This window comes from Gallinula chloropus, assembly GCF_964237585.1.
Source record: "Gallinula chloropus genome assembly, chromosome: 31".
Taxonomy (NCBI): Eukaryota; Metazoa; Chordata; class Aves; order Gruiformes; family Rallidae; genus Gallinula; species Gallinula chloropus.
In genome coordinates, this window is record NC_140116.1 from 302,663 (window position 1) to 355,040 (window position 52,378).

Here is a 52,378-nt window from a genome sequence, read left to right on the forward strand (position 1 = left end):
ATTTCCTTGGCCCCTTTGAAGTCTTAATGAGAGTACACAACATCACAGCTCTCTAGACCTGCTGTTCCTGGTGCATGCATACAGCCCATCTCCCTGCAGTGATTAGTGCCTGTAAAGCTGGGGCTCCCAACAAAGCAAAGGCTTGTTTTGATCTTTTTCATGTTGATGTCTTCCTCCCACGGGATGAATGTGGGATGTATGGGAATCCAGGCCCCTGGATGGGATGGGCATCACACTGCCTGTTAGAGCAAAAAGACTAGAAAAGGAAAAGAGAAACAGCACAGCTGTTATTAGGTTGCAGCAACTTCCCTAAAAATCTGCAGAAGCTCTTAGCCCTTCTGATGAAGCTGCTTTCTTGGGCAGAACAGGTTCTGTGAGGCATACAAAGGAAGGGATTGCCCACAGAAGGTGGGTCTGGTCCTCCTTGGGAAGCAGGAGGAGATAAGCTCTTCCTTGGAAAGTACATGAGGAGATAAGCTCTTCTTTTTGTTCTGGTAAAGCCCTGGTGCCCAAGCCCAGGTCTGATCTGGTCTGTGGGGCTCTGTGATGTGCTGCTGAATGGGCTGATTCACGATGTGCTGCTCTTCAGAGAGGCTGGTCACAGGTTTGAAGTTAAACACTTGCTAAATTAACATACCAGAGCTTGAAATGGTGATGCAGAGGGGGAGTTGAGGGGTGCAAAGGCAACCCTAATTCTGCGCCATTTCCCTGACTGACTCTTCTCTTGAAGTGGCCGCATTGTCTCTTTTCAGTGCGACCAGCACAAGCTTTATGAGATGCTTAACCCCCTCTTCATGAATATTTATGGATGCTGGATTGTTCTTTTCTTGTCACATCTTTCTTACGGTTTTCCTCATTAAAGATTGTGCCTGTTTTCCTTCGTGCTTTTCATATTGCATTGGGAAAGAGGTTCCTATCACATGAGAATTGGGGGGGTGGGGGGAAAGAGGAATCTCTTCCAGTCCTGGATCATGGTAATTACTTTGGATAGGAAAGACCTTCCCTCTGGAGTCCCCCTTGTGTAAAACAGGTATCTGTCCAGCTTGCCTCCATATGGTTCGTTTCCTTGTTCTGCTGTTGGCTTTCATCAGCGTAATCACAGAATCCTCGGGCCCTTTGTTGTTGATTTATGTTGCTCATTTGTTGGCTGCTGCTTTTTTCTTTTTAATCTGCTGAAAAATGCACAATAAAATCTCTCCCTTTGATCTGCTCTGAAACCCTAAACTGATAATCGTGGGATTTCTAAAGTGATGCTGGAAAAAAGTAACCCAGCACATTTTTGAGTTTGTTGGGGTGTTTTTTCCCTGTAATGACCTATTGCAGCAGATTTTGAAGCTGTATAAAATGTGTTTTCTTGCCACACCTCCCTGGTAGATGTGCTATAGAAATGCAAAGAAACTGAGATGACTTTGCTATGAGTCTTGAAACACCCACTGAATTGCATTGGGCAGAGCCAAATTCAGTGCAAATCAGCATAAATAAACTGACTTTAAAGGCTTCCATAATTCACACCAACAAAGACTGGATCTGCATGACACTGTCTGGGCAGCCCTGCCATCTCTGCTTAATTGGTGAGACTTCTAATCAGAATGTCTTACCCAATTAAGGAGTGGGGCATTTCTGTATTCTTGGCAAACAAACCCCAGTAGTGACAAGCTTATTCTCTAAGAGATTTATTGGAAAAAGAGCAGAAAGTTTAAAGCTCTTGAGTCATCCCCGTGGAAGTGAGGGTGCTGGGATTGAGGCATATGTCAGGACACTGAGCAAGGCAGCTAATAAGAGTACAAGAGATGTAATTACTCCTTGCTGACTACAGAAAATTAGATTTATTTTTTAATTGAGATTTCCTTTATGACTTTGCCTGCTTACGGATGACCAAAGTGCCACAAGACAGCGAGCAAAGATCACTGGAGTCCTGCCCCTCCTCTCCCTGACCCCATGAGTCTCACCACTACAGCTCCACTGGCTTCCCTAGAATTACGTCAGACAGACTTTGATGAAGTGGTGAGTCCTAGAGAGCCCATTTCCAGAAACACTTCCCAGAGCACTCTAGGGAAAGGATTCTGGATTAAATATCATAACTTGTTCCATAGATGGCAAAGGCTTAACCAGGAAAAACAACACAAAAACAGGGTGGTGAGGAGCAGGAGTTGAGTGACAGCGAGTGCCCCGACACAACCACCAGCCCTTTAAAGCAACAGCAGAAATCAAAAGCAGCGTGTTTTAAGTGTTCCTTTTTTGATGTGATCCCAGCTGGAGGATCTCTGATGTGGTTTCATGATGCTACACAATGTGCTTGTACCCAAGGTGCTTCTTCCTCATGTGTGAGGTGGAGTTGAGGATATTTCCACCACTGAAAGTGGAATAGGGCTTTCGTTCCACACCTCCCTGCAGTCCTACTGCAGAGTCCACCAGAGCCCTGGCACAAATGGCCCCCACCTCCAGCCCTAATTTCTTCACTCTTAGGGATGTAGTTAGGAGCATCAGGAATATATTCCCTGCCTACCAAGTTGGCAACACTTCTGAAGGTGAATCTGTGGTAGGCACCAGCATCTTCAGGTAGGGATGCTCTACCAATGCTATAGGAGGACTTGCATCTTCTGCACTGTCCACCAGATGCCTGTCCCAGGTGACCTTCACAGCCAGAGATGGTGTTGCCAGGGGTGGTGATCACTGTCATGGGAAAACACGAGCTGAGTCACTTGTGGGAGGATGCAGCTGTCCTCCCACACCCTCTGCAAACCCAAACTAGAGTGTTTTATGTTGTAAGGAATATAGAAATGTCCCCGTACAGCCAGACTGAATTTAAGCCTTGTTTAGAGGATACCAATACTTTGCTCTAATTGGAACTAATAATTAATGTATTCCATTACTTCCCGTTATAAAACATATAATGAATTAGATGGTCTGAAAATTATACCAGTTTCTATGGGTGCTGAATTACTGAGTCATAATTCTACCCTACTTACTGGATGCTTTGAACTTGTTTCAGAAGCACTGTCTCCTGCCAGAATTCTTGCTGGAGCAATTTTAGCAGTTTTCCATGTGGCTGCAGCTAATCCACTGATCTAATTAGGCACAATTGTTTCTTTGCAATAATCAAAATAATCCAGCAGCATATAGGACAGCATATAATTCTTCTTCCCTGCTCAGCACATTCTCCAGGTTGATGGAACTCATGTGGGGTGATGCTTTTTTGAGAAAGGTGAAAGAAATGCCACAGAGATGCAGAAAACACAACTTGAGCTCTCCCATCCAGGAGATCCTGTGAGTGAATATGATCCATCTTACCTGTTTCTTCATATTTGCAAGGTCACTCTGCCTTCTTTGGATCATAAAACTCCTGTCTTCAATCTCTTGCTGGTAGGACTTCACCTTTTTGCAGTGTCTCCCCTTTGCCTCCTCAAGCTCTCGATACTGATAGTAGGAAAAGAGAGAGGTGGCAATTAATACAGGCAGGTTATGCAAGCAGAGTGTGCAACACAGGAGCCTCACGTCTCTCCCCAAAGTGAACTAAACTGGCTTTAAAAAAGTCCTCCAGCCTTCACAGCTCCTCAGACTTCCAGCTGTTCAACTCATCTCTGGATTCCCAGGATGGCTGAGTCCCGTCCCTTCACACTGCCCCTCTTTTGGGAACGTTCGCCTGACTTTGAGACCCTGTTCAGTTTAGCAGATGGAAAATGAGGTCCAGAAGTAGCTGCATTTTCTCATTACATTTTCAGCTCTGGATGCGTAGAACACATCGAGAAATGAGACTTGATTGGGAAGGTAATAAACATCCTAGGAAATAGGAAGCTCTGCCACAAGGCTGCTAACTGGATTCTCATTCATTGTTTAATTGGAAACAGTGGTAGGCTTGGCCTTGGTGGGCAGGCGGTGAGTGCACCAGCAACCAGTATCCTGCAAAAATATCTTAATACAGCTGCTGGATGGCTACTTTCTGTTACTATCCTTCATATCTGAGCTTGTAATTAAAATCCTTGGGACACCTCAAGGCAAATAAAAAAGATTTATTAGAGTTGCTTGACAGACAGGGGAGAAAAGGCTGATAAGTTTAATATATTTGCTGAGAGCCTCACAATACCTCAGAGGTGGAGCCCAGATTACATCTCTGTCCTTGGGGCTTCTTGCCAAAGTCTCTTTCAAAACAGAAAAGCAAAGGGTTTCATTTCAGACAATGTGAAAGAAATGTTTCCCCTGCTACTACACAGTATTAATCCTTTACCTTTTCAACAGGCTCAAACCCTGGTCAGTGTTTTTGCCAAATAAACATTTAAGCATTTCAAATTCCTGGGAAAAGTGATAGTATTTCACTAACTCATTTCTTTCTTTGGGATTTTTGAAAGTTTGATTTGGGTTTTTTTGCCCTCTGGGCTCATCAGAGAGCTTTTTTCACCACCTTTTGCAAGCAGACTGATGAAAAACAAACCTGGTTACCAGAAACCTTGCTGGTATTCTTTCTCCAAGAGCAACCAATGCCAAAGGTTTCCTTGTACCTCATTATCTGCAAATGTTCTGTGCTGGAATAACCTGCCCTTAGCCCAGCAAGGGAGATAATTGATAGTATGAAATAGCTGGAAAGACAACCAGCTAATTGCAGGTTCTTGACAGCGCTATCAATTACACCTACACACAGAGGAGCAAGAATGATTGAAGTCCTGGGTGTCTCACTTGGCTGGTTAAATACAAGCAGAGTCCGTAGCAATCCCAGCTGGAAGAGCAGGATTGGAGCCCAGGAGGAGGGTGCTTGGCCTGGAGCTGCTCTGACTCCATCTTCATTTTGTGCTTCCAGATTGTCTCTCCTTGGTTTCCTGTAGAATCGTCCTGCTGCATCTGCACAGCCCTGGTGACCAGACACTGTGATGCTCGACGGTCCTCGGGCAGCTCCTGAGCAGGGGGGGGGGTGTTCCCATGGCACTCTGCCTAGCCTCACTGCTAGGGAGGAGAGTTGGGCTCCCTTCAAACAAGGAAGCATTAACTCAGAGCTCTTGTTTCCTGGCTGTGGGTACAGCCTCAGAGTCATGGGAGGGGGGGGGGTGGGGGGGGATGGGGTGGGTGGTGTGTTAAAAGCTTTTCTCCTGTAGATGGACTTTGGTAAATGAAACTCCTGAACTTGGGGTTTCAGAGCTCCATGCATAGCAAAAGGTTCATCCTCCCACATCAACCTCACTTCTGACTCCAGACATCCCCTGATGACTCTGAGTCCCCAAAAGCAGATGATGTTCTCAACTGCCCAGCTCAGGCTGTAGCTTAAGAGGACCACAAGGCCAATTCTGCTTTCCTCTCCAAATTCCATCTCATCCCACCTGCTGCAGGAGAGAGTTTTCACGTGTCATTTGGCAGCAGGAAGTCTCCAGGTTTAAAATACACCAAATCTTCTCCACTTGCTTCCATCCACTTGGTGGAATTCAGTGTTTTCCCATGTGAGCAACCACATTTTCTGTGGCTCCCTTTCAGGAGAAGGAAGGTTGTAAGTCTATGTGGGCATCAGGGCAGCAGCTCCCAGGATAATCACAGATGATTGATTTGCTTCTCATCACCAGGAATCCCGGAAAGAGGCCCTGCAGTGAAGGTGGGAGCTCACAGTTTGCCCTGCTACAATGTAGCCCTGACTAATTTCACAGCTTTTTTGCCAAAGTCAGTCACGAGTGAACTTCTGGCCACATCTGCACAGGGAAGGGGCTCAAGCCCAAAGCTCCATCAAGTCAGAGGGCAGCAGAGCCAGCACAAAGCTCTGCACCACCCTAGCACAACTTCTTTCTCCCACTAGGTGGTGGTATCTAACGCATCCCGAGCATCCCTGTCTGCATGGGCTCCTGGCTGGGATCTTGCTGGTTCATACCTGGTTGAGCACTCAGAAACCTCTCAGGATACCACTAGCAAGAGCTATCGCACAGCTGCACGGGGCAGCGTTCAGAAACCAGGACAGCGTAGGCTCAACAAGGGCCTCAGTCCTTCCAAGACTATGAGGACTTTCATAGGGATATGTACTCTGAGGTTGACTATGAGATGTTCTGTAAAATAGGTGTGCATCCAGTAACATGCCTCTAGCAGAAAAAAATACACTGAGATAGAGTGTGACCATCAGTTTAATGAAAACTGACCTACCATCTTCTTTACCACCTTGGTGTCCTCCCTTCATACCTGAAATCCTGCTCATCACACCAGTGCTCATGGAGGCTCAAGCTCTGCCCAGGCACAGGGTGTCAGTAGCTACCTTCTTTCAGTGTTACATCCTGAGCATGTAAATTGTGATGACTGATCATACATGCCCCAGGACAGTAACTGACATCAATTTGAAGGCCCCATCTTAGATCATCATCATCTTCCCATGACTTCAACTCAGCCCCTCAACCTCAAAAATCAGCATGTCTCTGGGTACAGTCTCAGTCTACCTTGGGCCTACCATGGGCCATATCTAATTGATATGAGCAAAGTAGTGCTGAGTCAACAAGAAATCAGCAGTCAGGATGTCCCTGTGCTCCCCACATTGACGATGCCCCACTTTTCGCCCCTTCTCACACATGCTGTGGTGCTGGATCATCTATCTGATCAGACCATCTCAAACCTGTACAGTCCAAAGACTTGAAACTCAGTCTTAACAGAGCCAAATACACAAGCTTACAGATACTGGCAGGAGTTGGACCACATAACTGCTGAAGGAAAGGAACAGCAATTATCAAGCATTTTAAGTGTTGTATGTTAAAGCAACTGAAATCTTGGGCCAGATTTTTCACTCCCACTTACAAAGTGAGAGCTTTACATGGAAGGAGCTGCCAGAACACTCATCTCCAGAAACTGGAGATACGATTATAGCTTAGCTGACAAGCAGAACAGGTTTTGATGTACCCTTCCAAGCCATTCCTTCACTAAATTAGACCAGCACTTAAGGCGATGTGCTACCAGTATGTAAACAGTACTTAAAACAACTTAGTGGAAACTCTGATCAAGCCCTTCGTACCAGCTGGGGGTTAGTGGTCTCTTTTCTAAGCTGGTTGCCTAGGCTCCTCTTCTAGTCAACAGAAACAGATGGTTTGTCTGATCCCCAGCAGGCAATTCACCCCATGCTGAGGCAGATGCACTTTTCAGGGCTATTGAATTGCCTCTGGATGTGCCTATTTATCTCCCTTCTTCCTTGTCAAGGTTTCACTCTACAGCACAGATCAGTGAAGGACCCACACACCTTCCCGCAGTGCTGTAGGAATCCTTCCTTTCTTCTGATTGGCGATGAAAAGCCCTTCTGCAGGATTAATTTAACATTAACTAAAGCCCAGCCATGCTTGGCAGCGTGCACAGCTACATTCACGGATCCCAGTCTCTGCAGGGAGGGGCGAGGCTTCATCCTGATGGAGGAGCCTTACCAGCTTTTGACAAAAATGGGGTTGTGACCATGCAGCCTATTTATCAGTAGGAACCTGAAGAACTCAAGTGATGTAGAACCAGCCATTCATGGGGTGAATAAACTGGCTCAGCTGTTGGAGAGTAGCTCTACATGGGATTTTGCAAGCCAAGGTAGACTCACACGGCCCACGTGCCAGACCTGAGGGATGCAAGGCAGCAGAGATGAAAACAAGGGCTTATCTCAGTAGGGTTTGCCAAGACAACCTCCAGATTTCACTACCACAGCTGGGTGCTTCACAGCTTGCATAGGGCTTTCTGCACTTCATGAGGGCAGCAACAACCTAGTTCTGTCTGAAATCCAGTGCCAAGACCTCCCCCACTCAGGGTACGCACAGCTGTTTCCAGACTGTGGCATAAAGGTTCGTGCCACCCTGCCGACATCCTCTCATTGTTTTCTTGGCTCTACAGGTGTCGCAAATGGGTCTCCACAGTGGATGTCCCACCAAGCTGAATCTCTCATGCCCCAAGGAGAAGCTCCCCACTGGTTGTCACCCCCAACAGTGAAGAGCCCTGGATTTCTTTGAAAAAGTTCAGAGGATCCAACCTTTCCTCTGACTGGAGGAGAGATGGGAAATATTGCTGGGGTTGTGACACCCCTGTTATCTAAGCTGCTAAATTAAGATGACACAGATGTGCTGAGCTTCTGGAACAATCTTTCCCAGCAATCTCAGCTGCTCTGCTCATCATTGGTATACTTTGATTGGACTTAAAGGAGGTTCTGTGGGAAATTTAGAGAAGACCTTGTTTCCTCTGCATAGAAGTAACCATTGACAGAGATGTTGGCCAATAAGTGTTGGCTTACTTTGACATACCATCTGCCTTTGATTTGGGACCCCAAGGGGAAGAATTGGAGTAGAGTTGAGATGTTTAGACACTTCCTGCTCCATTTTGTATCTAGAACTGCAATGCTAACCCAGTTTCCATAGGTGATTCAGCCCGTTCCCTATTTATTTCAGGAGTGATGTCTTGAGGGAATGAAGGAACCAGAGATGCAGCCACATGTTCTGGGTGACTGGGCAGATGACACCAACATGACTTGTAGAGCAAAACCCAATTCTTCAGAGCAGATGTTCAGGTTATGCCCCCCCACCCCAAACACCAGGAATTCTTGTGTAAACACCTTCTGCCACTTGGTCAGGATTTTTCTCTTGAGGCTGGATCACATCTGTATAAACTGCAGAAATGTTTAGAGATCTTCCAAACAATCACACCACATGTGAGCCGCCTCCTCCCACAGACCACTAAACACACAACACATGGGGTTTCAAGCCTTTAGTTGCCAGAAAATGGTACCAAACAAACAGAGATGAAGTGCTCAGAGACAGTCTGAGACAGTAACAGTCCATCATAACACTGGTGTGAACCAGAGGGGTGGTGGGGAGAACTCAGGAGATGGCTGTACAGGGAGAAGACAGCTGGGGATTGTGTTCAAGCAGCCAGGACTAGCAGTGACCAAGTGGTGGGTAGGAAAGACACCCATGACTCCAACAGCACCAGGAATTCCACCTTCAATACGACCAGCAGATTGTTATGCGCAAATATTACTTGTGGGAAGCTTCTCCAGAAGAACCTGAGCCACTTCCATAGAGAGTCCTGTAGCCTCCATCAGCCCTGTATTCTCCACCCCCACTAGATGGGCTCCATGTGATACTACCACAGCTTCCCTCACCCGTACAACCAACCCCTGCAGAGCCAGACACGTGTGAAGAGTGACAACCAGCACTGTCTGAACTGGGACCACCACCAGAGATGGAGCCTCCACTGCCAGAGCCTCCACCACCTCCTCCAGAGATGGATCCACCACTGCCTGAACTGGATCCCCATCCTCCAGAGCTTCCTCCACTGCCAGAGCCTCCACCACCTCCTCCACAGATGGATCCACCATGGCCTGAGCTGGATCCCCATCCTCCAGAGCTTCCTCCACTGCCAGAGCCTCCACCACCTCCTCCACAAATGGATCCACCAGTGCCAGAGCTGGATCCCCATCCTCCAGAGCTTCCTCCACTGCCAGAGCCCCCACTACCTCCTCCAGAGATGGATCCACCACTGCCTGAGCTGGATCCCCATCCTCCAGAGCTTCCACCACCTCCAGAGATGGAGCCTCTCCTGCCAGAGCTTCCTCCACCTCCAGAGCTCATCCCTCCACTCTGAGGACTGCACCTCCCACTGCCTGAGCTGGATCCCCATCCTCCAGAGCTTCCTCCACCTCCAGAGATGGAGCCTCTCCTGCCAGAGCTTCCGCCACCTCCTCCAGAGCTGGATCCCCATCCTCCAGAGCTTCCTCCACTGCCAGAGCCTCCACCACCTCCTCCAGAGATGGATCCACCACTGCCTGAGCTGGATCCCCATCCTCCAGAGCTTCCTCCACCTCCAGAGCAGGAACCTCCAGTGCCAGAGCCTCCACCACCTCCTCCACAGATGGATCCACCATGGCCTGAGCTGGATCCCCATCCTCCAGAGCTTCCTCCACCTCCAGAGATGGAGCCTCTCCTGCCAGAGCTTCCGCCACCTCCAGAGATGGAGCCTCTCCTGCCAGAGCTTCCTCCACCTCCAGAGCAGGAACCTCCACTGCCAGAGCCTCCACCACCTCCTCCACAGATGGATCCACCATGGCCTGAGCTGGATCCCCATCCTCCAGAGCTTCCACCACCTCCAGAGATGGAGCCTCTCCTGCCAGAGCTTCCTCCACCTCCAGAGCAGGAACCTCCACTGCCAGAGCCTCCACTTCCTCCTCCACAAATGGATCCACCACTGCCCGAGCTGGACCCCCATCCTCCAGAGCTTCCTCCACCTCCAGAGCAGGAACCTCCACTGCCAGAGCCTCCACCACCTCCTCCACAAATGGATCCACCATGGCCTGAGCTGGATCCCCATCCTCCAGAGCTTCCTCCACCTCCAGAGATGGAGCCTCTCCTGCCAGAGCTTCCTCCACCTCCAGAGATGGAACCTCTCCTGCTAGAGCTTCCTCCACCTCCAGAACTCATCCCTCCACCGTGAGGACTGCACCTCCCACTGCCTGAGCTGGATCCCCATCCTCCAGAGCTTCCTCCACTGCCAGAGCCTCCACCACCTCCTCCACAAATGGATCCACCAGTGCCAGAGCTGGATCCCCATCCTCCAGAGCTTCTTCCACTGCCAGAGCCCCCACTACCTCCTCCAGAGATGGATCCACCACTGCCTGAGCTGGATCCCCATCCTCCAGAGCTTCCACCACCTCCAGAGATGGAGCCTCTCCTGCCAGAGCTTCCTCCACCTCCAGAGCTCATCCCTCCACTCTGAGGACTGCACCTCCCACTGCCTGAGCTGGATCCCCATCCTCCAGAGCTTCCTCCACCTCCAGAGCAGGAGCCTCCACTGCCAGAGCCTCCACCACCTCCTCCACAAATGGATCCACCATGGCCTGAGCTGGATCCCCATCCTCCAGAACTTCCTCCACCTCCAGAGATGGAGCCTCTCCTGCCAGAGCTTCCGCCACCTCCAGAGATGGAGCCTCTCCTGCCAGAGCTTCCTCCACCTCCTCCAGAGATGGATCCACCACTGCCAGAGCTGGATCCCCATCCTCCAGAGCAGGAGCCTCCACTGCCAGAGCCTCCACCACCTCCTCCAGAGATGGATCCACCACTGCCTGAGCTGGATCCCCATCCTCCAGAGCTTCCTCCACTGCCAGAGCCTCCACCACCTCCTCCAGAGATGGATCCACCACTGCCTGAGCTGGATCCCCATCCTCCAGAGCTTCCTCCACCTCCAGAGCAGGAACCTCCTCTGCCAGAGCCTCCACCACCTCCTCCACAAATGGATCCACCATGGCCTGAGCTGGATCCCCATCCTCCAGAGCTTCCTCCACCTCCAGAGATGGAGCCTCTCCTGCCAGAGCTTCCGCCACCTCCAGAGATGGAGCCTCTCCTGCCAGAGCTTCCTCCACCTCCAGAGCAGGAACCTCCACTGCCAGAGCCTCCACCACCTCCTCCACAGATGGATCCACCATGGCCTGAGCTGGATTCCCATCCTCCAGAGCTTCCTCCACCTCCAGAGATGGAGCCTCTCCTGCCAGAGCTTCCTCCACCTCCAGAACTCATCCCTCCACTGTGAGGACTGCACCTCCCACTGCCTGAGCTGGACCCCCATCCTCCAGAGCTTCCTCCACCTCCAGAGCAGGAACCTCCACTGCCAGAGCCTCCACTTCCTCCTCCACAAATGGATCCACCAGTGCCAGAGCTGGATCCCCATCCTCCAGAGCTTCCTCCACCTCCAGAGATGGAACCTCTCCTGCCAGAGCTTCCTCCACCTCCAGAGCTCATCCCTCCACCGTGAGGACTGCACCTCCCACTGCCTGAGCTGGACCCCCATCCTCCAGAGCTTCCTCCACCTCCAGAGCAGGAGCCTCCACTGCCAGAGCCTCCACCACCTCCTCCACAAATGGATCCACCACTGCCTGAGCTGGATCCCCATCCTCCAGAGCTTCCTCCACCTCCAGAGATGGAGCCTCTCCTGCCAGAGCTTCCGCCACCTCCAGAGATGGAGCCTCTCCTGCCAGAGCTTCCTCCACCTCCTCCAGAGATGGATCCACCACTGCCAGAGCTGGATCCCCATCCTCCAGAGCAGGAGCCTCCACTGCCAGAGCCTCCACCACCTCCTCCAGAGATGGATCCACCACTGCCTGAGCTGGATCCCCATCCTCCAGAGCTTCCTCCACTGCCAGAGCCTCCACCACCTCCTCCAGAGATGGATCCACCACTGCCTGAGCTGGATCCCCATCCTCCAGAGCTTCCTCCACCTCCAGAGCAGGAACCTCCAGTGCCAGAGCCTCCACCACCTCCTCCACAAATGGATCCACCATGGCCTGAGCTGGATCCCCATCCTCCAGAGCTTCCTCCACCTCCAGAGATGGAGCCTCTCCTGCCAGAGCTTCCGCCACCTCCAGAGATGGAGCCTCTCCTGCCAGAGCTTCCTCCACCTCCAGAGCAGGAACCTCCACTGCCAGAGCCTCCACCACCTCCTCCACAGATGGATCCACCATGGCCTGAGCTGGATTCCCATCCTCCAGAGCTTCCTCCACCTCCAGAGATGGAGCCTCTCCTGCCAGAGCTTCCTCCACCTCCAGAACTCATCCCTCCACTGTGAGGACTGCACCTCCCACTGCCTGAGCTGGACCCCCATCCTCCAGAGCTTCCTCCACCTCCAGAGCAGGAACCTCCACTGCCAGAGCCTCCACTTCCTCCTCCACAAATGGATCCACCAGTGCCAGAGCTGGATCCCCATCCTCCAGAGCTTCCTCCACCTCCAGAGATGGAGCCTCTCCTGCCAGAGCTTCCTCCACCTCCAGAGATGGAACCTCTCCTGCCAGAGCTTCCTCCACCTCCAGAACTCATCCCTCCACCGTGAGGACTGCACCTCCCACTGCCTGAGCTGGATCCCCATCCTCCAGAGCCTCCTCCACTGCCAGAGCCTCCACCACCTCCTCCACAAATGGATCCACCAGTGCCAGAGCTGGATCCCCATCCTCCAGAGCTTCCTCCACTGCCAGAGCCCCCACTACCTCCTCCACAAATGGATCCACCACTGCCTGAGCTGGATCCCCATCCTCCAGAGCTTCCTCCACCTCCAGAGATGGAGCCTCTCCTGCCAGAGCTTCCTCCACCTCCAGAGCAGGAACCTCCACTGCCAGAGCCTCCACTTCCTCCTCCACAAATGGATCCACCACTGCCCGAGCTGGATCCCCATCCTCCAGAGCTTCCTCCACCTCCAGAGATGGAGCCTCTCCTGCCAGAGCTTCCGCCACCTCCAGAGATGGAGCCTCTCCTGCCAGAGCTTCCTCCAGCTCCTCCAGAGATGGATCCACCGCTGCCAGAGCTGGATCCCCATCCTCCAGAGCTTCCTCCACCTCCAGAGCAGGAGCCTCCACTGCCAGAGCCTCCACCACCTCCTCCAGAGATGGATCCACCACTGCCTGAGCTGGATCCCCATCCTCCAGAGCTTCCTCCACCTCCAGAGATGGAGCCTCTCCTGCCAGAGCTTCCTCCACCTCCAGAGCAGGAGCCTCCACTGCCAGAGCTTCCTCCACCTCCAGAGCTCATCCCTCCACTGTGAGGACTGCACCTCCCACCGCCAGAGCTGGATCCCCATCCTCCAGAGCTTCCTCCACTGCCAGAGCCTCCACCACCTCCTCCAGAGATGGATCCACCACTGCCTGAGCTGGATCCCCATCCTCCAGAGCTTCCTCCACCTCCAGAGCAGGAACCTCCACTGCCAGAGCTTCCTCCACCTCCAGAGCTCATCCCTCCACTGTGAGGACTGCACCTCCCACCGCCAGAGCTGGATCCCCATCCTCCAGAGCTTCCTCCACCTCCAGAGCAGGAACCTCCTCTGCCAGAGCCTCCACCACCTCCTCCACAGATGGATCCACCATGGCCTGAGCTGGATCCCCATCCTCCAGAGCTTCCTCCACCTCCAGAGATGGAGCCTCTCCTGCCAGAGCTTCCTCCACCTCCAGAACTCATCCCTCCACTGTGAGGACTGCAATTCCCACCGCCAGAGCTGGATCCCCATCCTCCAGAGCTTCCTCCACTGCCAGAGCCTCCACCACCTCCTCCACAAATGGATCCACCATGGCCTGAGCTGGAACCCCATCCTCCAGAGCTTCCTCCACCTCCAGAGATGGAGCCTCTCTTGCCAGAGCTTCCTCCACCTCCAGAACTCATCCCTCCACTGTGAGGACTGCACCTCCCACTGCCTGAGCTGGACCCCCATCCTCCAGAGCTTCCTCCACCTCCTGAACAGGAACCTCCACTGCCAGAGCCTCCACTTCCTCCTCCACAAATGGATCCACCACTGCCCGAGCTGGATCCCCATCCTCCAGAGCTTCCTCCACCTCCAGAGATGGAGCCTCTCCTGCCAGAGCTTCCTCCACCTCCAGAGCAGGAGCCTCCCCTGCCAGAGCTTCCTCCACCTCCAGAGCAGGAGCCTCCCCTGCCAGAGCTTCCTCCACCTCCAGAGCAGGAGCCTCCCCTGCCAGAGCTTCCACCACCTCCTCCAGAGATGGATCCACCACTGCCAGAGCCTGCTCCTTGACCAGCACTTCCTCCTCCAGTGATGGATCCTTTCTTGTTTCTGCTGCTGCCACTACCAGAGCTCATCCCTCCACTGTGGGGACTGCACCTCCCACTGCCAGAGCTGGATCCCCATCCTCCAGAGCTGTGGCCACCTTTAGAGATGGAGCCTCCACTGCCAGAGCCTCCACCACAGATGGATCCACCACTGCCAGAGCTGGATCCCCATCCTCCAGAGCTGTGGCCACCTTTAGAGATGGAGCCTCCACTGCCAGAGCCTCCACCACAGATGGATCCACCACTGCCAGAGCTGGATCCCCATCCTCCAGAGCTGTGGCCACCTTTAGAGATGGAGCCTCCACTGCCAGAGCCTCCACCACAGATGGATCCACCACTGCCAGAGCTGGATCCCCATCCTCCAGAGCTGTGGCCACCTTTAGAGATGGTGCCTCCGCTGCCAGAGCCTCCACCACAGATGGATCCACCACTGCCAGAGCTGGATCCCCATCCTCCAGAGCTGTGGCCACCTTTAGAGATGGAGCCTCCACTGCCAGAGCCTCCACCACAGATGGATCCACCACTGCCAGAGCTGGATCCCCATCCTCCAGAGCTGTGGCCACCTTTAGAGATGGTGCCTCCGCTGCCAGAGCCTCCTCCAGAGATGGATCCACCACTGCCAGAGCCTCCTCCAGAGATGGATCCACCACTGCCTGAGCTGGATCCCCATCCTCCAGAGCTGTGGCCTCCTTTAGAGATGGAGCCTCCGCTGCCAGAGCCTCCTGTACCTCCTCCACAGATGGATCCACCACTGCCAGAGCTGGATCCCCATCCTCCAGAGCTGTGGCCACCTTTAGAGATGGAGCCTCCGCTGCCAGAGCCTCCTCCAGAGATGGATCCACCACTGCCAGAGCTAGATCCCCATCCTCCAGAGATTCCACATTTTCCTCCTCCAGATGGTGACCATCTACTTCTGGTTTTGCTGGCAGCACCATAGTTCAACACCACCTTCCCACTATTTGAGCTGCCAGATCCTACTGCGAAGGATCCTGTAGCACCCGCATTTTGGTCAATGACACCTGTAAGAAATCAAGAGCATGTCCAATTTATTCTTTTGAACCCCAAAAATTATAAGTGTAGCTGATATTACTACTTGGGTATGGTCACCATTGTACCTGTTCTAGTGGCATTAGTAATAGCCTCAAAAACACATAGAAGGATCTTCATTAGAGGCCAAGACTTCTCTCTCCTCTAGTTGCCTTCCTATTTCCACAAGTTTTAGGACTTGATTTTTTTCCCCTTCAGTTCTGACATACACCCCATGGACCTTCAGAAAGAGTTGTCTCCCTGCTTCCTACAGATTTGTTTGAAATTAGCCAGTAAGTTCCAAAGCTCAATAATGACTAATTAACACATATATCTGTGTATTCACAGACACAGGAGTGTTGTGTGCTTCGTTTCCCAGGAAACTTGGACATGAACTAAGGCTGTTCTGATGGTAGGTGTTAAGTACCACAGACAACAAAATGGTAACACTGCTCTGAAAAACAAAAGCAAAACCTAGAGATACTCACAGATCGTGGCTGGTGAGCCTTCCTGTATCCTGTGAAGGGAAAGCAACACTGAGATATTTCATCTAGTAAGTGTAAAAGTCAGCCTAGGCTCTATCAGGAAGCTGATGAAAGAGGTCACTCCTTCTAGGTAGCCACTCCTCCTGGATCTCCAGGTCACAGATGGAACAAGGACACACACCTCTTCGTACAGGTGCTTCTGTTCAGGATGGATAGTTTGTACATACCTGGTCTCCTCCTCTTCAAGGAGCGATCTGTACATGGCAATTTCAATATCCAGGGCCAGTTTCACATTCAGGAGCTCCTGATAGTCATGAAGGAGGCGAGCCAGATCATCCTTGGCCTGCTGCAGGACGTTTTCCAGCTCCTGAAGTTTTTGCTGGCCATCTTTGACAGCAGAGCTCCCACGCTGTTCAGCATCTTTAATGGTTTCTTGGAGGTTGGTGCTCTACAGAGGGCACAGACAGCATGTGTCCAGTTCTCTTCTATAGGACTGGGACTGGACTGTCAAACCCTTCCCACAGTCTTAGGAAACTGAAAGACCTGCCTCAGTGACAGAACTCAAAAGATACAACATTACTGAATAAGTGATCCTGAATTAAATCCCAACATAGACACACTAATTGTTTAATTTTAAAGAGGAAACATCATCTCTAGGGTCACCTCCAAAGGACAGGCTGTGCTATACTGCACTGAGTTCCCAGTAAAAGTAACTGTAATAGTTTGTGTTGGAAAGCAGCAAGCTTACCTTTTTCTTTGCAATTTCAATTTCTGGTTGCAGTCTTTGGATCTGCCTGATAAGCTCCTGGATTTCCTGGTAACTGTTCTTCAGTTGCTCACGTTGAGTTACCCACATGTTCTGGAGGTCCTGGTACTGATGTGCAGAGGGAAGAGAAAAGACATCATTAGTTTCTTTTCTGTTGAGCAGACTTGCCCCGCTATGTTAATGACATCTACTCACCCTGCCCTGATACATGGCATCTACTTCTGCTTTACTTCTCTGAGCAATTGTGTCATATTCTTGCCTGACTTCTTCAATGATGCCATCCATGTTGAGTTCTCTGTGGTTGTCCATGGACAGAATGACATTGGTGTTGCCAAGTACTGTTTGCAGCTGGGAGAGTTCCTGCAAGGAAAAAAAGATTTTGGACTTTAACAGTCGCTGCAGCAGCCCAGATTGTGTTCTGAGGACAGAAATGGTACCCTCTGGCCAGTTACCCACTGGAACTTCCCTACCAGCATCCCCTGGATCTTATTGTTCCACCACGTATTTTCAAGTGTCTCTTCCAGCCTGTGACACACCAAACCCACTTAGTCACCCACAGATGAAAAAGGACTTTATCAGATCAAAGGCCAAGTATGATCCACTCTCTACCCCACTCTACAAAGTCCTATTCAGGTGAGGTTTCTGGGAACCTCCAAAAGATACCCTCAAGTCTTGAAGGACATGTAAGTTATTAGTCAGAGAAGCATACTCACAGCTTCATGTAAGCATCTGAGGAACTCAAGCTCCTGCTTCAGTATTTCCACCCGAACATCAAACTCTGTTTTTCCCATGTACACACTGTCCAGTTCCTATTAAGAAAAGCACCTTATTTGTATTTCTTTGATGGCAAACTCTCTACTGAAGTTAAATTCTTGCAAGGCTCAGTAAATTTCTTTAAAGCCTTAATTCCTGGAGTCAAATAATGGCCCATGAATCTTAGCTCTCATTTGAAAAGCAATTGTAACAGAGAAAGCTTTCAATACTTAGAGAAGGACAACTTGGAACTAAGCACAATATCAGTGGCGATAACTGTTTCTGGAGAAAATGCAGAAAGTAGAAACATAGATTTCATTAATTCTTCTAATTAAAAAGTTGTCTAAATTCTCCATTCTCCTACCTAAGCCATCTATAGACATTTTTTAGCTCCCAATAACATCTCACCAGGGTTGTGATTGAGTGATAGAGAAAGGCCAGCACTTTTGAGATACTCCTATAAAAGACCAATTCAGTCTCTGGAGGAAATTATTCTCGCCAGTCTTACAGTAAAATCTCTAGTTTTCAATTATTTTAGAGGCAAGTTAGGCCAATTTAAGCAAAGACCTTGCTTTTGAAAACCTCAGCAACCATCCAGTTATTGCTTTATTCCTCAGGATTGGATTTAGCTCAGTGTCTTGGATTACTTCACCTTTTTAAGCTCCACAAACTCCTCTTCTTTAGAGGCACGTTTGTTGATCTCATCTTCAAACCTGTTGCAGTAGAGAAAATAAACTGTTTGTCTTATCTTCTCAGTCAAGTGGATTTGAAAGCAAAGGGAATCCTCCGAAAAGGGACTGTGTCACGTTTCTGTTTAACTGCAACTTCTGGCAACTGCCCAAGGCAATTGCAAACCCTCTGGAGAACTATCACATAGTTAGACAATGAAACCTGATAGAGACCAGTTCTAACATCCCCTTAACTCTGAACTAAACTTCCCATGTTACAGACCCATGGACAGATATTATCGTATGGGTGTAGCAAAGACAGAAGTAGTGACAGCCCTTCTCAACTTCACCCCACTGCCCAGCTCTGTCCCTCCCCTCTGTCCACCAGCAGGAGTAAGGACTCTTGGGTTACTCATTGCCTGGGGGAAGAAGGACATGAAGGAGGACAGGAGTGGGATAGATCTACAGAGCCTTTTGATTTTCCTCCTACTGCTCTGGGTTCTGCCCTCCCCAAACCTATTTCAGTCTTGCAGTGTCAAAGTCAAATCCCATGATAAACCTACTGCAGAGCACTGCCAGGACGGCTCCAAAACTCATGGAAGTGCAAAGCCAAGCTATGCTATCCCAGGACATGATCACACTGCCTTGGAAAATTCCAGTAGGCTTTCCCCAGACTTGTGAGACTTGTGACTGCTCACCTCTTCTTATAATCTTCAACAAGCTGAAGCATATTATATGCTTCTGGATCAAGCTGCTCCTTCTGGCTCTGAAGCGTTTCTAGTTGCCTCTGCAGGTTGCTGATGTAAGATTGAAAGAAAGAGGAGATGTTTCTGCTCTCCTCTGGTCGGGCACTTTGCTGCTGCAGAAGTTCCCATTTGGCCATTAGAGCCTGGTTCTGCCGCTCGAGACACTGGACCTGAAAGGCAAAGCGGAAGAACATCTCAGCTGGGGGAAACACAGACATAGCATTAGTCCCTATAGCAAAAGAAACACTAATTAGTATTTCCAACACAGTGACATATAGAGGCTTCATCATGTGGGACCAGATTCAGTATCACTGGTACCAACACACAAGACAGACTAAAGCAGGAGATGCCTCTTCCTTCCCAACCCATCGCATCAGATGTTGATGATTTTTCTGCTCAAAGCCAATACTGAAATTTTCAGCTCTTAAATGCACAACATTTAGGGGGATAATTGAGGTGGAGGGAGACTTCAGCTGTTTCTGAACCTTAGACACCCAAATCCACAAGAAGAGTTAGCTTCCCCTCAGAAAGCCACATGGGACCACTCTTTTCCTAGATATACCTTGCCTCAGAGGTCAGACCTATAACATCCATAGCTGGTGTTTTTGGAAACCAGAAGGATATAATCTCTTCATCTGGGACACCGAACATGTTTTAACCTGGAAGCTGACACCCAGAAGGCTTAAAAACCAAAAAAGCTAAAGGTAGTCCTATTTCTATCAGGACTTAAAACTTCAGGGTGTAAGCAGCACCATTTCTGTAGGGGATACATGAAGCCCTTAAGTCCTCACACAGAACAAATAACACAAACTTCCACCCTATGTAGATACACATGTCACCACCCCAAAGGCACATGTCAGGTCTGCATGGGTGGGTGAAACTTCCTGGCTGCTTTCTTCCTGTATCTGAGTAGAAACAAGGAGCAGACAGGACTGCAAAGAGGGATGAAAGCATTGAGTGTCAACCAAGAAAGAGGTAAAGAGGAAAGATGTGGGGGCCACAGGTCACCTGAAAGAGACTAGGACCCTCCAAGCAAAGTAACTTGTTTTGTAATTTGAAGAAATGCAGAAGTTTGAAGAAACAGGACACATGAAGAATGCCCAAGTCCATCACCCACTTTTCCTGATAGCATCAAGAATCCCCAGGCACCAGCATATAACTGGCCATACAGAAATCCTCTTCAAAGGAGAAGTGAGTTAATGTGTCAGTGACATCCCAGTAGCTTTTTATTGTCCTGCCACAAATGGTGATTCAGAGATACTTATCCCAGGGCTAAATGTGAGTGATTCATGTAGCGGTGTTCATAGCAAGCTATTAAGAATTCCACACCAGCACAGGGGAATATAGCTGATGTAAGTTGGGGGGGAGAAGATGCAATGTAAAGGTGTCTCCATGACTTGCACATGCAGAGGGGCACCCCTTATATTTCCCCTTTCCCAAATACCAAGCAAAAAAGGGAACAGGGACTCACCTTATCGATGAATGATGCAAATTTGTTGTTGAGAGCCTTAATCTGCTCTTTCTCATCCGACCGCACGCGCTGGAACTCAGGGTCAACTTGCACTTGGATTGGCCTCAGCAGGTTGGTATTGACACGGACCTCCTCGATGCCTCTGCTAACACCAGCCTGCCCAAAACTCTGTCCAGCCCCTCGTTCACTAAAGGCACTTCTACCAAGGCCTCCCCCAGGTACCTCCCAGCCTGAACTTCTTCCATGCATGCTACCAAGCCCTGCTTCACCACCTTGAAAAGCTCCCACAAAATACCCTCTGCTACCAAAGCCAAAATGTCTCCTACCACCAAATCCCAGGTACCTCCCATATCTTATTCCTTCTCTTCCATAGCCTCCACCACCAGAAGCATTCATAAAGCCACCAAGGTTGTAGAGACTCCTGCTGCCATAACCATGGTATCGTTCTCCTCTATTGTCTTCACAATGGCTTACAGTAGATGAACTTCTCCCACCAGCCAGTGTGCCACAGTGGGCAGAAGAACTACTGAAATTCCCATCCCCAAATCTGGAAAAGTGTTGGCTCATAGCGTTGTTTTCCAAGTGCTAAGGAGAGAGAGCAGGCGGAGAAGGTTGTAAAACAAGAGGAGAAATGAGAGTGAAGGATCCTCTGCTCCTCTGGTGGGGGTGATGGAAGTTCTCCTTTATATGTTCTGAAGGAGTTGGTCTCCATTCCGTGGTAATTGGCAGGTCTGTTAATGTTGTTATTGGGTTTGGTTCATCAGGCAGCAATTAACAGCTGAAGAGAGGTCAAAGTAAACATCATACCCCAATAGGGGAAATTGTGAAATTCCCCAAATCCTGCTTGACTCATGGGCTTTGCTACAATGAGATTTCCTTATCTCATTAGCCTGTCCTCCATCATTAATTGCAGTTATCCATGCACATTACCATGGTTCGCTCCCTCAGATTTTCCCAGCCCTTTTGGCACTTCGCGAGGCAGTAGGTGTTGTCCTCGTATTGACTGTGGGGTAGCTCACCTTGCTTCACCGCATCACCAGAAGCATCTACTACAGAAAGCAAACTCTTCTCCCTTTGCTTCCCACTCTCTCTTTTCCCCTCATTCTCAGCATCTCATTCCCACCCATGAGTACAGAGATCAGGTGGAGCTTTCCTCAGCCAGAGCCACATGTGGGTGAGAATGAGTGTTTAAGCCACAGAAAAGCAGCCCTGTATAAGGGCATGTTCAGAGTTATGTGGGTTACCAGCCTTCCATAATAAAACAGGGAAGCTTCCTGACAAGGAAAGTAAAACTAAAGGAGGTCTAGAAAGCCCCCAAGGTGGGAGAGCTTTGTCCTGCATAGACTGATATAAGCAGGTATTGATTTCATCTCTCTGGGAGTTGGTTTTGGGGGGGACAATATTCTCTTACTGTTGGTGAAGAGAAGCATTTTGAAGAAATGCACAGGAGCAGGCTGGAGGCTGGGATTGACAGTGTGTGGGCAGAGCTGGCCACCCCAAACAGCATGAGGGCAATGAATAGGTAAGGAGGAACTTGGCACAGTACCCATCACTGGCATCTCCATAACACAGGTGTAAGGAAGCAACTGGTGCATCACAGCATGTCAGGTGGTAGGACACAGCACTTACCATGAGAGTGATTTCTTTTTGACTGAAGGAAGGACAATGAGTAGAATAAGGTGGAGACCAAGTCAGGGGCAGCACAAACCAACCTGTAGGAGGTTGGAACCAAGTGCCCCATTCACATATAGAATGGCAGCAAAGCAAACTGAGGAGACAGTGAGGAAGTGGTGGAAAGCATGAGGAGGAGGGAGAGCTGCCCCTGGAGCTATGAACCTCTACCCTTGAGCATGCCAGGGCTGTGTGATGGCTTAAGATTAGGGCTCTGACTTTGAGAAAGCCAGAGTTAGGCAGGATGACCTCTACCTGCTGTGGGGTAGGTCCCCTTCTTCTAGGGGTAGGTCATCCCCCATCTTGTTCTTGCCTGTTTGAGACACTTTGAATGGGGAGAGGGGTGGGCTGTGTCAAGGCTGGCTTTAACATCAGGTGTGGTCTAGCACGTATTCTGCTAATACAAAACAAAGGTCTCCATTTACCATGCAAGCCCGCTATTTTAATAAATGGCTAATTATTCTGGGTTAGCAGGAAGGTAAACAAGTCAATAACTCACTGCTATATTGTCTATTCAGAAAATACTAATCATAATTATAGTATCTGTTAATCTCTTATTTCCTCTACAAGAATGTGAAAGTTTCAACTTAACATAAGGTGTGAAAATAACAAAGTAACTTTTCTATCACTGTTATTAACACCTAAAGTGAGTGGATGAAGTAAAAGCTTATTACTTGTTTTGCTTTATTGGCTAACCTAATGCAAAATACCCTGATCTCTGATTCCAGGCTTCTCTTAAAGACTAAGCAAGTCCTGGTTCCTCCACACAGAGCAAACCTGCAGCTGATGCCCTCGAGCTGAGGTGTGTGGGACTGTAGCAAGGCAGAGATGAAATCTCCAAAGGGTTTCAGGAGGAGGAGAGATACAACTTGTAAAGGAGGAGAAAAAAAGAAAGAAAAAGAGACAAGTGAGGATGAAGAAGAAACTGGGTTGAACTCTAGGTTAAATGTGCCAGGTGTCATGAGAAAGTATAACTTTTCCCTGTGTGCAGCTTCTCCCCAGCAGAAAAACAGTGTAATAGCACCTGTGGTATAAACAAAAGAATAATATCAGGGATAATATTAGGGCAGCTTTTCATGATCAACATCTAAGTGGGAATATGCAAAAGGAGTTGCTGAAGCTTCAGTAATTGACACCTATCAGCTCTCATGGGAACAGTCTAAGAGTCGGGAACTGCTTGCAAGAGAACCCCAGGACAAGAAACTTACCCACTCATGGCTCAACCAAGATCCACAGCACCCAGCTGTGGTGGAATTCATTTTCTTGCACCCAAGCCACCAAAGCCATGGAGAGCCTGACCTCTGAGTGAGGCCTGACACCTCCATCAGGGCAACGTTCCCCTCTTTGCAAGGTTTCCCAGAGCAGCCAAAAGCATTACACTTCCCAGTATTCCTTTCCACTTTTACAAAATGTTAAGGAAGGCAAGAAAAGCCCTTGTGCTCAGTGGATGGGTCTCTCCTGGGTAGACGGGAATCAGTAACTCACCTGGTCAGACAGTAGAGGTAAAGCACATGCTAAGAGTGATGCCAGGCAAAGACACTGTTTATGATGCAGAACAATTTTAATAACATCCCTTCCCACAGGAAGTTGAAACAGCTGGAAATATTTCTGGCAGATGTTCAGAATCCAGTAAACAATGTGATTACCAGCCTACAGAAGAAGTGGGTCCCAGTGCTGCCTTCTCCAGGCAGTATCATTACACCTGGGAAGTTCACCACACCCATGTCACACTCACATACCACCTGGGCCAGCCTCCCAATTGGCTTAGAGCTGATAATTAGTCCAATCAAGGTCAGAATTTGTGATCAATTGAGTAAATCACTCTCTTGAACTATTAGAACCTCAATTGCTGTCATCAGCTCTGCAGCATCAATAACAGAATCCACAGGACAACAAGGCAAATTAAGAATAGGTAAAGTAACAAAAAGCACCAGAAGTTCCATTCCTCTCTGACCAGACCTCCTGCCCAGCAAGGGAAAGGTCTGAAGGAAAGGTACCATGTGATGCCCAGCTCTGAAAGTGTCTTTTATCTGTTTAGATTCTTTGCAAGGCTGACAGAGAGACCAACACCTCCAGGAGGCAATTCCCTCTGAAGAATCCTCCTTGAAGATACCTTTCTGTTCCCACAAAACAGCTAAGTTAATCAAAGTTGCTTTTAACACAACCTCACAGATAATGAGCAGCGTTTTACAGGATGGCATTTCTTAGCCAAGAGGGCTCTTCCATCAGAGGGGTTCTGCCAGGTATGTTGTGTACATCCAGGTTCAGACAAGCCATGTCCCAGTCTCCCCTCATTCAACCTCTGGTTTGGGGAAAGAAGAACAGAAATCTGCTGAGCACTCAGCTGTTAGGGCACCTGCAACAACTCTTGTCCATGTTGGCAGGAAACTCAGCATTGCTCCATGGTCCAAGAGGGCTGGAACTGCATTACCATCTTGGGAACTGTCTCATCCATCAGCCATTTCCACCCTGGCCTGCAGCTGCACTCTGCTCACCAAGGCAGAGGAATGCCAGTCTGCAGTCACAGATCCACATGCTGGGATGACTGGCAGAGCCGACTGGGAAGAGCCAACTAAGCTGCAGACTGCTGGAAGCAGCTCAAAAGGCCGCAGGCTTTCCCAAAATCACACCGCTTTCAATTCTTCCCATCCCAGCAGCCATCAAAACACACAAGTTTTAAATGCAGGTTTTTAATGTCACAGGGAACCTGGGTCAGTTGTGTGTGCTAGGTGTTGTACAGACAAAGCCATTCACATGTTGTCATCAAACACTGGAGCCACAGGCCCACTGGCTCTACACCTCACAGGGAGAGAGACTCCTAACGTTCTACATGAGAGACTAATTTAGCTTTGTGCACTTACAATCTTTTTCAGGCCCACTAGTGGTACTTGGCACAGTCTGTGTTTCAAAAACCACCCAGAGCAGCAGTTTGCTGCCAAACTTGGTGTAAAAATAACCACTGAGCCCTCACTGTGGCCAAAGAATGACCAGGCCCTGAAGTACCCCATCATATTCACCAGTGCTTGGTAGCCTGGTGTGAGCCACTTCAGCCATCGCAGCCTGTCAGACCCAAGCACAAGATAAGCCCCTCCACCAAGGCCAAATACTCCTAATATTCCAGAAAAAGGGCCTACCTTTTGCTCAGTAATGCTTTACTCTTTTTTTTTTTTTTCCCAGCCGCTTCACTTCAGATGGACGAGGCTGCAATACAAAACCAGACCTTCTAAGAGAAGCCCCCTTGTATTTGCCCTTTATATGTCTGGAAGGAACTGGGCTGGGCCAGTGAGGTGAAATGGGAGGCAGCTGAGGCCTTGGCTGCCAGCCCAGCTTCTCCTCCAACAGGCTTAAAAACACCTGTGGAGGAGCAACAAAAAGATTAGAAAACTTATTCTAGGGGCTCCACAATGTGGTTTTGTGGGGGGAGAGGAAGTGAGGTTGGTCTAAGGCCTCCAAGACCTGCACGAAGTGACCATCCAAGTCTGAGACAAGGACCAGTTCTGGTTTCAGTTGATTCAGGCCCCATATAAACCCCTGTGAAGGTCAGGACCTGCAGCTCAAACAGAGCTGCCACAAGAACAGCTTTTGACAAGTGCAACACATCACTTTCATCAGGCTGTCACTTGTGAGTGATAATGGCACTGGGAATGGAGCCGGTCCTTCCTTTAAGTAGTGGTTTTCTACACAACCTGAAATTCCCATCTCAACATGACCGATAATTTATGGGAAAGTCAATTTGTCATTGACCTGGAGGACAATAGAGGGTTGAGGTGTGTGTGAGGAGAGTGTCCCTTCCTCAGCCCTCTAGTGGCATTCTGTGTATGTGTCACCCCTACTGTCATTAGGTCTGTCCAACAAGCCCTGGTCCCCACGCTATGGGAGATGGAGACTTGCTTCAGTCTACACTTCTAGTCAAGAATGGATGTGATCATTCCATGCCACTCCATGACACACCATGTCATGTCAACTTCCAACTAGTCTTGACCAGGATTAAAACTGCTCAGAAAATGTGAATTGTGGGGTTGTGAGTGTAAACATAAATGACTCTCAGCCCACTTTTAGGGCAGAGCTAGTGAGTGGGGAAGCAAGATAAAGGGCAGAGAAGCACCAACATCCAAAACAGAGTGGGCTCCATTGCCCTGAACATCTCACCCTTCAGGAAGATGGAGGACTTAAGCTGCTGACAAGATATCTGCCATATAACGTACAGTATCGAGGATGCAGAGGCAGATCACCCTTCAGGTAACAACGTTCCCATCCTTCCAACAAAGCAGTACCACTCATAAAAGCAAATGTTTCCTGCTTTCCAGCTGGTCACTGTCATACCTACTATGGCGACAAGGTGGGTGAGTCTCTTCCATATTTGCACAGTGACCAACCCAAGGGAAGCAATCTTGGTAGCTTCTGAGGCCCTCCCATAATAAACATGATTAGTAACAATTAAAAACTCATTACAGCTCTTAATTACACCCAATATAATGCCACCTGTATTCATTCCCCAATAAGCTCATAAAATATTGCACCTATTATATTTCTTTACATGTTTTAATGCAAAGATGATTGCACCACTCATGCCCTGAACCAGGCTCTATGACAGACATCTACGTGCTCTCCTCTCCTTCCAGCAGCTTCCTGCACATGGCAATCTCAATGTCCAGGGCTACCTTCACACTCAACAAGTCCTGATACTCATTTAGTTCCTAGCCCTGCTCCCCTCTGGCTCCACTGAGTGCTCTGAAGCCTTCACCCAGTTTGCTTCTGGCTTTGTTGATGGTGAGATGTCCTTTTTGTTCCACTTCAGCAATGCCTGTTGGAAGGAAGAGTGCTCTGAGTCCATTTGTTTGAAACAAAACAAGCCCTATTGCTGCAAAATTGGATCTCCTTTTACACGGAGCCAGCAGTTAGCACAGTGCCCCATGGAGCAAAGAAAAAGGTGCCCAGTCACTGGGCTGTTATGATCTTTCATTCAAGCACAATGTCCTTGAGCAATTAGCACTGCTGCCTTTTTCATGAGCACAGCAGATGGGACAGATAAACTCCGTCACCTCCGTGTTACAGCCTGGCCCCTCTCCAGGAAAAACTCCGGGAACTTATAAAAAGCCTGCGGTTTTCTGCAGGACAGAGCCTGCAGCTTTCGCTTCCTGGGTTTCAACACCCTAGAGATCTTCACCCTCTCTGCCATCCTCCTAAGGATGTCCCCAGGAATGCTCCAGGGCTTTGCATCATCTTGGTCCTTGGAGTCTTCACAGGGATGACAAAGTAGAAGATGGCTTTTTGGTCTCTCCCATCCCAGTCTATAAACTTTAGAATCGCAGTTGTCATTGTTTGTTCAAACAAGAGAATGAGATACCTGATAGCCTGGTATAAACCTGCGATGCCGAAGTCAGGTGTGTCGACTGAAAGAGTATTTGAGGAGATAATAAGAAAAGCAACATGAACGTAGCACTAGCTGAAACAAAACTACACTTTCTTCCTCGTTTGGTTCGTTCACTGAGATGGCAAGGACTCTGCACTGGGGATCTTCTCCAGTTCCACACTTGTATCTGACAAACACCAAGTCTACTCTGGGATAACGTGCACACTGCAGCACAGACAGGTTGATTCACCTACCAGTCCAGCCCTCACTCCTCCCAGTGCCAGAGAAGAATCCAGCCAAGCATTAATCAAATTAATTTGGTTGCAATGGGGTGTTATTTAGAGAGGGCTAATGACTAACCTGGCTGGGCAATCTGGAGTTATAATAGCAGGTTCCAGGTTGTGTCTCATGCTTTGGCGCTGCTTTTTTTCATGAGTAATTTGTGTCCACGTAGCATCTTCAGGCCTTCCCACCGCTCATATGTGAGGTGCTGGTGCCCATGTAAGAGCCCTGCTCATCAGATAGATGGAGCTGCTTGCCCTTGTGCCAGCCAAAGGTGGAGGACAGCCTGTCTTCATCAGAGCACTAATCACACGCACTGCAGACCTGTCACTGGTGTCCTCCCCATTGTGGACTCCAGGGCACCTGGGTAGGAGCTCCAGGCACCATCAGGACTGAGCTGCTGCATGGTGGTCATGGGTGGGTGGGTGTCCTCTTGGGATGACAGCTGTGCTGAGCACTGGTGCTACTTGCCACATCCCAATGGCCACGTTTAGACTGCCACATCCCAACAGCAGTGGTCAAACCACCCCAGTCCCACTGCCACATCCCAACAGCCATGTTCAAAACAGTCTGAGTCCAGCTACATCCCAACAGCCATATTCAAACCACCACACACCAAATGAAACACCACCATGTACCACCTGCTACCATTCATTGCCATATCCCAGCCACAACATCCTTGTTGGTGGCCCTCTCTGCTTTGCTCCTGAGGTGCCCATCAACTGAGAGCTGGACACTTCATCCTGCAACACTTGGGATGAGCATAATCTCCCACCACAAGGCCACCAAGTTGACATCACACGTTCCCTTCCAGTCCCACGCTACTCAACACCATGGCTCTCCCACTCTGCAGAGCGATGAGAAGCCTACTGTGGAGGAGTAAGATGGCACCTCCCAAGATGAGAGAGAAGGGACATTTTCCTCCTCCTCACCTCAGCTGGGCAGTTCATGGTGCTTGGTGAACTATAGGGCAGAGCACTGCAGACATTGCTGTTCCTTACAGTGAAGAACAGAATGCTTTACTTCCCTGGGGGACTGTGAAGTGATGAGACGACACAAAGATCTTTTCATCTCTCTGCAGTTTATTGGTAATGAAAGAACTTGAAGGAAAAGGGTGCTGGTAGAAAGCAACCATGCAGCAGGGTTCATGCAACAGAAGGTTTGCAATACGGCCATTCATAGGTCAGGTGTAAAGGAGAAGAGGGAAAGGATTCTATAAAACATTAAAGCTGCCAAATGACTCCACCAAGGGAAGGTGGACATCTCCAGAAACCCGTTTCTCACTCCAAAACCTGACTATGATGCATTATCACAATTCTTCTGCTTGTGTGAATTCCTGATATAACAGAAACAAACATGTGGGTGACATGCAGGACATGGGGAAGTCGCAAGGGGAAAAGGGCCATTGAAAAAGAGACCTTAAAAAGGGAAAGGAAAGAGCAGTTTTATACATGATCCTCCTCAGCTAGCGCAGCAGCCAGGGGTGGCAGCGAGAAGTGCAACGGAAGATGCTCAGATGAGCTCTGCAGACCCTGGTACCCACAAGAGAGATGCTTCATCCCTGGAGACTGGTGGAGCTCAGAGAGGAGCCAGGCTCAGTCAACTAAGTGGTGTTTCACTGCAAATCTCCCCTTGGGCGGGATGATGTGAGGAGGGAAACAGTTCATCTCTTTGCTGGGTGGTGTTTCAGGATGGAAGGGGCTGTGCTGCCAGCTGGAGAAAGGGAAAGATGCTTCTTTCCTTGGAGGGACTGAGGTCAGGGCTCAGTATTTTAAACCTGAAGATTTGATAGAGGTGGTCGTGACACATCTCCGCACAGAGGAAGATCCACCCCCTGAGATGAAGTTGCCACCTCCAGAGCTGCAGATCCTTCCACTGCCAGAAGAGAAGCCACCACTGAGTATTCCTCCTCCCATGCCACAGCTGCCTCCAATGATGCTTCCTCCTCCAACCGCACATACTCCTCCTCCCATGCCACTGCTGGCTCCAAAGCCACCAGCTCTGCCTCCAGCAATGGTGGTTCTGCCTACCACAGCTGCAAGAGAAGGACATGTTCACCATACAGCAAGTGACAACCTGGGTATCCTCACAAAGCCCAGGAAGAAACTATTCTGCAAAGAAGATGTACAGATACTTACAGACATTGACGTTGGACGGATTATCTCCACAGAGCCTGTGTAGGGAAAGGAGCACATGTTGTAAATGTAACATACTAGAAAGAGACTTAGCCCCATGGAATTTCCCCACGATTCATTTCATTTTCTGTTTCAATTAACATGAATCAAAACCACTGAAGAATATTCCCAGCGTTGACATGGTTTCGATTTTGGGGACAAAAACGTGTAGGGAAAGAAGTAAATCAAATGCCAACATGAAATGGATGGAGAGCTTACTAAACCTCATTCTATGCCAAGGAGATATAATGCTTTGGTGAGGCCAACCTGACAGCAGGACTCACCTGTTCTCCTCTCCCTCCAGCAGCTTCCTGTACATGGCAATCTCAACGTCCAGGGCAATCTTGATGTTCAGCAGCTCCTGATACTCCTTCAGCAAGCGAGCCAGCTCCTCCTTGTCTTTGCTCAGGGCACACTCCAGCTCTTCCAGTTTCCTCCTGGCATCCTTGAGGGCCATCTCACCCCGCTCCTCAGCCTCAGCAATAGCTGCCTGCAGCTGCTGGTTCTGAGGAAAAGAAAAGCCCTTTCTCAGACTGGATAGAAAATAGTCAGGAGCCATCAATCTCCTCCAAAGGAATGAATTTCCATGACTGTGCTTCCCTCATGCTATGCTTAGCACACCACCCAGCTCTGTTGCCACCCAGCCTGATGCCATTACCCAACGAGATGCTGAGGAACCCCTACCTGCTTCTTCACACTCTCAATCTCAGCCCGCAGCCTCTGGATGTTCCTGGTCAGCTCCTGGATCTCTATCTTGGTGTTGCGGAGGCTGTCCCCGTGCCTTCCAGCAGTGCTCTGCAGCTCTTCATACTGGAGACAAAGCAACCCATCATGACACAGCCTACTCAGAACTTACACGGTTCCCTTGCTCTCTGGCAAGGGAGGTGGTGATCTGTCCCAACTTCTCCCCAACTCACCCGGCTCTGGTACCAAGCCTCAGCTTCAGCTCTGCTGTTCTGAGCAATCTGTTCGTACTGACGCCTGACCTCCTCAATGATGCTGTCCAGATCCAGGTGGCGGTTGTTGTCCATGGACACTACCACAGACAGGTCCCGGCTGATTGTCTGCATCTGAGCCAACTCCTATAACCAAGATGTGAGTTAGCCTGACTGTCTAAGGAGAAAAAAAGAGCAGCAACTCCAAGCACCCTCTCAGACCAAAACCACATGGACATTCAGCCCAACCTCAGTATCTTTGTTCACCACATGCCTCATTGCAACTCTATCCAGCCAGCCAGGAAGGGAAAGCTCTTACCTCCTCGTAGATGCATCTCAGGAAGTTGATTTCATCGGTCAGAGCTCCCACCTTGGCTTCCAACTCTACTTTGGTCATGTAGGCACAGTCCACATCCTAAAGGAGAGATCACACAGATAGATAAAGAAAGATCACTTCCTCCCATCCCAGCAGAGCTCTTGGCAGACAATGTCTCCTGCCCCACTCCAAAACCTGTGCAGCCTGTCCCCCCATGCAGCCTCTCTCCTGGTTCCTCGGGGACTCACCTTCTTGAGCACCACAAACTCGTTCTCAGCAGCGGTGCGCCTGTTGATTTCCTCTTCATACCTGTTGAAGGGGACAAGAGAAAATGAGCCTCTTGGGCTGATCCTCTGTCCACCAGAGCAAGACAGTGTGGAACTCTCCAAGCTGGTTTAGCCTCACTGCCTTGGAGTTCATCTCTTCCCTGGTCTGTCGCTGCCCTTACTTGGTTTTGTACTCCTCAACGTATTGCCGCATGTTCTGCAGCTCCGACTCCAGCTGTCCCCTCTGCCCCAGCAGAGACTCTAGCCTCCTCCTCAGGTTCTGGATGTAATTGTCAAAGATGACATCCAGGTTCTTCCTTGGTCCTGAAGGCCCTTGCTGCTGGAGGAGCTCCCACTTGGTGGAGAGGACCTTGTTCTGTTGCTCCAGGAAGCGGACCTGCAAGCCCACAAGGAATAGTGTGAGACATCATGAAACCTCCTGGGTTTAGAGAGGCCACAGGAATCATTTCCCAAATGCCCAGTGGGGCCATATGTAATTGAAAGCCATTTTTCCAAGAGGAAATTTCCTCCCTTCTCTTTTTTTGGTTTTTCTTGTACTTCTCCTCCTTTCTCCTCCTACATTCGTATTCTTTTTATTTATCTTTTTTAATGATTACATTCCACATTTACAGCTTCTTGTAATATCCAATTGCAAATTCCAACCCACATTAATTAGCAGAAGCATAAGTTCATTTTTTACCTTCCAGAGAACGAAATCCCAAATGTGTCAATATTGGAGAACATTCCTCCCATTGGGTAAAAAATATTCAGTACATATGTCATATATTTAAAAACCTATGAAGCACCTTTATGAACCACATTCTCCCAGCACAGACCATCTAAAGAATGCTCATCTGTTCTTGCACTGACATAAGGAACTGCCAGGAATTACTTGAAAGCTTGTTCCTATCTCCTAAGTTCCTTGAGAATAACTATCCCTGAAAAAAGACACTGTGCTAACTGAATACATCATCATCTTCTGGCCTGACTGCACAGAGAACACACCACAGAAAATCTTAGGAAGAATTCAAATCAACCGAACCTGAAGAAAGTCTCGTAGTTTGCCTGTGAATGTAAAATGTTTACATTTCCTTAGGAGAACTCAACAAATACATTGCCAACCTCACAGTCCTGCCAACCCTGAGCTGAGAAGGACATTTCCCTCTCCACAGCACAAAAAGGTTCCTCAGATTCCCCATTCCCAAACAAACACAGTTCCAGCCTCTCACCTTGTCAATGAAAGAGGCAAACTGATTGTTAAGAGTCTTGATCTGCTCCTTCTCTTGGCACTTGACTTGCTGGATCTGAGGATCAATATCGACATGGACTGGCCGCAGGAGGGTTGGGTCAACCTGCACCGGTTGGATGCCTCCAGGGAACCCGGGACCACCTCTTACAGAACCACCAAAGCTGCCTATTCCTCCACCAATGACACCGCCTCCAATGCTGCCAAATCCTCCTCCATAGCCTCCACCAAAGCCACCAATTCTACATCCGTATCCACCGCCGTAAGAGCCACCCATGGAAATCCTTCCGCTGCCACCCATGTTATGGAGGCTCCTGCTGCTAAAACCTCCACAACGTCCACCGCCTCCAATTCCCCTGGACGTGGAGAATGAGCTATAGCTGATCCTGCTTCTGCCCCCACTTCCTCCAAAGCCACCACCGATGGCAGAGCAAGAGCTGAATCCCCTTTTGCTTCCGCCTCCAAAGCTTCTACAGATCGACTGCCGAGACATGGCTGTTTCTTCCAAGCAGCGTTGAGGAGCAGAGAGACCAACGGAGCTGTGTTGCTGAGGGATGACTGCAGAGAGAAGTCTGCACAGTCTTCTCTGGCTTCACAGCTTCAGGCATTCCCTTTTATCTGTTTCTGGAGGTGGGCTGGGTCTACAAGGGCGTGAAGAGGAAACAAATTTACTGTCTTCATCAGCTTGGTGCGGTTAACAGATTTTTGCCAAATTGTTGACTCCACCCAAAAATACGCTTTGCAATGCAGAAGAGAATAAAGGAGCAAGAGCACCGAAGCAGGTCTCAGTGAGTAAGTGGACTCTCATATCTTTATGGCATCTGGAAAAATATGTTTTACAGTGATGTAGTCATGTTCCTCCCTCCTCCCACCTTTCTACCTGTTCTCAACAATTCCAGAGTTTGTCTGGATCTGGATCTTTTGCACCGGCAATGTCAGGCAAGCATTTTGGTGAAAAAACAACTAGAAGGAGGCTTTCACAATTCCCCCAAGCACGCCCCAAATCTCCTTCTTAAGCAGAAAATTGCTGATGCCTTTCCAAGACGCGGTTTCCCAGTGTAGAGCAGAAACACCACACATTAGCATTTAACAATAGTCAGCATTTCTTCTTTACCCAGAAAGGAGGTGCTTAGTCCCTCTCCTAAGAGCATCAGTTGGGATGGGAGTGCTTTCTTCTAGGGCACATTCCTGCAAAATACATCTCCCAGAGTCTGAGATAACCAGGTACCAAGACTATGTGCACCAGAGCACAAGGAGCAAGAGAACAAGGATGTCCAAGCTCCTTCCTTGTGCTTTCAGATGGCCACAGGGATGGCTGAACCTGCAGAGGAATGGAAGGATGCTTCAGGCACTGGATGTGGTAATGATGACTGAAGACAGACAAATAGAAGAGATGTGCAGGCAAGAATAAGAGACACCTATTAAATTTTTATTATGGGGTTTTTTACTTCAGTTGGTAGGCAAATGGTCAGACTTGGTTCATCATGCTTAATCATTTGGGGAAAAAAGGCCAACTAAAAGGTAGGGGAAGCCCTGATGCTTTCATGAGTAATAACAGTTTAAACTATTGCTGCATAGGAAGTGTGCTGAAAGACATGTGGCACCTGAGCCCTGATCTCTGACCACGGTACGTTTGGGGTGGGGAAAGAGGGATGATAGAAAATTCAGTTTAGAAAAAATTATTGTTGACACCAACTGCTGCTTAAAACTAGAAAACAGTAATGGTTAATGTTGTGCAGTCTATGAAGTAGGACATCCACCAGTGAGGCATCCTGTAGATGTCTTCTAGATCTAATTAATCAAATATACATAGTGTTTCCATGTATGAACTCTGAGGGGAAAAAATGGCATTTTTCATACCTCTTTTCTCCTGAAAATCATCACTAATGTCAAAAGGAAGATATTCTACAGCTTTCTGAGCATTTCAGCACTGTGATACCATGCTGCATTGAAGCATTCAAAGTGGAATGTACGTATGTGTTTGACTTTTCACAATCACCCATTAGACTTGTGCAATTAAGTGTTGTTCGAAAGTGTCACTAGGTATCAGCCTGCAGCCACAGACACTTCAAAGCTGTTGAAAAACCAGCCCAGAGAATCACTCCCAAAAGCCGCTAGAGGAATCCGACCCGTCAGTGCCATTGGCTGGCGACTGTCATGGGGATGGAGGCAGGGCAACCCCACAGACTGTTCTACACAGGGGGCAGAGGGGCTGGAGAATGTTGCCTGTGAGGGACACAAGTGAGGGTTGGCCAAATCCAGCCGTGCGTGTCCTGCCCCCTGCCAGAGGCTGCAGCTGGAGGATGAATGGGCAGGGAGGGGACACCTGCCCGCTCCAAAGCAGCTCCAATGAGGAGGGTCTCATTTCCCAGCGGTCATCCCCAAGATGGGGAGTTCCCTTCCCCAGGTCGCTGTGCAGCCCAGTGCTCTGGCTCATGGAGAGCAGTCCCGGGGAGGTGTTGGGCAGCTCAGCTTCTGGCTGGGGAATCCGGGTTGTCTCTTCCCATGGCCGCCCTGCCGATTGCCAAACCCACGGCAGCTCCCTTTCTCGGCAGCAGCATCTCTTGGCTGCAACATCCCACGTGGCGGCTCCACAACAAGGGGGAAGATGTGTTAAGTCAGCCAAACGCCTGCATGCTGACCACATTCAGAGCACACAGATAAGACGCCCAGATTGAGTCACTCTGACGTCTTCAGACAAGATGTGAAGATTATACCCAACCTGGAGTCACTTCAGCCTCCTCCAGGTAAGAGTCAACACCAAGCCTGGGCTCCAGCGCTTCCCTCAGATCTCTTACGCAAGGAGCTGTGCGCAGCAGAATCATCAACGTTAGGCAAAGTGTAAACTCTGCAGAAAATGTAGATGGAGACCAAGACAGGCTGTAGCAGAGAGATTCTGGTAGCACAGAGTAGGATGTTGCAATGAATCTTCACAACAATGCGTACAACGCCGGGTTTCAGATTTTAAAGCTGAGAAGAAGCATAGTCTTAAAATTAAGAATGAAAACACTGACTCTTGCCCCAAGCCAAAGCCCCAAAATGCTCTTGGCATAGCCCCAGCTTCTCAGAGGCATTGCCTTCTCAGCATCTTCTGTTGGGGCCAAACCCAGCCCCGTTTGGCAGCCCTAGCCCACTTCTGCCTGGTTTCAGAGAAGGTAGAAGTCCCTCCTCTGAGCACGCTGTAACCACTCCCCACTGCTTGGACTGGACATTCTCCCCCAACTGCAGCTTCCTGACCTGCTACGGGGACACTGGCAGCTTAAAGCAGGTCATGGGATTCCTCAACCACTACTGAAAGTGGCTTCAGTCTCTTTGATCTCTTCTTGTTGTGGGGGAACTGAAGCGCAGATCAAACACATCAGCTGTCTGATCCCCGTGTTCTTCCCATACTTCTCCCCCTGAGCTAGGCCAGATCTCTCCCTCTTGTTCTCAAAGTGAAGAGACACTGGGGGAATCAGCTCTTTAGGGAGCTGATGGGTACCTAAACCCGGGGCTTTGGATGAATCACGCCTTCCCAGCAATTCATGTTCTTACTGCTTGCAAAAAAGGGGAGGATGAGTTAATGGTTCTCAAGCACTCCTGGTGCTTCCAGGGTGCCAAGCTGTGCAGCACACCTGGCCAAAACCTACTCGCACACCAGAGAGCAGATGCTTGGCCAACATCCATACCCCTGCTTGCAGACAGCTGTAGACCTGCCCTCCCACATCTGCCCACAAGACTCTACCATTGCCACCTTTCCCTACCACAAAATAAAGCCCACTCCAAGGCAGGAAACTCAGATGAACAGACAACAGTATCTGATGTCTGCTCCCACCCTGCCGCTGCCGATTTCCGTCATCAGTCAAGAAGTTTGGGTCTCTGCTGGTTTTGCCACCATAGACTGGTGGTTTCCCTGCCCAAATCCCATAGCCTTCTGTCTGTGATACCTTTTAAACAGCCTCTTCCTGCTCTAAAATCTGAAATCTGACAGTGAGATAGGTAAAACCTCTTTCCCAGAGCAGCAGCAATGTTTGCTTCCAGAACATGCCAGTGATACGTGACATGGGCAACAGAGCACTGAGTGATTAGATTGCATAAAGGCTGAGCCCTGAATACTGGTACGTGGTAGCCAGTAGCATCACCATTTATTCAGAAGGCGCTGGAACCCTCTGTATTGGGTTTTAGAATGAAGACAAGAGCTATGGAAAACACTACACATGATGCCAAGGATGGGGCTGTATCAGAACCTGTCAAAAACATGGCAGCCTCCTGAATTCTCCGTTTTGGGCACCCAGTGCTCCTGCCTGATCACAGTTTCTGCATGTTGTGTGAACTGACCACCCAGAACCCCAGGGCTCTAGGTACGGGAGTGTGTTTTCAGGCACTGCCATGCCTGATGAGAGTCAGGAGGTCCACCCACCCTTGGACATCTGACGAGCTCCATTTCCACACCCATTTGGTTCCCTCAAAGCACAGTTACAACACGTTGAACTGAAGAACAACCCACACCTCCATACTGAGTTGCTCCCCCAACAGCACAAGCTGGCTTGCCTGGAAGTGCCTCCCAGAGCAACGACACAAAGACGTGATGAATGTTCTCTGCAATTTATTGAGAATGGCAACATCCCGAGGAAGTAGGGCATACCACAAACAGAAGAGAAAGGGAGGTGGGGACAGTGCATCTCGTTCCATGTGACCCCTGGCCACCACCCAAGAAGATGCTCCCTCCCGCTCACCCCAAACCCTAGTGAATGGAAACAGCAGGATGCACTGCATGCAGAAGCACCCCGGGGCTACGGCCATCGAGGGAGGGACATGAGGCCAGAGGAGGAAAGAGAAGGAGTTTTATACACGTTTGCCACGAGGCAGAGAGAAATGTACAACACAGCGAGAAAGGCAGAGCATTTTCTCCCCTAAAGCAGCTCCCCGTGCTGGGTGTCCCCAGGTGAGACTTCTCTTCCTCTGCTCAGGCGGTGGGTTCATCGCCGGGCTTGGGACTCGCCAACAGCTCGCCGGGGCTGCTCGTGGGATGCGGCGTTGCCACGAGCCTGAGCCAGGGAGAGGAGCTGGCACGTGGGGTCACAGTTTGTTTCGTTGCAGGACACCAGGGCTGGATTTAAGGAGGCTGGGCTGCTGCTGCTGGGAAAAGGGAGGAGATGCTTCTTTCCTTTTTCAAGCTGGCTCCAGGGCTCAGAATCTCACTCCCGAAGATTTGACGGAGGTGGTCGTGACACATCTCCGCACAGAGGACGATCCCCCCCCAGAGCTGAAGTTGCCGCCTCCAGAGCTGCAGATCCTCCCGCTTCCAGAAGAGAAGCCACCGCCGCCGCCGCTGTACATTCCTCCTCCCATGCCACAGCTGCCGCCCATGCTGCCTCCTCCAAAGCCTCCTCCTACTCCACATACGCCTCCTCCCATTCCTCCTCCCATGCCGCTGCCGCCTCCGAAGCCTCCTCCCATGCTGCCAACTCCAAATCCTCCTCCCATGCCTCCTCTGCCTCCAGAGATGGTGGTCCTGCCTACCACAGCTGTAAGAGAAGCACAGGTTTCAGATGCATTGTCCACTGGCAGGTTGTGTCTCATAAAGACACGGTTGGGTGCTACTGTGTCACAAAACACCAAAGGAAAATACTTACAGACATTGACGTTGGACATGCCATCGTTGCACAGCCTGCGAGGGAAAAGAGTACGAGTTAATGCCATGGGAAGTGCCCATTCCTTCGGCTTAGAATTTCCCTTTGTTCATCAAACCAAAGAGGAGTTTGGGTTTGAAGAGACATTTAGACATCATCTAGTGTGACCTCCCTGCAATGATCAGGGACATCTTCAACAGATCAGGCTGTTCAGAGCGCTGTCCAATACGACATTGATTATTCCCAGTGATGGGGCATGCACCACCTCTCTGGACAAACTGGTCCAGTGTTCAACTTCCTTATAGTTTCTTCCCTTTCCACAAATTTTATATTCCTGATTCTTTCTGTGTTTTTTAAATGACTCTTTAGTACAACCTGGAACTTAATATTCTTAGAAGAAATATGACAAACATTTCATCTTATGTCTCAGAATTAAAGGATGGGGAATAGAAATTTTCTCTTCGGAGTGCATGCAAAGATTTTTATCACAGATAGTATAATCTGCCAAGAATTCAGTCAAAAGCATATAAAGAAAGTGGCATACCTGTTCTCCTCTCCCTCCAGCAGCTTCCTGTACATGGCAATCTCAACGTCCAGGGCAATCTTGATGTTCAGCAGCTCCTGATACTCCTTCAGCAAGCGAGCCAGCTCCTCCTTGTCTTTGCTCAGGGCACACTCCAGCTCTTCCAGTTTCCTCCTGGCATCCTTGAGGGCCATCTCACCCCGCTCCTCAGCCTCAGCAATAGCTGCCTGCAGCTGCTGGTTCTGAGGAAAAGAAAAGCCCTTTCTCAGACTGGATAGAAAATAGTCAGGAGCCATCAATCTCCTCCAAAGGAATGAATTTCCATGACTGTGCTTCCCTCATGCTATGCTTAGCACACCACCCAGCTCTGTTGCCACCCAGCCTGATGCCATTACCCAACGAGATGCTGAGGAACCCCTACCTGCTTCTTCACACTCTCAATCTCAGCCCGCAGCCTCTGGATGTTCCTGGTCAGCTCCTGGATCTCTATCTTGGTGTTGCGGAGGCTGTCCCCGTGCCTTCCAGCAGTGCTCTGCAGCTCTTCATACTGGAGACAAAGCAACCCATCATGACACAGCCTACTCAGAACTTACACGGTTCCCTTGCTCTCTGGCAAGGGAGGTGGTGATCTGTCCCAACTTCTTCCCAACTCACCCGGCTCTGGTACCAAGCCTCAGCTTCAGCTCTGCTGCTCTGAGCAATCTGTTCGTACTGACGCCTGACCTCCTCAATGATGCTCTCCAAATCAAGGTGGCGGTTGTTGTCCATGGACACTACCACAGACAGGTCCCGGCTGATTGTCTGCATCTGAGACAGCTCCTATAACCAAGGCAGGCAATCCAAGTGATTCTTAAGCCTAAATCCATATGGTCACTTTGTCCAACCCTTTCACCACATGCCTCATTGCAACTCTATCCAGCCAGCCAGGAAGGGAAAGCTCTTACCTCCTCGTAGATGCATCTCAGGAAGTTGATTTCATCGGTCAGAGCTCCCACCTTGGCTTCCAACTCTACTTTGGTCATGTAGGCACAGTCCACATCCTAAAGGAGAGATCACACAGATAGATAAAGAAAGATCACTTCCTCCCATCCCAGCAGAGCTCTTGGCAGACAATGTCTCCTGCCCCACTCCAACACCTGTGCAGCCTGTCCCCCCATGCAGCCTCTCTCCTGGTTCCTCGGGGACTCACCTTCTTGAGCACCACAAACTCGTTCTCAGCAGCGGTGCGCCTGTTGATTTCCTCTTCATACCTGTTGAAGGGGACAAGAGAAAATGAGCCTCTTGGGCTGATCCTCTGTCCACCAGAGCAAGACAGTGTGGAACTCTCCAAGCTGGTTTAGCCTCACTGCCTTGGAGTTCATCTCTTCCCTGGTCTGTCGCTGCCCTTACTTGGTTTTGTACTCCTCAACGTATTGCCGCATGTTCTGCAGCTCCGACTCCAGCTGTCCCCTCTGCCCCAGCAGAGACTCTAGCCTCCTCTTCAGGTTCTGGATGTAATTTTCAAAGATGACATCCAGGTTCTTCCTTGGTCCTGAAGGCCCTTGCTGCTGGAGGAGCTCCCACTTGGTGGAGAGGACCTTGTTCTGTTGCTCCAGGAAGCGGACCTGCAAGCCCACAAGGAAGGGTGTGAGATGTTCCCCGAGGAGACATCATGCTACTCAAACCTCATGTTTTGTGTGAGACCATGGGAATCATTTCCCAAATCCCCACTATGACTCATTCAAACATCCAAGCTCCTAAATTACATGACAAGAGTATTATTAAATTTGAGTCATTCTTCTCACCGTAGGACAAAAAGTTGTTGCCGATAGAAGAAGGAGCACTCTCCTTTTCCATGGGGTCAGTTCTGGACATTCCCATCACCTTTGCAGTAGCAGCATCAATAAAACAATTTTTTTAATCTGACTATACCTAAACACACACATTGTCCTTCAAGGGGTCATTGTAGGGTTTTTGCTTGGTTATTTCTATTTTGAATAAAAATAATCCAAGAGCTTTGGAAAGCTTTTTAACACAGAATCAGCTCCTTGGAACAAAACTTTCATTAAAATTAAAAGTGCTTGAGTGAGATCTCTGAGGGTGACTAAATGTACAATGATGACTTTACCCTGAATCACTAGAAATTAGCTGAAGAGATGACTGCGCAAGAGAATCTACAGAATGTCCTGCAGATCTCGTTACTAATCGGTTCGGAAGAAAACCTTGTCCATTGTTCAGTACCACTTAATAAGACCTTAATAATACCTTGCTACTAAGGCATCAGTCATGAAAATTTTCGCACCTATTTGTTGGTAAGAATAAGCAATCCCTTTCCATACCACAGGAAAGTCATCTACAACATCGATGTCCCAACAAGCAGAGTCCTAAATTCTCACCTTGTCAATGAAAGAGGCAAACTGATTGTTCAGAGTCTTGATCTGCTCCTTCTCCTGGTTTTTCACTTGCTGGATTTGGGGGTCAATCTCAACATGGACTGGCCGCAGGAGGCTCGGGTCAACTTGCACAGGTTGGATGCCTCCAGGGAAGCCAGGGCCACCAAAGCCACCCATTCCTCCACCAAAGCCACCCATTCCTCCACCGCCCATACCTCCACCACCCATTCCTCCACCAAAGCCACCCATTCCTCCACCGCCCATTCCTCCACCACCCATTCCTCCACCAAAGCCACCCATTCCTCCACAACTCATTCCTCCACCAAAGCCACCCATTCCTCCTCCATAGCCTCCACCGAAGCCGCCCATTCTTCCTCCATATCCTCCACCACCGTAGCATCCGCCCACGGCAATTCTTCTGCTGCCACCCATGTTATGGAGGCTCCTGCTGCCAAAACCTCCACAATATCCACCTCCTCCACCTCCCCTGGATGAGGAGTATGAACTGTAACTGATCCTGCTTCTGCCGCCACATCCTCCACCGATGGCAGAGTGAGAGCTGTAGCCCTTTCTACTCCCACCTCCGAAGCTTCTGCAGACAGACTGCCGAGACATGGCTGTTTCTTCCAAGCAGAGTCAAGACGAGCAGAAAGACCAACAGAGTTGTGCTGCTGAGGGATGGATGTAGAGAGAAGTCTGCACAGTCCTCTCTAACTCCACAGCATCAGTCCCTCCCTTTTATCCGCTCCTGGAGGTGGGCTGGGATGCCATGGGCGTGAAGGTGGAAACCGATTTATTATTTTCATCAGCACGATGTTGTTGACAGATTCCCAGTTGAGCCTTACCATATTTGGGCCTGCCTAGAAACACACCCTGTAATATAGAAGTGAATAAAAGAACAAGAACACTGGAACAGGTTGCAGTGACTAAGTGGACTCTCGTATCTTTATGACATCTTGGAAATCATCTTTTACAATAATGCGCTTTTTGCAGCCCCTCATTGGATTTCCAGCCTTCATTAATGGTACCAACTAATTCCAGATAGAGATCTTTCCAATCAAAGTGCCACTGAAAGGAGAAGTTTTTATGAAATCCCAGCTATAATATAGCTTTCACAATTCCTGAAACACACCCTAAATCCCCTTTTTATATGTAAAATTGCCTTTGGCATGTTAGAAGAAGTTTCCCAACTTGAAAGAGAACTCATGACACCAAAGTTTGGAGAGACTCAGCATATTCTCCTGCTAGAAAGGAATTGCACCTCCTTGGATGCACGTGGTGTCACCTTGAGTGGGAGTGTCTTCTCCCTGTGGATTTAATTCCTTCCAACTGTATTTCCCCAACTCTGTCACAGCTACCTGCAACCTTGGATGCTACCGGAGCAGAATGAACAAGACAACTTGAATCATAAGACTCCTTCTCTGTGCTCTTCTGAGGGCAACAGGTTATGACAACCCACAGAAGAACAAAGGGACATGTTGGGCAGCTCCTTCAGTGACGATGGCTGGGGACAGACAGACAGACAAGCATTATAGAAGCATAACAGCAGATGAACAATTCAAGGTGGCGAGGGGGTTCTACTGCTCAGATGAGTATTACTGACCTCTTGTTTGCCTGGTTATTTCCACAGAGGACATGGCTGAAGTGGAGAACCACATTGAGAAAGAGATATTACCATTTCTAAGGCATAATATGTCCTCTTGATTTCAAATACTCTGCTGAGAAAGGACCATGCTGTAGAAATGCATTCTGCAGGGTGTCTGTGAAATAAAGATTTTGATTGCATATAAATTCAATTTTAAATAATTAGCCATAATGTTCAAGATTATTCTAGAAAATATATGGTGATAGTGATGTGCAGTATTCTAAAGAAGCTGGAGTACTGGGGCTAGTTAGAAGGAAACTGAGTCTGTAAAAACGATTTAAAAGTCACTCTGAAAGTGTTATCTGTCTAGATATTAGCAATTGAATATATATTTAAGTTAAAGGGTGGAATATACAATGGGTTTTCACATTTTCCTAGATAACAGCCAGAACAAATAATCAAAAAGTGACAGAGAAAATATACATTGCAGCCCTTCAAAAGGTTAAAACAATAATGAATATGAACTTAAGGCCACTGCAAAGACCTACATATGAACATATACATTCATGAGGAATATTCAGGATCTCCTATAAGACTTGTACAACTGAATTGTTGTTTGAAACTCTCAATAGGTGGCCTGCAGCCACAGACACTTCAAAGCTGTTGAAAAACCAGCCCGGAGAATCACTCCCAAAAGCCGCTAGAGGAATCCGACCCGTCAGTGCCATTGGCTGGCGACTGTCATGGGGATGGAGGCAGGGCAACCCCACAGACTGTTCTACACAGGGGGCAGAGGGGCTGGAGAATGTTGCCTGTGAGGGACACAAGTGAGGGTTGGCCAAATCCAGCCGTGCGTGTCCTGCCCCCTGCCAGAGGCTGCAGCTGGAGGATGAATGGGCAGGGAGGGGACACCTGCCCGCTCCAAAGCAGCTCCAATGAGGAGGGTCTCATTTCCCAGCGGTCATCCCCAAGATGGGGAGTTCCCTTCCCCAGGTCGCTGTGCAGCCCAGCGCTCTGGCTCATGGAGAGCAGTCCCGGGGAGGTGTTGGGCAGCTCAGCTTCTGGCTGGGGAATCCGGGTTGTCTCTTCCCATGGCCGCCCTGCCGATTGCCAAACCCACGGCAGCTCCCTTTCTCGGCAGCAGCATCTCTTGGCTGCAACATCCCACGTGGCGGCTCCACAACAAGGGGGAAGATGTGTTAAGTCAGCCAAACGCCTGCATGCTGACCACATTCAGAGCACACAGATAAGACGCCCAGATTGAGTCACTCTGACGTCTTCAGACAAGATGTGAAGATTATACCCAACCTGGAGTCACTTCAGCCTCCTCCAGGTAAGAGTCAACACCAAGCCTGGGCTCCAGCGCTTCCCTCAGATCTCTTACACAAGGAGCTGTGCAGTAAAATCATCAACATTAAGCAAACTCTGCAGAAAATGTAGATGGAGACCCAGACAGGCTGCAGCTTCGATCTCACACAACAAAGATCTTCTGCAACGAAACTCAAGAGACAGCACAGAGTAGGATGTTGCAATGTCTCTTCACAACAATGCCTACAACGCCAGGTTTCAGATTTTAAAGCTGAGAAACAGAGTCCTAATAAAAAGAACCAATACAGACTCTTGCCCCAAGCCAAAGCCCAAAATGCTCTTGGCATAGCCCCAGCTTCTCAGAGGCATTGCCTTCTCAGCATCTTCTGTTGGGGCCAAACCCAGCCCCGTTTGGCAGCCCTAGCCCACTTCTGCCTGGTTTCGGAGAAAGTAGAAGTCCCTCCTCTGAGCACGCTGTAACCACTCCCCACTGCTTGGACTGGACCTCTTGCTCCCCCATCTGCAGCTTCCTGACCTGCTATGATTTCTGCATCTTTGATCTCTTCCTGTAAGGGGGAACTGAAGCACAAATCAAACACATCAGCATTCTTCTCCCTCTCTTGCTCCCATATCCCCTCCTCAGTCTAGACCCAACCTCTCCTTCTTGCTCTGAATGTAAAAACACTGGTGGGGTCTCAGCTAACCTCAGAGAATGAGGGGTGCCTGGGGCCAGGGTTTTAGGGTGAATCACACCTTCCCACCCCTTCATGTTCCTACTGCTGGCCAATGAAGGGGAGGATGAGTTAATGGTTCTCAAGCACAGCTGCTGCTCACAGGGTAAGAAGCCATGCAACACACTGGGCCACGGCCTACTCCTATACCAGAGAGCAGGTACTTGGCCAACATCCATACTCCTGCTTGCAAACAGCTGAGGACCCCCCACCTCTGCCCACGAGACCACTGCCATTTCCCTATCACCTATCAAAGAACACTCCTCTGCAAGAAAGGGCTGTCCTGAGAGGCTGCTCAATGGCACTGCCTGACCCAACAATGTGTGAACACTGACTGTGCTCCTGCCTCATCTGAACCTCTCATGTTTCTTGACAGGAGCACCCAGAACCCCAAGGCTTTAGGTACGGGAGTGTGTTTTCAGGCACTGCCATGCCTGATGAGAGTCAGGAGGTCCACCCACCCTTGGACATCTGACGAGCTCCATTTCCACACCCATTTGGTTCCCTCAAAGCACAGTTACAACACGTTGAACTGAAGAACAACCCACACCTCCATACTGAGTTGCTCCCCCGACAGCACAAGCTGGCTTGCCTGGAAGTGCCTCCCAGAGCAACGACACAAAGACGTGATGAATGTTCTCTGCAATTTATTGAGAATGGCAACATCCCGAGGAAGTAGGGCATACCACAAACAGAAGAGAAAGGGAGGTGGGGACAGTACATCTCGTTCCATGTGACCCCTGGCCACCACCCAAGAAGATGCTCCCTCCCGCTCACCCCAAACCCTAGTGAATGGAAACAGCAGGATGCACTGCATGCAGAAGCACCCCGGGGCTACGGCCATCGAGGGAGGGACATGAGGCCAGAGGAGGAAAGAGAAGGAGTTTTATACACGTTTGCCACGAGGCAGAGAGAAATGTACAACACAGCGAGAAAGGCAGAGCATTTTCTCCCCTAAAGCAGCTCCCCGTGCTGGGTGTCCCCAGGTGAGACTTCTCTTCCTCTGCTCAGGCGGTGGGTTCATCGCCGGGCTTGGGACTCGCCAACAGCTCGCCGGGGCTGCTCGTGGGATGCGGCGTTGCCACGAGCCTGAGCCAGGGAGAGGAGCTGGCACGTGGGGTCACAGTTTGTTTCGTTGCAGGACACCAGGGCTGGATTTAAGGAGGCTGGGCTGCTGCTGCTGGGAAAAGGGAGGAGATGCTTCTTTCCTTTTTCAAGCTGGCTCCAGGGCTCAGAATCTCACTCCCGAAGATTTGACGGAGGTGGTCGTGACACATCTCCGCACAGAGGACGATCCCCCCCCAGAGCTGAAGTTGCCGCCTCCAGAGCTGCAGATCCTCCCGCTTCCAGAAGAGAAGCCACCGCCGCCGCCGCTGTACATTCCTCCTCCCATGCCACAGCTGCCGCCCATGCTGCCTCCTCCAAAGCCTCCTCCTACTCCACATACGCCTCCTCCCATTCCTCCTCCCATGCCGCTGCCGCCTCCGAAGCCTCCTCCCATGCTGCCAACTCCAAATCCTCCTCCCATGCCTCCTCTGCCTCCAGAGATGGTGGTCCTGCCTACCACAGCTGTAAGAGAAGCACAGGTTGCATACTCATTACACACTCATTATGTACAGGCAGCTTGTGTCTCGTAAAGAAGACATGGTGGGGTGCTACTGCTTTGCGATGCTGATACTTACAGACATTGACGTTGGACATGCCATCGTTGCACAGCCTGTGAGGGAAACAGTTAAATTGTAATTATCCACCAAAACAAGATGTTGTAAAACCTCTATTATCATTATCAAATCACTTTCCTGTTTCATCCTTATCAACACCTTTGGTATCACTAACATTTTACAGAAAAGGAGGCATTGCCAATTCCTCTTTACAATGAGGCTTTTTCAGACTTAAAGTCCATTGAAAAATTAAATGGAGCTTACACAACTTGCAGTGGACAGGTAGGGCCAATTGTCAGTCCTGACCACACAAAATTTTAGAGTGCCAGTAGCAAACTCCACCTATTTTAACCAAAAGAGCTGATTTGAGACTACACTTTTAGCATCAAACCTCACGGAGTCCAGCCCAGATCACAACATCCTTCTCAAATCAAAGGTCAAGTGTTTACCTGTTCTCTTCTCCTTCCAGCAGCTTCCTGTACATGGCAATCTCAACGTCCAGGGCAATCTTGATGTTCAGCAGCTCCTGATACTCCTTCAGCAAGCGAGCCAGCTCCTCCTTGTCTTTCTGCAGAGCAGATTCCAGCTCTTCCAGTTTTAACCTGGCATCCTTGAGGGCCATCTCACCCCGCTCCTCAGCCTCAGCGATAGCTGCCTGCAGCTGCTGGTTCTGAAGAAGATAAATAAGGCACTATCTCAGATCTCATTTGGCCATGTAGGTTCAGTCCTCAACCACCAAGTAGAGTTAAGGGGGGAAGAAAAAAAGGTAAATTTTACAAGAAATAGACAAGGGGTGTTTGAAGAAATCATTTCTGCCCCACTCATGGTCATTTGTGACCCAGGCTGATGCCATTACCCAACGAGATGCTGAGGAACCCCTACCTGCTTCTTCACACTCTCAATCTCAGCCCGCAGCCTCTGGATGTTCCTGGTCAGCTCCTGGATCTCTATCTTGGTGTTGCGGAGGCTGTCCCCGTGCCTTCCAGCAGTGCTCTGCAGCTGCTCGTACTAATGGCATGAAGACAAAGCAAACTTTCAGTGACACCTTAAAAACAGTGAGTCACGTCCTTCAAAAGCAACTCAATTCCTCTTGAGACTTCCTTGTGCCTCCAGCACCGTTAGTCTCACATCACCACAAATATTCTACAGCGTCTAGCCACCACCAAGAGTGCTTTAACTGCTTCCCAACTGACCTGGCTCTGGTACCAAGCCTCAGCTTCAGCTCTGCTGCTCTGAGCAATCTGTTCGTACTGACGCCTGACCTCCTCGATGATGCTGTCCAGATCCAGGTGGCGGTTGTTGTCCATGGACACTACCACAGACAGGTCCCGGCTGATTGTCTGCATCTGAGACAGCTCCTAAAACCAAGATGTGAGTTAGCCTGACTGTCTAAGGAGAAAGAAAGAGCAGCAACTCCCAGTCATCCTCTTCAGACCAAAACCACATGGACATCCAGCCCAACCTCAGTGTCTTTGGTCACCACATGCCTCATTGCAACTCCAGCCAGCCAGCCAGGAAGGGAAAGCTCTTACCTCCTCGTAGATGCATCTCAGGAAGTTGATTTCATCGGTCAGAGCTCCCACCTTGGCTTCCAACTCTACTTTGGTCATGTAGGCACAGTCCACATCCTAAAGGAGAGATCACACAGGGAATGATTTCCTCTTGGAAATCCTTCAGGTCCATTGAAATTACAGTCTGTGCTGAGGGTATCAGCTTTGATGCTGTTATTCAGCGAGGCAAATTAAACACAGAGGACTTCAAATATCAGCCCACAGATCCTACAAACTCTCCAAATTCCCATTTAAGTGGGAGTCCCCTCAAAGCACAGATGAAGCCTGATATTCAAGTGATGGTTTTGTAGTGTGTGTGACTCACCTTCTTAAGAACCACAAACTCGTTCTCAGCAGTTGTGCGCCTGTTGATCTCTTCCTCATACCTATGGAGTATAAAAACACAAGCTGAGTTTCCTGCATTCACCTGCCTAAGGCCACACTAAGCAAAATAAAAGAAAAAAAAAAACCAAAATAAAGTATTCAGACTGAAAAAAATATGTCTCGAATTGACATAAAAACACGTTTGTGAAGAAAATTGATTACCAAGCTGCTTGAGTGGCTTTCTGGGTTAGACTGTCACTGCACTTACTTGGTTTTGTAATCCTCAACGTATTGCTGCATGTTCTGCAGCTCTGACTCCAGCTGTCCCCTCTGTGCCAAAATTGAGTCCAGCTGCCTCCTCAGGTTCTGGATGTAATTTTCAAAGATGACATCCAGGTTCTTCCTTGGTCCTGAAGGCCCTTGCTGCTGGAGGAGCTCCCACTTGGTGGAGAGGACCTTGTTCTGTTGCTCCAGGAAGCGGACCTGAAAACACATGGAGAATCCACCATCACATGGGGAAACAGCAGCAGTAGCCAAGGCATCTCTTACATCATATGAAAGATTATTCTTTCATGACTATGAGAAAAGCTTTTCTTGTTTGTTTGTTTTTATTATTATTATTTCTGTTGTTGCCTAAACCACAAGAAGGAATTTCTAAGTCATGTTCAAGTCAATGGAGCTTCTAAAGGTAGCAGCAGCTCTACGTACACCCTATCAGAGGGAGTATAGAAAACAGATTTCCAGTCGAGATCTAAAAGCCTGGATATTTGAAAGCAAAGAAGGAAAGAGTGATATTAGTGAATAATTAAATGAGAAGGGTTTTGGAAAGAGAATGGGAGAGGAGGGAAAATGTATGCCTGAAACCCAAAGATGTTGGGAGGCGTTGAGCCTGGTTGCAAGAATAACCTATTAGTTGAGCCTGGTGCAACAGGCTAGATTAAAGCCCTGGAGACATAGCTTTGATCTCCTGTGGAAGAGAGATTCTCATCTCTTCTCTAGCAGTACTTAATAAAAGACTGCTTAGGCTCAGAGAAGACAACGTTGCTGCAGAACTTGGAAGTTCCTGCCAGTTTTGACCTTTGATCAGTCACAATCCCACCCTCTCACCTTGTCAATGAAAGAGGCAAATTGATTGTTAAGAGTCTTGATCTGCTCCTTCTCCTGGTTTTTCACTTGCTGGATCTGGGGATCAATCTCAACATGGACTGGCTGTAGGAGGGTTGTGTCAACCTGCACTGGCTGGATTCCAGGACCACCTCTACCAGGGCCCCCAAAGCTTGGCATGCCAAATCCTGGTCCACCAAAGCCACCCATTCCTCCACTGCCCATTCCTCCACCGCCCATTCCAGCACCATAACCACCCATTCCTCCACCAAAGCCACCCATTCCTCCACCACCACCCATTCCTCCAAATCCACACATTCCTCCACCACCCATTCCTCCACCAAAGCTGCCAAATCCTCCTCCATAGCCTCCACCAAAGCCACCCATTCTGCCCCCATATCCACCGCCATAGCATCCACCCATGGAAATCCTTCCGCTGCCACCCATGTTATGGAGACTTTTGCTGCCAAAACCTCCACAACGTCCACCACCTCCATATCCCCTGGACATAGAGAATGAGCTGTAGCTGCTCCTGCTTCTGCTGCCACCTCCTCCAAAGCCACCACCGATGGCAGAGCAAGAGCTGTAGCCCCTTCTGTTCCCGCCTCCGAAGCTTCTGCAGACAGACTGCCGAGACATGGCTGTTTCTTCCAAGCAGAGTCAAAAAATTGGGAAGAGAGATAAATGGAGTTGTGTTGGAAGGAGATAAGTGCAAAGAGAAGGGAAGTAAGTCCCTCTGACTGGAAGGCAGCAGATGCTCTCTTTTATCTGTTTCTGGAGGTGGGCTGGGTTTGCATGGGCGTGAAGGAGGAGACAGTTACTGTCTTCATCAGTGTGGCGTGGTTTACAGATTTTCATCTTCAATTTGCCAAACATTGACCCTACCCAGAAACACACCCTGTAATGCAGGAGAAAATTAAGAAAGATACCACCATGTCTACCAACTGGTAGCACTCAGTGACTAAGGAGTCTTACGCTTTTGTGGTACAGTAACAGTCTCCACAGGATACACCAGCCTCTTTTTTTTCACCTTTCATCCATTGTGGTTCTTTCCCTGCTTATGTTTATCTTCATTTTGATCTCTCACTCCAAAGCCCCATGGCAGGCAAGTGCAGGAGCTCATGCCAAGTTGGAGCATGGCTTTCACAATTCCCAAAACACACCTATGTTACACCCTTAGTCTTCTTTTTACATGGAAAATTGCCTTTGGCTTTAAGAAGTAGTTTCTCAATCTAGAGCCAGGGCTCAGCAAATTGCATTTTGATGAGGCTCTGCACCTTTTCAATAAATAAAACCTTACCAGAAATTAGATACCAGAGCGATGGCTGGCTCTGGAAATTCATTTAGTGTTGGACCAAACACCCACTGATAGAGAGCCAAGAGAGTCTCAGCACCAGTAAAGAAACACCATGAATATCACAGATGGGAAATCCCTTAAGAGTTTCTGAAGGCCATGAGACCATGAGAAGAGACAGAGAAGACTCCAGGAACCCAGATGTTCCAGCGGGACGTGTGGACAGACGGACGGATCTGAGAATAGACGGGGAGCAGGCGGCATGCAAAATCCTGCTGCCCACATAATAAACCAAGTAGCTATTTAAATGCAATTAGCTAGGCAGAGGATGCTGGAGAGCTCAACCTGTTTGTAGACACACAGAAATGAGGAGAACAGAGGGCACAGTAACTTTCACTCGAGGAAATGCTGTTTTTCAGCTGCCTGGCTGACTTCAGGATTTATATGCAAATATATTTCTGGGAGACACGCACACTCCTAAGCTGTGCTGAGCCCTACTGCAAGAGCATGGGTAGGCATCCTTCCTAAGCTTGTCTGAAAGCAGCCACTAGATTTGAGAAAGGCAGAATCTTAGGAAAATTCTCTGGGTTTGCTGCCAGGCTGAGTAAGGATTAGCTTAGGAGTTACACTTGCCATAGTAGGACTATGACCCATCATGCCTTCCCTCCCTTTGTCTTGCAGAAGCCTGCTAATCAAATAACAATTAGTGTCTCATTGTAAAATTACTTACTGAGAAGTTCCTTTTTTTTAATTTGTTTTTGACTTTTTGAAGCCACCCTGAGAAGTTCTGAGGTTCAAAAACCTTTATGGCTGCTGAGGCAGCTCCCTGTGCTGGTAGCTGCCTGGCGAGGCTCTCAGACGTTCCCAGAGTTCCCAGGCAATTAAGTGCTTCTTGAAAAGCTACACTAGCAACACTTGGTATCTTCAGAGGTTTTAAATGCCTCTAAAAATATCACCCAGACACCTTATTTCCAAAAGCTCCCAGCGACCCAAGCTGCGGCGCAACGTGCAGCTACACGCATGTCCACTGAGAGGCATGAAACTTCTCATCCCACCTCCCTCCCCAGCACCAGTGTGGGGTTGTGAGCATGAAGGGAGGCAGATTGGGGCACAGATAGGGCTAATATATATATATATACACACACTCCACTTCTCATTTATCAGTCAAATACATTCCGCTGCCGCCTGCCACACCGCAGGGTTCAGGAAGGTGCCAAGGGCTGAGGGCTGCTGCAGATACCATCACGTATGTGCACACTGACAGTGCCTCCCCTGGCTCCCTCTGCAGCACCAAACACGTCCCTGTGTTTTTCGGGGGGTGGAGGGAGTGTTGGGTTGGGTTTTTTTTCCTTTTCTTACTTTTTCTGTGGGTGGGATGAGGAGATCCGGACGCTGTCGCGTTCCCAGCCGCGCAGGGAGGAGATGTGTCCAGTCAGCACAACGCTCATTGAGTCACAGCCACGTCTCCAGCCAAGTTTAGGAAATCCAGCTGGGATTTGGATATCAGCATCATCACCCGGTTCAAATGCAACAGGCAGCTTTAGATGGCGGGGCTCTCAAACAGCATCGTCATACCAAAGCCCTAATGAAGGAATGTTTTGCCTTTAAAGGTCCCTCCCAACCCAAACTGTTTCCCATGAAGGTAAACAGGC

At 49.3% G+C, this 52,378-nt stretch overlaps 4 protein-coding genes across 4 annotated transcripts; all 4 read right to left on the reverse strand.

Moving 5' to 3' along the window:
• Positions 1-15,513: 15,513 nt before the first annotated feature.
• LOC311202586 (keratin, type II cytoskeletal 79-like) lies at positions 15,514-20,668 on the reverse strand (the record flags this gene model as incomplete). Its single annotated transcript, XM_084277175.1, has 8 exons — positions 15,514-15,523; positions 16,243-16,463; positions 16,764-16,889; positions 16,977-17,141; positions 17,495-17,590; positions 18,187-18,247; positions 18,901-19,118; positions 20,420-20,668. 8 exons carry the CDS (start codon positions 20,666-20,668, stop codon positions 15,514-15,516), a joined length of 1,146 nt encoding a protein of 381 aa, XP_084133301.1.
• Positions 20,669-29,488: 8,820 nt separating this feature from the next.
• On the reverse strand, positions 29,489-33,155 carry LOC311202696 (keratin, type II cytoskeletal 75-like; the record flags this gene model as incomplete). Its single annotated transcript, XM_084277308.1, has 9 exons — positions 29,489-29,760; positions 29,864-29,898; positions 30,184-30,404; positions 30,584-30,709; positions 30,817-30,981; positions 31,154-31,249; positions 31,399-31,459; positions 31,599-31,813; positions 32,646-33,155. The coding sequence occupies 9 exons, from the start codon at positions 33,153-33,155 to the stop codon at positions 29,489-29,491; spliced, it is 1,701 nt and encodes a 566-aa protein (XP_084133434.1).
• A 4,676-nt stretch (positions 33,156-37,831) lies between these two features.
• On the reverse strand, positions 37,832-41,784 carry LOC311202691 (keratin, type II cytoskeletal 6C-like; the record flags this gene model as incomplete). Its single annotated transcript, XM_084277303.1, has 9 exons — positions 37,832-38,169; positions 38,278-38,312; positions 38,819-39,039; positions 39,219-39,344; positions 39,452-39,616; positions 39,742-39,837; positions 39,987-40,047; positions 40,187-40,401; positions 41,173-41,784. The coding sequence occupies 9 exons, from the start codon at positions 41,782-41,784 to the stop codon at positions 37,832-37,834; spliced, it is 1,869 nt and encodes a 622-aa protein (XP_084133429.1).
• Positions 41,785-46,024: 4,240 nt separating this feature from the next.
• On the reverse strand, positions 46,025-50,071 carry LOC311202690 (keratin, type II cytoskeletal cochleal-like; the record flags this gene model as incomplete). The annotated part of the gene is made up of 9 exons (XM_084277302.1): positions 46,025-46,362; positions 46,476-46,510; positions 46,904-47,124; positions 47,337-47,462; positions 47,648-47,812; positions 47,987-48,082; positions 48,330-48,390; positions 48,597-48,811; positions 49,436-50,071. The coding sequence occupies 9 exons, from the start codon at positions 50,069-50,071 to the stop codon at positions 46,025-46,027; spliced, it is 1,893 nt and encodes a 630-aa protein (XP_084133428.1).
• Between the last annotated feature and the right edge of the window lie 2,307 nt (positions 50,072-52,378).